The sequence below is a fragment of the Peromyscus maniculatus genome, chromosome 3 (assembly GCF_049852395.1).
Source record: "Peromyscus maniculatus bairdii isolate BWxNUB_F1_BW_parent chromosome 3, HU_Pman_BW_mat_3.1, whole genome shotgun sequence".
Lineage (NCBI taxonomy): Eukaryota > Metazoa > Chordata > Mammalia > Rodentia > Cricetidae > Peromyscus > Peromyscus maniculatus.
This window is the reverse complement of record NC_134854.1, coordinates 18487073-18559161: the sequence shown is the minus strand read 5'-3', so window position 1 is coordinate 18559161 and position 72089 is coordinate 18487073. Positions and strand designations below refer to the sequence as shown.

At 40.0% G+C, this 72089-nt stretch overlaps 1 protein-coding gene, 1 long non-coding RNA gene and 1 other non-coding gene across 4 annotated transcripts in view; all 3 read left to right on the top strand.

Annotated features, from left to right (window-relative positions):
- Window positions 1–10403, top strand: part of LOC143272140 (uncharacterized) — a 19314-nt gene extending 8911 nt beyond the window's left edge. The window contains exons 2-3 of the long non-coding RNA XR_013049576.1: window positions 9053–9162; window positions 10255–10403. This is a non-coding gene — a long non-coding RNA (uncharacterized LOC143272140). The remainder of the gene's footprint in view (window positions 1–9052; window positions 9163–10254) is intronic.
- Window positions 10404–13919: 3516 nt separating this feature from the next.
- C1galt1 (core 1 synthase, glycoprotein-N-acetylgalactosamine 3-beta-galactosyltransferase 1) lies at window positions 13920–47845 on the top strand. 2 transcript variants are annotated; one of them, XM_076566214.1, is made up of 4 exons: window positions 13920–14078; window positions 38989–39225; window positions 42840–43507; window positions 47079–47845. In XM_076566214.1, exons 1-4 carry the CDS (start codon window positions 14072–14074, stop codon window positions 47280–47282), a joined length of 1116 nt encoding a protein of 371 aa, XP_076422329.1. In that variant the 5' UTR covers window positions 13920–14071; the 3' UTR covers window positions 47283–47845. The 2 variants fall into 2 exon arrangements, with proteins under 2 accessions (XP_076422329.1, XP_006986957.1); XM_006986895.4 differs by lacking the exon at window positions 13920–14078 and adding an exon at window positions 14317–14457.
- A 10692-nt stretch (window positions 47846–58537) lies between these two features.
- On the top strand, window positions 58538–58666 carry LOC121828418 (small nucleolar RNA SNORA3/SNORA45 family). Its single transcript, XR_006070891.1, has one exon. It is a non-coding gene; the product is annotated as a small nucleolar RNA SNORA3/SNORA45 family (small nucleolar RNA).
- Window positions 58667–72089: the final 13423 nt, after the last annotated feature.

Sequence of the window (72089 nt, the reverse complement as noted above, 5' to 3'; positions counted from 1 at the left end):
AGTTCATGTTGTGTAAGTAGAAGTAACTCAAAGCTATCAACTAATGACTTTAGATACTTAGAAGTTTGGATTTCAGGAAGTTCGAGAAGCAGGTCTTCATCAGGTTTTGGCATATGAAGGTTTCACAAATTCTGAAATTGAGACTAACATGCAGAATATTTATTAGATAGTGCTTGCCAGTGTCCACAATCAGCAGGAAGTAGTATGAAAAACTGTGCCCAAATTTCCAAAATATTGTTTATAAATGTTTATTTTTATTTAAAGGGCTTTGATTATAAATACAATCTCTTTCTAAAAAAGAAAAGGGGATAGTATAGATATGATAAGATAAAAGGGTAGATTGCTGAATCTACTTTTAAAGAGCAATAACTTGTTTAAAATGTTTTACATTGCTATGGATTTTAGTTTATTGATACAAATTTAAAGTTAATTTTGTTATACTGTATATATATATTTCTACTCTTGTTTAAGGTATTATGTTTGTACAGTTCATTTGAATTTGTAATGTATAATTAAATACAAAACAATAATTAGTCATCTATGATAATCAAACTTACAGACCTGTTAATTAAATTTTCTAGGTATACATAGATATATTTCAATTAGGTAATCTTCAAACACTTCAAAGACCTACAGAATATGGCATTTAAAATGTTTTAAAAACTTAGACTTTCTGAACAATGAAACACATCTGCTCCTGGCAGCACCAATTTACTTCAAAGAAGGTGATGGGCATTGAAAAAACTCCATATAGAGTTTTCTTTCTTTATGGCAAAAGTTAGTCATTTGGGCAAGAAACTGTTCTTTCCTTGATTGCTTGACAAAATGTTGCATTGACTGGACATGCAGGACCCATGGAAAAATGACCACTAAATTTTGCCGAAACAAGGTGAGATGGTCCTTTAGGTTCCTGCTTCGCAGAGGAGACTGCCAGACATTCTGCAGGACACAGGGAGAAACAACTGAGAAACTCTAGGCCTATAGGCTGAAGATAGATGCCCCAACACTGCAGAAGAACTTTGGGTGATTGTTTAGGCAGCCAGCTGTCTCTGTCATTCTAGATTTTTGGAAGTTGCTTACAATGCACTTCCTGTTTACTTAGGTAATATTATATCCTTCTGAAGTCTTTGATGTAGTTGAAGACTAGATAGTTATAATTTTCCTTGGTTATGATAAAAGATGAATTAGATATGAAACTTTAGATTCACAAATATAGGATAGATGATAAAATATCTTCTTTAATTTTGCCAAATACAAATAGACAAAATATTGTAACTATAATTCTTGCTTGATAATTGTTATATATAATTTTACTATATTAAAGCTAAAACCTTCCTTTTTGAATAGATAGAAAAGGGGAAGTGCTGGGGGATGTCTTTCTGTATGCTGTGAATATATGTTGTTCCCATTGGTTGATAAATAAGCTGCTTTGGCCTATGGCAGGGCAGCTTAGAGGCAGACAGGAAATCCAAGGAGAGAGACAGGAAGGAGAAAGGCAGAGTGAGGAAGACACCAGCACCACCAGGAGAAGCAAGATGTGAAAACAGAAATGGGTTAAATTATAAGAGCTAGCTAGCAAGAAGCCTGCCATAGACCATACAGTTTGTAAATAATATAAGCCTCTGTGTGATTACTTGGGTCTGAGTGGCTGCAGTACTGCGGGTGAGAGATATTTGTCTAGGGGACCGGGGAGGGGGGGGGGTGGCGGCTAGGCGGGACCTGAGAAACTTACAGCTGCAGCAGTCCTCTTCCAAAAAAAAAATCACTGACAAAATCAAAGCAAGAAGTACTTTGGAGACATTGACATCATTGGTATTACTTGTCTTCACAGGTACAGGCCTCCAGAGCTTGGTTCCTGGTTGATAATGCTATTTTAAAAGGTTTCAAAAACTTTGAAATAGTGATTCTCAATCTGTGAATCACAGCCCTTTTGGGAATGAATGACCCTTTCACAGGGGTCACCTAAGACCACCAAAAAACACAGATATTTACATTACGATTCATAATCATAGTTATGAAGTAGCAACAAAGTAATTTTATGGTTGGGGGGTTACCACAACAAGAGGAACTGTTTTAAAGGGTCCCAGCATCAAGAAGGTTGAGAAACACTGTTTTAGAAGGTGAAGCCTAGGAGCTGTAGAGATGGCTCAGCAGTTAAGAACAATGAGTGCTCTTCCAGAGGACCTGGGTTCAAATTCCAGCACCCACACGGCAGATCACAACTGCCTGTAACTCTAAGACCTGACACCCTCACACAGACATACATGCAGGCAAAAAACAAATATACATAAAATAATGAAAATAAATTTTGTTTTGTTTTGTTTTTGTTTTTTGAGACAGGGTTTCTCTGTGTAGCTTTGCGCCTTTCCTGGGACTCACTTGGTAGCCCAGGCTAGCCTCGAACTCACAGAGATCCGCCTGGCTCTGCCTCCCGAGTGCTGGGATTAAAGGCGTGCGCCACCACTGCCCGGCATGAAAATAAATTTTAAAAAAAGAAGATGAGGCCTAGCTAAAGGAATGGATCACTGGGGAGTGGTTTTTTTTTTTTAATTAAAAAATTCTCACAATTTCATACATACACACACACACACACACACACACACACACACACACACACACACACCCTCTTATCTCCCTTCTATTCCCAACAACCCCCTTCTTAAGAAGCTCTTCTACTTTAATGTTTGTGCCTGATGTACATGTGCGGGGCTATTACCTCACTTAACTAGTATTGCCTATATAAGCATGGGTTGGGGAGTCATTTATTTGAATAAGGGCAATTTACCAGTGGCTACACCACTAAATATGACTCCCCCACCCCTAACAACCATTTCCTGCCTATGGCTCATCAGAGAGGGCTGGAGCCTTGTGAGCTCCTTGCCCTTCTATGGTAGAGTGACAATGTGTCCAGTCATGATCCGGTCTTGTACAAGCAGTCACAGCTGCTGAGTTTCTGGGTACCAAAGCATATCATGTCTAGAAGATAGCATGTGAAGCATGCCTTCTCAACCTCTGGCTCTTACATTCTTTCTGAACTTTCTTCTGTGGAGTTCCCTGAGCCTTGGAGGGGTGTTAGGGTTGAGCACTTGATAGTCACTTATCACTATTATTATAGTATATATTATCATTATCATCACGTGGCTGATTAGAAGTCTGCTTTCAAGATGATGGGGCCATGATATTGAGGGCTATATTTTGTTCCTGAATTCTTGGCTGTCAAGAGGTGAACAGTCCTGTTCTAGCATGCTTTCCTGTCATGATGCATTGCCTCACCTCAGGCCCAGAAAAATAGATCCAGCCTACTACGAAATGAAATCTCTTTAACCATGATCCAGAATAAATCAGTCACCCCTTGGAATTTTTGTGTCAGGTCACTATCTCACCATGGCAACAAGATGTCTAAAAAAAGCACATTTTGTTTATTTAGCTATCATTTTCTGGACACTTAGGTTATTTCCACCTTTTGGCTTTGATGAATACTGTTACTGGGGACATTCATGTACAGATATCTTATCTTGACCCTGCTTTCAGTTTTAAAAGCTTATCTACAAAAAGAATTAGTGGATTGTATGGTACTGTGTTCTGAATGTGTCCCCAGTTGGCAATGCTGTTTTAGGACAACGTGGAAGCTTTGAAAAGTAGAGCCTAGATGGAAGATGAAAATCACTAGGGAGAGACTTTGAAGGTGGTACTAGCTCCTAGTCCCCTTCTCGTCTCTGTGCCTTGTGCACCATGGTATGAGCTGCTCCACCAGGCCCTCTTGCTGTGGTGGACTGAATCCTGAAACCAGGAGCTAAAATAACTGCTTCCTTCTCTAACATGCTTTTTCAGGCAACTTGTCACAGAAAACACAAAGGTACTGACATATTTGGTAAATCCTGTGTTTAGCTTTTAAAGAATGCTTTCATTTTCCACACTGTCTGGACCACTTTATGTTCCTTCTAGTGACATACAAGTATCCCAATTTCTTTACATCCTTGTTAAAACTTGTCATTTTCTGTATTTTTCTGCCTGGTAAATGGGAAATAATACCTCCTTCTTGTCTTTGATTCATACTATATCAATGACTAAGAATAATGCACATCTTTCCTGTGCTCATCAGTCATCTTTCCTCTTTGGAGAATGGTCTACTCTAGTTCCTTGCCCACTGTTCGCTCAGGCTGTTCATATTTTAAATGTTGGGTTAAGCTTATCAATGCTTTGTTGAGTGTTTTCCCTATAGTATCCATAAAGGACACTTTTATTTATAATCTCTTGTTTAGGCTTTATTAGAAGTTCATTAGGTTATATTAGGTTGACTTTTTACTGGTCAATAATCTGTGAGTTTGGAGAAATGTATAATGACATGTACTCCCTTTATAATATCAAAATGTCCTACCCCAAATTTCCTATATTCTGCCTATTCATGTCACCATCCTTTCAAATTTCCAGCAACCTTTGGTCACTTTGCATAGTTTTTCCTTTTCTAGAAAATCATCTTGTTGGAATCACGGAACATGTAGCTTTTCAGATCTTTTTTCACTTAATATGTATGTAAGATTCCATTATATCTTTAGTATCTTGGTACCTTATTTTCGTATAGTGTTGAATAATATTTGTACTACTCACTTTTTTCATTCCTCTGAGCAAGTGTCCAACAGGAACAGCCTAAGGAAGGAAATGTTTACCTAGGCTCATAGTTCCGGAGAAATTTCAGTCCACTGTGGGAGGTGAAGCACAGTGGCAGAATTCCACCTGGGAATGAGAGTATATAGTGGGGACTTTTCACATAGCCATAGACCATAAGACACAGAAAAAACAGAATGGTTTCTCAAAATGAGAATGGCCATAAGCTTCAAAGGCCCACCCCTTGTGACTTACCTGTGTCAGTAGGTCCCACCTCCTAATGACCACACAGCTTTCAAAATGGCAATATAAGCTGGAGACTGAGCACTCAAAACAAATTCCTGTGGAGATATTTCAGATTTAAATCATAAAGCATTTCACTGTCTAAATTTACTAGAGTTTATCCAGTAGTATCTATTAATACATTAATCCATTGAGGTTATTATAACAAAATATCAGGGCCTGGGTGATCTACACAACAGAAATTTGTTTTTTTATCGAGTTATGAAAGCCAGAAGTCTAGGATCTAACAAATTCAGTTCCTGCTCAGTGCTTTCTGCCTGGCTTGTAGATAGTCACCTCCTAATATCCTCGCACAGTCTTCTCTATATGTATGCCTAGGGCTGGAAGGAGGGATGGATGGAGGGAGGGGAGGGGAAGAAGGCAGTGGAGGGAGAGGCAGGGAAGAATATTGTCTCTTCATTTCTTCCTCTCCTTGTAGCGGCACCAGCTCTGTCAGACTGCTCCCTCCCTTGGGACCTCATTCAGCCTTTGTTATTTCCCCACAGGCCCTCTCACCAGCCACACTGAAAGTTAGGACTGTAACATATGGATTTGGGATGGGGGGGGGGGGTGTTCATTCAGCTCATAGTACCCCAGGCAGGTTCAAACAGAGAGACGCAATAATTTTGAGAACCAAATCTGTTTTATTCCTTCTGGAACCTGGTAAATGCTGTCACATGGCAGCAGGGGTGCCATTGCTTGGAGACTGTTGTCGCGTGTGATTGTAGCAGCTTTATAATGCTGTGGTTTTACCACTGTTACCTTAGGACTCACTGCCACTGACCTACCCTGTGGCGGAGCAGGATGGAGGATAGGGAAGTCCGCAGGAAACACCCTTGGTGCTGTCCAGTGCCTGCTCCCTGGGCCAGTGCCTGGCTGCTTGCTATAAAGCCCGGACCGCTTTCCAGGGCTCTCACCAAACTGGCTTAAGGGCTGCCAGTTTTCTGACGTCTCTGCATTAGGACTTAGAACTCCCTCCCTCCTGGGCTAGGCGGCTGCCTTTCAGCTTCCAGGCTCTTCCCAAGCCTTGTGCTGTTCTTCGACCATTGCTTTCTACTTCTTGTCTCTCATACATTAAAAAACAAACAAACAAACAAACAAAAAACCCACTTACACCTCTCCTAAATGAAGTGATCAGATATATTTTATGAAAAAAATTTGTGTAGCTTTTTTTACTTATTTATATTTTTTGAGATAGGATCTTCATACATAATCCAGGCTGGCTTCCAACTCTCTCAGTCTTCCTGCTTTAGCCTTCCAAGTGCTGTGACTACAGGTGTGAATCACCGTGCCTGGCAAAATACATGTGGAAGAACGGAAAAATTATCTACTCAAATTCATTTAACAAGAACAAACAAAGTTTGAAATATACACCTGCTAGCGAAATGCAAGTAGGAAGAAAATCTCTACAGACATGACCATGGGACCCATTTTGTGTGTAAGACTTAGAGAAAAAGAGCTGAGGAATGGGGTGCTCCTTAATGGAGGTGAAGAAACCCTAAAAGATGCCTATTACAGGGCTGGCTAAATGGCTCTGAGGGTAAAGGTGCTTCCTGCCAAGCAGGATACCCAGTGAGAGAAGAGAGGTTGTCCTCTGACCCCCACACATGTAACATGACACACGCATGCCACTACACTAGTATCCACACAAACAGATGTCACTAAATGTGATAATAAGTTATCTACTACTGTCCCTCTTTATGTCTAAAAACACAAACTAAAAGAAAAATGCTTTCCCATATTATGCATTCAAATTTGTGAGATTGTATTTCAATAACAGAAACATAGTATGAACATTTATCAATTACTGACCCCTTCAGGGTTTCAAACCAAAGCAAGCTCCAATTATTCCATTTACAACAAATGTCCACTGCTTTTGGGGAGCTACCAAAGGAATACTGTGATCCTTACACCAGGAAGTCAGAGAATACAGAGCAATGTCAGGGAGCCTGATGAGCAGCAGACATTCCTGAGACAACACCAGTTCCTGGTACACACGTGGCAGCCTCTGCTGTCAAGCCAGTATGTGAGTCATGCTGAGTCTGCTTCCCTTGAGGTTAAAAGAATTTCCTAGACTTCTTACTTTATCTTCTGCCCTGCCCTGTTCTCCACATTTGCTCTTCCTGAGTCAGTCAATTCAGAAAGTGCACTAGCCTTCCTTTTCCAATGTCTTCATAGATTTTCTGAAGACATGGCTTTTAAAAATAAAGACCATTTAGAATTTTCCAGAGGGGAAGAGATGCTCTGTGGAAGGATTCTGTCACTGCATCTTACTTTCCCCAAGTTCATCTTTTATTACTAAATTTGATATTGCAAAGGGGTACGTGAGGTTCTGTCTGTCTCTTAAAATGCTGCTTCTTACTCAGAGATCACGTACAACCACAAACAACCAAACGTTTAGTGAAGACAGTAGTTTAAACAGATTTAGTGACCATGGCTAAAAGTCAGAGAGCAAGAAACAAGAACAAAATAGCCTTCTTTTACTGTTTCATTTGGGAGGGGCATCCTCTTTACCTCTTCTCAATTATGGCCCCAAATTCCTAGTGCAAAGTCCCAGAAATAAGTTACTAGAATATTTCACTTGTGCATAGCTCTAATTGGCATGATGAAATCTCACGCCATCCCACTCCCTTTGGATAAGAACTAATTCGCTTGTCCAGCACATCAACCCTGTGCAGACCACTCACTCATTACACACCTTACAGCCACCTCTCTGTCAGCTCACCATCATTCACACTGCTCACGTTGAAGGAACACCCTTTTTTTATTTAATGGTGGCCTCAAAGTGCAAGGATAATGGTGCTAACACTATGGCTGTAGCAAAGAGAAGCCAGAATATACTTCCTTTAAATGAAAGGTGAAAGCTCTTAATAAGAAAAAAGAATTATGTACTGAGGTTTCTAAGGTACCATAAGATTGTGGAAGGGAGACCAACTTTTAATAGTATGCTATTATAATTATTCTACTTTTATTAGCTATTATTAATTTTTTACTATGCCTACTTTGTAAATTAAATTCTATCATAGCTATTTATGTGTGGAAGAAGCCTAGTACATATAGGACTAGGTACTGTGTGCCTGCAGTTAGGCACTGAAGGTTTGAGACCTATTCCCTGTGGATAAGGGGAGGCTGGAGAGCTGCAAGCACAGTTCTTGTATGTATGTTAAGGTCTAGCTTACTCATTCTGATGCAGTTACTGCTCACTCAGGCGGATACCAGGCACTTGGGTCTGAAGCCCCACTGCCTTAACTTTCTCGTAACTCAGAAGAAAATAGGAAACAAAACGTTGAGAAGGAAAAAGGGTTGAGTTGGAGTTTGGCCAGACAAGGGAAAAGAAAAGTTCTTACACTTTCCCACCTCTTAGAGTCCCAATCTCACAGAAATGTGGAACAGAAGCCAGGACGTTGACATTGCCAGGATGCTAACATCTAGTGATTTATCTGTGAGCTATGCTGTCAGAGGTGTGTGGAATCTTTCTAGGGATTCCTGAGAAATCTAGGGATTTCTCAGGCACCAGGGGTAATGCCTTTCCCCTTTCCCAGCATAGGACTCCTGGGAAAATTTGAACTATTTGGGATCTGTTGTTCCCAGGTCCCTGGTATATTGTTAGAGCGCCACAGAACCAAGGATGGTCAATAACTGCCTCAACTTGACCTCTGTGTGCCAAATCCTCCTCTCTGAAAGAGAAGAGAATATATTCTACTCCTTAGTTTCTTGTTGTTGGGTGCAACATTGGACCATTGTTGGTTAAATGCTTGTTCACTATGAGGAATATTTAAGCACTGCTGTGCTGTGAAGAGGGGCAGACACACAACCCAGTTACAAATTAATTCTTGAAAAGAAAAAGCAGCCAGTCATAATTATGTATTCTTTTTAAAGCACAATAAATTTTCAACAGGCTAATAAAATGAGGTCTGCCACATAATAAGCTATAATCCTGCCACACAATTAAATTCAACCTGCTTGCTATGAATAATGCTGATACTTTACAGATACATATGAATCAGTAAGTAAAATGTTTCCTTCCTCTTTAGGGAAAAATCTCTGTGGTATTCATATACATAATATTTAATGATTATTTTTCTTAAAGTAAACATCATCAATCTAACTTCAAAGATTTATTTATTTTATTCTATGTGTTTTGTTTGTTTGTCTGTATGTGCAGCATATGCACTTGGTGCCTGAGGAGGCGAGAAGAACTGGAGTGACTGACAGTTGTGAACGGCCAGATGTGGGTGCTGGGAATGAAACTCCGGTTCTCTGGAAGAGCAGGATGTGAGTACCTGCTCTTAATTGCTGAGTCATCTCTACAGTCCCTCGTCAATCTAACTTAATTAAAGAATGCTATTACTTTCTAGTTACACAGTCACATAAAATTTCATTAGCTGTCTTTTGAGACAGACTGAGATAACTGTCCCTCATTAAAAGCTAGGGGAATTGAGATTTAGAAGGGTTAGATTACTCAGGTACTCGGGCATAGAATCTAATCCCAAACTGTATATTCTATTTGCCATGTTAATTCAAGACTGTAGATATCAGATCTCATTGGGATTAACAATTGATTTATATGAGTTTATTTTAGAAACATTATATAACATAGATGTCAGGGATCAAAGATAATATCAGCATTGTATGTAACCCATTACAGTATGGTAGACATACTCTACATCACTCAAAGGTTTCATCATTCAAACAACAATTGATTAAACACTTGCTTATATGCCAGGATTGTTCTAGACTCTACTATGCCCAGCTCTTATAGACCTATGGTTGTGTAACAAGTCATGCCAATTTAGTGGTGTAAGACAATTATGTAAACAAGAATTATCCCAGTTTCGGTAGGGCAGAAACTTGGGAGCAATTTAGTTGAGTGATTCCGGCTCAAAGTCCTTCTGGTGGCTCCAGCTAAGATGTTGGCCAGGAATGTGTCCAGTCATCTGAGGATTAACTAGGGCTGGCAGATCTGCTCTTACGATTATTTGCATGGTTGTTGACTGGAAGCCTTAACTACTTATTGAGGTGGCCTCTGAGTAAAGTTGCTACAAAAGTTTTGTAACTATGATGCGATAGTTTCCTTTCCCCAGCACGTGATTCAAGAAAGGGAACAAGGAGAAAGCTGGAATATACTTTATAAACCCTCTGAGTAGTCGCACCACATTATTTCATCCTTGTATTCATCAACACAAGTCATTAAGTATGCCTGTGAAAGAAGCATTATAGGATTTGCACTTTATTATTTTATTTTTCCATGTATTTTATTATTTCCTTTTGAGTGGATATAAGTAACTTAAAATGTTAACTTAAGTATTACAAAATCATTTGTTAATCTATTTATTTTTTTGTGATTTTTTTTTTTTTTTTTTTTAGAGAAGGCCTCACTGTGTAGACCAGACTATCCTCAAATTCACAGCAATCCATCTGCCTTTGCCTCCTGAGTGCTGGGATTAAGTGTGTGTGTGCCCTCATACCAGGCCATGTTACAGTATTTAATATTGGGGTTAAATAAAAGGAAATCTGTAGAGAAGAGAACGTCTTCCTGTTGCTTGTCTGCCTTGTATTTCTCCATTTTCATCTCACAACTCTGTGCTGAAGTTTCTATATAGTGATGAATGAATGGTGGCCTATTTCATTATATCAATTAGAAATTCCATTCAATGTTTATAACACAAACCCAATTTTAAAAAAACCTATAATAGAAGAGACTCATTTTTCTTTGTGTAATAGCAGTCCACAAGGATGCAAGCCGGACCTGGAAAGGTGGCTCTCCAAAGCATGAACCCAGAACCTTCTTCCATGTCCCACATTGGTCATAGTGCATGTAGCTTTTATTAGTTACAGTGGAAAGAAGGTTGATCTTTGCGTGGTCTGCAGCACTTACTTTTCTTGTCACAGTGGCATAAAACATGGCATAAAGAACATAAAGGAGGAAATACTACTTTGGTTTGTGACTTTAAAGAGTTCAGTCCATGTTTGCCTGGCCCTGTGTGTTCTACAGCAGGAGTAGATGTTAGAGAGTGTTCTTCACTTTTTGGACCATGAAATGTAAAGAGCATAGGAAGGAGTCAGGGAGAGCTATATCCTCCAAAGACACACCCCAAAGATCCTATCACCTGCTTTTCACTACCTCACATTGATTCCCTAATATTATGAATCGATCAAGGGATCAGAACCATTAGTATCTAATTGCCTAAGGAAATGACTTGAAAGAAGCACCCAGGAGTGTGCTCCAGTAATCAATCGTAGGTGCTCCTTAATCCAATCAAGTTAATCATCAAAATTACCATCACAACATCCCTGTTGTGAGAAAGGCGGTAAGTGTAGGTCAGACTGCTGAATAGACATTTCTTCCATCAAGCTTTTCTTAGGCTCTAGAGACTGAACACATGGCCAGCCATAACTTATATGAGTCTGAGGAAGTAAACAGATTTATCTGGGTACTGGCACCCTGCAAATAATCATACCTCTGCTAGAAAGGTGGAAAGGATATTGTTTAGACAACTAATAATGCCTGTCTTCTTATTCCATGGAGCTTTGACACAAGATTCTGCTCCCAAGAGCTTTGATACACTTTTCTGAGACATTAAATGCCACATAGACAACAACACTAGCTGGGATTTATCTGTTTTAAATGAGGGAGTCTAGTCAGTTTTGAGCCTTAAATATGAAGTATATTTTCCAAATAGTCATTTTTTTCTAGTTAATAATACTGAAAAAAATAGCTGCCATGAGTGTTATTTCTAGGGATACTTCTAAGAGATAACTGCATGGTTAGATTATCATCATTATCAAGGTAAGATCATCAAAGAGTTGTTTAGAACAGTAAGGACTCGAGATGTATCATTGCATGAGAAAAGAATTACGTGTCACATACATAATTTCTGAGCTAGTATGTGCTTTTGTGGGTTTTTCTTTTTTCAGTTTTAGAGAAATGTCTAAAAGAGACAGGATCTTAAAAATGATCATCTCTAGATTATGAGATTTTTCATAACCTATCTGCATTTTTATTTGAATTGGTTTACATGTTGTGAATTGGTTTGAATGTACATGAATTGTTTTCATAAAACAATAGCTCTCTTAAAAAAAAACTAAGGGAGGGAGTGGTCATTTGATCAATATTGTTCCTATTTACACTCACTTTTACCTGTAATTTTGCTAAAAATTACTGAACTTAGAACTTACCCTTGGGTGGGGGTTCTGATCTTTGCTAAAATGATGTCATTCTTTAGTCATTATAACTTCCAGTAGAATTAGGGATACGTAGAATCCTGAGGATGTTTTATATTTAAGAATACTTTGATCTCCCAGTGGTTCTCTTTTCCATTTTTGACTGGTGAATCATCTTGTGGAAAACTGTATTAAGGGAGTGTTAAGACTGAGCAAGAGTACATAAAGAGAGGGACAGAGCTAAGGATGTCTGGGAGAGGAGTTGGCAGGTCATGGAAAGGGCACTTACCTGGCTATGGAGATACCCACCCTGCCCTTCTCTTCTGGCCTGGGCCTATCAGTTTATCACTCTGCCCTCAATTTTCTCATCTGAAAAAGAGACCTTTGGATTAAAATCACTAACTTTGCTTCAAGTTTTAAACTCCCTTTCGAAGATTTGGGGGTGGGGGTGGACAGTTATTAGTGTCCTAGCAAATGGCACTAAAGCTGAATCCAAGTAAATTAAACAAGAGCCAACATACACTGTTTATTATTCCTATCAAACATACTGTCCAGTAACTTCCTAAAATTACACAGTAAATGGGCCATTACCTAGATCCCAGCCTGCTATGGTATGAACGTGGCTTGTCCTTTCCGGGACTCGTAGAAGGTGAGGCTAAGTAAACATGTGCTAATTAGGACTCTGACTTTAGGAATGGTTCAGTCCACTCCTGTGGCAATGGATTAATGAATAAATGGATTATCTGGAGACTGCTATAAAAGCCAGTTTGGCTAGGTCTCTTGTAAGCTTTCTGTTTCCTGCCATAATATCCTGCGGCTTCAGTTCAGGACTTGACAAACAAAAATGTCGCCACACGTAGCTCCTTGATCTTTGTTTACAATCAGCCAAAATATACCTGTTCTTTATAACAGTATCGTTAGTATTAGAGGCAGAAAATGGACTCAGATAAAGTTTAGTGTCTTATTTCAAAACCCCCACTTTTATTAGCTATGCTGTGGTGTGCTCAGAACTGCCTAAACTGAGCAAACTTTATCAAGCGGGGAACAGCCTTTCCATGCCGGGCCTGACCTTGGTTAAGGCCAGCCAAGTTTCTAGATCTTACTTCTACACCCTGCTGCCTCAACAGGTGGCGGCCCACTTCTTTTGGTGCAAAGATAAGCTTCCTGGTTCACAGCACCTTTGCCAATCAATAAAGGGCAGAAGAGTTTTGCAAAGCTCTGAAGTACTTGCCCACTGCAGGACAGATTTAAAACGCCACCCATGCGTTCCTTCAAGAGGCTTTCCGTTACCACTGCCTGGGGGCTCTGTTCTTCTGGGGCACACATCTGGCTACACAGTCCCCTTCTGCATACTTCATTCGGCCACATTAAAGACAGAGAGACTGTGAAGGGACAAGAGGAAAAGGAGAAGGAAGGGGCTAAGACTGGGTCAGAGGTCAGCGCGGCGGTAGGGTTTGTTCTGCAGACGCCAATTCACAAAGCCCCTCTCCTCGCAGTCCCTGCAAACGTCGCTTTCCCCGAGTGGACAGGCTAGCGCGGGACCCTTCACCAACCTCCCTAGCAGGGGGCTGAAACTCAACCCACGCCTCTAGGCAGCCAGGACTTCCCAGCCCCCTTCGCAGGGGGGCGGGGCGAACGCCGGACGGCCAATCCCCGCGTCCGCACGTCGCCGAGTCCCCGCCCACGCCGCCCGGGCCCCGCCCTTCCCTGGGGCTGGTGCGGCGGCCGCGACGTCAGCTCTCCGGGACCCCTGGGTGGTGACTGCGCCGTAGGCGGGGCCGCGGCCGGGCCGCGCGGCGGGCGAGGAGGGGCGGAGCGAGCGGCGGGGGCGAGCGGCGGGAGCGCGCGCCGGGCCCGCCTCGGCCGCCGCCGCTGCCGGGGGATGATCTGGGCGGCAGCGGGCGGCCCTGGCTAGCGGCCCGTGCCGGTGCTGCGGCCGGCCAGGGCAGCGAAGGTCCGAGGGTCGTGGGTCGTCCTCCTCCCCGCCTGCCGGGAGAGGGGCGAGAGGGAGCCGCGGCGGATGTCAGGTACGGCGGGCGGGCGGGCGGAGGCGCCCGAGGGCTGCGGGTCCCGGGGCTCGGCTGCCCGCGGCGGGGCGACCGAGGGGACGGGAGCGCGGCCAAACAGGTGTCTCGGGCGGCGGGCGAGCGGCCGCCCTTGCGCTCTCCTCTGCCCGGCGGCTCGGGCGGGAGGCGCCTGGGGCGGGCCGGCGCCTAGCGGTCCTGCCCCGCCGCCCCGCCCCGGCCTCCGCGCGCCCAGCGGCCGCCACCCCTGCACTCAGGTGCCGGCACCTTCCGGCCGCTCGGGTCCCGGGTGCCTGCCTGCCTGTCGCCGGCTGGGGCGAGCTTTGTCTGCCGCTGCTTTATTATGGTTGCAAGTTTCCCTGCGGCTGAGTCGACTAGCCAGGTGTGTAGGGGGCTTGCGGCGTGCACAAGGATTTAATTTTTTCCCCCTCCCCTCTGGTAACAAAGTGTGATGGGATTTCTAGACGGTCGCTAGTTAAACAGACTGCTTTGAATTTGGATATTCTCTTGGGTTGACTGTATTTCAGGAACGAGAATTGGGGATTTTTTTTTCTTTTTTAATTTTTATCCCTCTTCCACTCTCAGTGTTTAAAAACGAGCGGCGGGAATATTAAGGTCCCCCCCCCACACACACACATTCTGGAAAAAGTTATTTTCCAGTCTCGTTTTTTTGTATTCATTGTAGATGCCACGATATTGCCTTTTAGTACATAACGACTAAAAACGTAGTCTGAATTAAAAAGTTACAAAGTTAGAACTTTTATGCATCAGACTGAGTAATTAGGCAACGTGTAAGGGACAGAAATATGGTAATTTACTAGAAGTTGAGCATAGACTATAGATAGCTCTGCCTGGATGCCAAGAAAAAGTGCTGTGCACATTACAAGTTGTTTGATTCTGGTGTAAGTTTGGAAGGGGAAATCTGAGTTTTTAGAAGGTATTTAGATGACAGTTTTCCAGTCTCTTAGCAGATAAATGTCAGATGAGTCTTATGCACATGATATTGTGTATTCTAAGAATTGTATATCATAAATTTTATTTTCTGCCAGTCTTGCCATATATTTTTGTACAGTTTAAATGAATATAAAGTTTCAAGTTACCAAACAGTTAACTTTTTTCACCATATGTTAAGTAAAACAGCGATTTAGGAAGACAAGTATGAGTCACTTAAAATTCAGGACTAGTGGAGAACTACTCAGTGTCTCAGATTTTCTTGAAATTTATGTTTTCCTGTATCTTTTTACTTAGGACTAAGCATTTTGCAAATACTTTGTGGTTACTGCCTACTTGAAGTCTCCCCCCGCCCCCCAGTTATGCTTTTAAAAAATCATCCTAACCTATAATTGTGAATAAATTTAATGTTAAGAAAATTTAGAATTTTATAAGCAGTTTATTTAAGAGTACATACAATGAGTTAATGTTTGGCTAATCGTATGCGGAAGTGCTCCACTGTGCATATGTTGGCTGTACCCTGCTTGTATGTTGATGGTGCTGAAATGAACATTGTGTTATGCAGCGTGACTTTATAATCCATGGTAATGTAAAGTCAGGTCTTCTTGTGGTGAATTTTCTCTTTCTGACAGGGTATAAATAAAATGTAAGTAGAAATTGTTACCTTAATGCTGCTATTTACCTGCTACACTCAAAAGTTTTGGGTTTTCAGTACAATATTTTAAAAAGATTTTTTGAGATTTTAGTAAAACAGCTAGTTGAAAATCATATCAAGGTTAAAAGAAAGATATGCGTTTTTAATACCAAATCTGGTGGGATTAAGGTCTTTTTAAAAATTAAAATTTTAAATTAACATGCAAGATAATGAGGTCCATATACATATGTCATTATACTTTGCTTTTATTCTTTTAAATGGAGAAAGAAAAACAAGACTTACTCCATAAAATGTGAAGTTAACATTTTACCTGTGTATCTGGTAAGAAACAAATGTCAAAGTATGGTTAAGTTTTTGCACCTAATTCAAATACTGCCCCCCCCCCGGGGGGGGGGGTTAGGATCCTCAGCTGCCTGCCAGTATCTGTGTGTGTGAAAACAAGAAGCTGTTCTTTATGAACCAGGGAATCCCATTCGAAGGTGGGAGAAACCAAGGAGAAGCCGGAAGCAAATTACCCTGCCCCTGCAGTATGAAGTGCTTTGCAGGCCTGGGGAGGCAATATTGGGAGATTCTGGGTTTGGAAACCTGATTATTTTACAATGAAAGCTGAATGCTGAGGCACATTTTAGCCACAGACTTGAAAATATATCCAGCCCATGTAGTTATTTGCATTCTTGTTTGCTGTGTTAGTTTTCTGAGGCTACCAAACAAAGGACCACGAACTGGGCCATTTAAGGCGTCTGCAAGCCTATGCTGTAGAGGTTCTGGAGAATCTGCTGTGGTACTCTTAGCTTTTGTCTTTGGCTTTTATATCACTCCAGCCTCTGCCTCTGTTAGCACAGGGCACTGCCCCCATGCGGCTCTGCAACACTGGTTATAAAACTGGGTCCTTAGGCTCCTAGCCTCAAGCTCATAGGAACTTGTCAGAAATGCAAATTTTCGAAGTTCACTGCAGATCTCTTGATTTGGAAACTTGTAGCTAGGCTTCCAGATAGGCCGACTGATCTGATGCCTTGTTTTTAGATTGTAAGCAAGGTAAGCAAAGACACTGAGTGCTAAGGTGTGCCCAGGGAAGACCCCTGTGAAGCAAAGAGCTGGAGAATGGAACACAGGAATGTCTGAGAGAAGACGGTTGCAGCACGTACAGCAGGCATGAAGACTGCGTGTTTAAGGAATGGAGCAAGGAGTCCAAAGCCAAAACACACCCGGGAAACAGTAGTAGGCAGGGTGCTATAAAGGTCATTTTAAGGTTTTGGCTTTTTAAATGCGCTTAGGCAGGTGGCAGGGGCTTTTGAGAAAATGGATGACAGGATCTGATTTCAGTTGATAGGATCATTCTGGCATGCTAGCAGAAATAGACTGAAGAAGGGGAGGAAGAATGGTATTGGCTGGAAGGCTGTTGCAGTAATTGAAAAACCAAGTCCAGATCAGGGCAGAGGCAGTAGAGCCAGAAGCTAACTAGAAGAGGTACAAGACAGTGAGTGCAAAGAGTAAGCTTCTCTCCTCTGGTTTAGTAACCCCATTCCTTAAAGATAATCCATGTTGCAATTAGTCTTTCTATATTCTTTCTAAGGTGTTTTAGTATGTATGAGAAGCTGCTCCAACAGGTTAGTGCAGGTGTGTGTGTGTGTGTGTGTGTGTGTGCACAGTACAATGACATTGTGCTATGTTGGCTTCAGTACTTTATTTAAAAAAAGAAGTCTTCTATACAGTTAAAATAAGTGAGGTTGTATAGGGGAAATATGTGATGATGATGATGATGATGATGATGATGATGATAGAGTGGAGAATAGTAGATGTCTTCAGTGACTCCAGTGCTGCTGGGGATGAGGGGAGGGGCTGATGTCTTCAGTGACTCCAGTGCTGCTGGGGATGAGGGGAGGGGCTGATGTCTTCAATGACTCCAGTGCTGCTGGGGATGAGGTGAGGGACTGATGTCTTCAGTGACTTCCAGTGTTGCTGGGGATGAGGTGAGGGGCTGATGTCTTCAGTGACTCCAGTCCTGCTGTGGATGAGGTGAGGGGCTGATGTCTTCAGTGACTCCAGTGTTGCTGGGGATGAGGTGAGGGGCTGATGTCTTCAGTGACTTCAGTGCTGCTGTGGATGAGGGGAGGGGTTGATGTCTTCAGTCACTCCAGTGCTGCTGGGGATGAGGGGAGGGGCTGATGTCTTCAGTCACTCCAGTGCTGCTGGGGATGAGGGGAGGGGCTGATGTCTTCAGTGACTCCAGTGCTGCTGTGGATGAGGGGAGGGGCTGATGTCTTCAATGACTCCAGTGCTGCTGGGGATGAGGTGAGGGATGAGGAGTCACAGGCATTCCTTTGTGTTGGCTTTGCCTTTTCTGAGACCAGGGCTTATAGGTCTGGACAGCCTTGAACTTCTGGCCCTTCTGCGTTCCAAATGTGGGGATTACAGGTGTGAACCACCATGCTGCTTGGGGGTGGGTAGGAGGAGGGCACGGTTGGAGCTGGTAATGAGACCTAATGCTCTTTTTATATTTCCTCCCCTCTGTCCATTGAGGTCCCCTTTCACTCTTTTGTTTGATTTGTTTTGTTTTCGTACTCTATTTTTACAAAATACACCTATTGACAATTAAAAATGTTTAGCCACAGGTGCACATTTCCCTCATCAACACGTGTAGGTCAGTTTTTAACAGCTGCAGAGTATAATAATAGTCTGTGAACCAAGATCTGAGCATATGGCTATCATGAATGTCTTGAAAGGCTTTCATGAATTTACCCATAAGTTAAATTTCTGCTTGTGAAATGCTTGTTCAAGGTATATTCAGTTAAGCTTCTAAGATAATTGACAGATATTTTTTTGAAAAGACAGTAGAAGTATGTTGTAAGAGTATATAGTTCTAGTTAATAAATATTGTATATTAATAAGCTTTAGAAAGTCTGCCAGTATGCTAGCTTAGAAAGACGCTCTTCATTTTTTTAACCTTTCCTTAATCGTTGGGGAAATTGAGTAGCCTTGACTCCTGTGTTGGTTTTCCTGAGTCTTTTGTGTTCTTCATTTCTTTATGTTGTTAATCATTTGTCTGTATGTTGCACACTCATTTTAAAGCGCGTTATAAAGAAACAGTTCTTTGAGCCAGCTGCTTGGCTTCCAGGACTTGCCCACTGAATACACTGTTTCTCTATAGGCCTATCTTCTGAGTTTTAGGAAGTTCTTAGTTCAGCATACAAATATACAAAACGGTATTTTCTCCTATTCTGTTTTAAAATATTGAAATCTTAGAAACATTTGCAATTGTTAATTATTAAAAAAGGCCCCAGCCGGTTGCTTTGTCCTTTCCAGAGGATTAATTATTTTCATACTGTGCTTTGCATTAGCCACCCCTTTCTTGATGTCAGGCGCTGTGTGTGGATTATGTAGTGTATTTCCACATGGACTTGTTTTTGTTTCACAAACCATTTCAGTCTGATGAAGTCCCTCTGGTAGAAACTACCTCAGTATCTGCCTGGGGCCGACAGGAGGAGGTGATTGGTTTGCTGCAGTGCAGAAGACTATACAGCTGGGCAAAGAGCAGATGTCACTGAGGACGAAACCAGTACTAGAGGGTTAGGAGGAGGGCGGTATTGAGGCAGAATTCTAGTGTTACAGTACTTCATAGTTGTAAAAACACATCGAGACTGGCTGTCAAAAGGTTAATAAGCATCCTGCCTGGTGTTTGGAGACCATGGAGGTAAGATAATTACAGAATGTTATGTCTCTACACCCTTATCTGACGCTCCGAGTTGGAAATTGAGGTTGCTTCAGATACAGAAGATCAGGCATCCATGAAAGAAGTGAGGGTCAATCTCATGATGGCATTTCAAACAGCATGGTTTCTGGCAATCTGTGGAGCTGCTCAGCAAATCTCTTGTTAATTGACATGCTTTTTATAGATATCAGATTGTTAAATCATTTCAGTTCATCTCTGGTTTGTTTTGTTTTATGGTTTAGTTATGAGAACAAGAAAGTTTGTGGAAGTGTGTTTGAGACTAGGTAGCCCAGGCTGATCCTATGCTGGCCTTTAAGTCTTAGATCCCTTTGCCTTCACCTCCCAAATGCTGGGATTACTTGTGTATGCCACCATTCCTCCATGTAGACGTTTTAAAAGGCAATATACATTGTATGTTTCCCTGCACCCATTCATCAAGAATTACCCATTCCTTGGCCAGGCATTCTAGCACTTGTGAGACGGAGGCAGACAGATTTCTGTGAGTTCCAGGCTACTTAGACTACATTTTGGGTTCCAGGATAGCCAGGGCCAATAGTGATGCAATCTTACAGATAGATAGATAGATAGATAGATAGATAGATAGATAGATAGATAGATAAAATTTGCACTCTCATTTTCCCAAACTTTTACAATATTTCTTAGAGTTATTTAACTTTTAAAACTCTTTCTGTGTTTTGGCTGCGATCACATTACATAAACAGATTGATCCATAGAAAACTGATGTCTTTAACACTGATTTTTTTTATTGTGATAAAATATACCTAAAATGCTACTCCTGATCCTTTTTCATTGTACAATTCAGTGGTGTTTGCATTTGTATTGTGATGCACCCATTATCATTGTCCTACTGTAGAGCTCTGCATGCTGTGAAGCTGAAACTCAATACTATTTAAACAGGGAGTCCTAGTCTACCTCCCCACAACCCCTGTCAATCAAAGCTCTACCCTGGGACGAGTTTTACTTGAAGTATTAAGTGAAATTATATATTGTCTTCCTGTGATTGCTTTGTTTCACTAAACAAAATGTCCTCCTTTTATCTGTTTGTAACAGATTGGGATTCTCTTCATTTTAAAAGATTGATCAATAATTCCTTGTATATTTACTAATTCATTTTTCTATCAGTAGATAATGTGGGTCGCCCCTGCCCCCAACACACACACACCATTTTAGTTATTTTTAATACTGCTGTTACTACTAGTGGAAAAAATATCTCTTTGGGACTCTGCTTTCAAGTCCTTTAGGGTATGTACCCCAAAGTGGAATTATTGGATCATGTGATCATTATCCCCCCTTCCTTTTTGAGATAGAGTCTGATTTTATAACTCTGGCTGGCCTGGAACTTAATACGTAGACCAGACTGACCTTGAACTCACGGAGCTCTGCCTAACTATCCCTTCCATGCTGGGATTAAAGTCCAGTACCACCAGACACAGTGATGGTCAGTTTTAGTTTTGGAGGACCTGCTGTGCAGAGCGCTGTCCACAGCTGCAGCACTCTTGGGTTTCTGCCGCCATACACAAGAGAATTCCAGTTTCATCCGTCACCTGCTTGCCAACACTTGTTATCTTCTGATTGTTGATAGTAGCCATCATCATGAGTGAGAACGGGCATTTCACTAATGATAGACGTATGAGGAATTGTTTTATTTGCTTATTGACTATTGTCTGTCTTCTGGAGAACTAGTCAAATCACATGTCCATTTTGAGTTGGACTGATTTTGTTGTAGTTGATTTTTAGGAGTTCATCACATAATATAAGCCCCATAAATCCCAAATTATATATATGAGCTGTGTTTTGTTCATTATGTGGCTTGATTTTTTTAAACTGTTAATAAAGTCTTTTGATGTAAAATGTTTTATGTTTCTTTGTTTTTGCTGCTAAATTCAGTATTGTTTGACTAGGGCTTCATGAAAGTCCATCTAGATAGTAATTTTTATAAATTACAATTTTTCTATTGTAGAAAACGTTGGGATTTTACTCAAGATTTCATTGAATCTGTAGATCATTTTGTTAATTATACTGACTGTACATCAACAGCGTATCTTAACAGTAATAAACAGTCCATGATCATGAAATATATTTGTACTTATTTTTTGCTCCATATGTTTTAGTGGTCTGTTTATTAGACACATAATTGTTTTATCTTGCTTTCCTCTTGGTTACTGACTGCATGCAGTGTCTCTTTTCTGTCCTTCTACTTTCAACCTCTTTGTTTTTGGATTGGAAGTTAGTCTCATCGATAAGACATAGTTGGATCATGTTTATCCATTCTGCCTGTCTCTGCCTCTTGGTTAGAGTTTAATCCATTTTCTGTTAAAGTAGTTACAAGCAGGAGGGACTCCTCCAAGTTGTTTCCTAGCCCCTTTACTGCATTACTATCTCGTTTCCTTTTGAGTGGGTTAGTTAGCTCTTTTCTTTGGTTATCAAGGGAATTCTACTTTATCCTTAAGCTGCGGTAGTCTAGCATGAGTCCATAGCCCTTGAATGTCAATAGCATACAAAATGCCTTTCCTTTAGAACTCCTCCAGTTCACTGCTGATTCCGCATAATGACATTTTTATGCGTTGTGTGTCAAAAAATTACCAAGTATAGAGCTAAAAAACCAAAGTTGTAATAGTATGCGGTTTTCTGTCTACCTGTGTGTTTAGTTTTTATTTACTTTTATTGTCTACTTTACTCTTGTAGGATTCTGCATTTCCTGCAGAGCAGGTGTGTTGTAATGAACTGCTTTTGGTTTTGTTTACACAAGAATGTCTTAAGTTCCCTTTCACTTCTAAAGAAAAATTTTGTCAGATGTAGGATTCGTGGTTGACATTTTTTTTCTTTTTAGCACTTTAAATATATCAGCCTACTACCTTCTGTCCTCCGAAGTTTCTGATGAGAAATATGATAATCTCCTGACAGTCACTTGTAGGCCATGAATCACTTCTTCATGCTTTCAAAATTGTCTCTTTGGCCCACAGTTTGATTAAAATGCAAGTTGGTATAAATCTTTGTGTTCATCCTCTTGGGGGCTGAATTGAAATCTTGTGTTGAACGTGGGGATTGCTAGTGGTGGTTCTTTGCATCTCTTTCCTTCCTGCGTAGGATTCCACAGGATGTCCATTGGGCACCTCCCTTCATGGTGTCCTGTAGACCTTGTGTGCTCACGTTCATCTTTTCTGTTCAGCTCCCCAGACTCCGTCATTTTGATTGCTCTGTCCTCGGCTTGCTGTTTCTTTCTTTTTCCTACTTGCCCAAATTTGTTTTTTTCTTCTTCTTTCTAGTAGAATTTTACATTTAGTTAACAATGCCTTTAAGCTTTCGATTTTCCATTTGATTTCTTTTGTAGGTTTTCTGTCTCTTTAAACTTGTTGTGTAATAGACGCTGTCAGGACTCTCTTAGAGACCGTTTGTTAGGTTTCACTTCCTCATTGCTTTGAGTGAGTCATATTTTCTCACTTGTGTGCCTTGTGTTATTTGAAGAAAAAAAAAAAACATGTCCCCAATTAATAATGTGGTCTTGAAATCAGATTGTCACATTCCCTGGTGTTTGGTGTTTTGCTTTTGATGGCTGTAGCCTGTCTTGTGTCACGGATAAGTCTAACCAAGGTATTTTTGAGGTTTTACAAGTGGCTTTGTAATTGCCCTGTGCATGCAGTTGCTCTTTTGGATTTCTTAGTTCTTAATGTCTAGCTCCCAAAAGATGTGAAGGAGAAAAAAATAAGAAGGGATGGGGAAAGTATCAGCTTTTCAAATCCCCTAGAAGTCACTTAGCTAGAGAGGGAGGGGCTTCCAAGAGAGGTGAGGTGTGTCAGCAGTGGCTGCCCATCTGTCTGGATTTGTGATCAGACGCAGCAATGAGCAGCAGTTCATAGGATTCACAAGACAGGTTTTTATTGCCCACCGTTGTACCCATAACCTTTAAACAATTGCCCTACAAATATGTGCTCCACAAACAGCTACCTACCAAGCAGAGCTAGTAGAGAGAAAGATGGGTAGTTGCTTTTAAGAGGTGAAATTAGCTGAAATCGCTTCCAAGTCTTTCACAGGAAATTTGCAGCCTTTGATAGTTTTTAGAGTTCTAAACTAGTTAGCATTAGATTCTATCTGTAGAATGTCTGGGTGAGAAAACTGATTCCTAATGCTACTCTTCCTTTCCCCAGACTCTGTTGACTGTTGACATGTCAAAAACAGTATCTTGCCTTTCCATTCACTCCATGTTTATTCTTGACCCTTGAGTGGAATTATATTTCTCTTTATGTGGACCTTGTACTTTTAAAGTGATAGTTATTCTTTGTTACCTACAGCTTTTTTTTTTTTTGCTTTCTATTGCAATTATTTTCTATATAATTACTTATTATCTATATATAAAAATGTGATTCACTTCACAAATAGCTGTCTTTAAGTGGTTCCTTTTTAAGTGTTTCCAACTCTTCACAGTTGGTGAAATTATCAATTACCTGTTTTTTTTGTGTGTGTAGTTTTATATATATAAATTTATATAAATATATTTATATTTAATATATATTAATATAATATAAATATATTATAAATAAATATTATATAAAAATATAAATATAAGTAGTTATATATATAAATTTATATAAATATAAATATTCACGCTCCACACCTTCTATCTAGCCTTAACTTCATACCTCTCTACTTTAACTTGTCATCAGGACAATTTTCCCACTCCCTTTTTCAACTGAAGTTGAAAACTTTAACCTTTTCTTACTTTTAATGAGCATCCCACCCAGACATTCTACGGATAGAACCTAATATATAAAATATATATTTATAATATATATATTTATAAATATATATTTATATATATAAATCTGAATTTTTTTTGGTACAGTTGCACTGGTGTGTGCTTCTGGTGCAGTAGTATGCCATTGATAATGGTGACAGTACTTTACACCTTTTTCTTACTTACACCAATATTTAATTTAGTAGGAGAACATCTAAGGACACTGATATATCCACCATAACTGGTAAAGTTAACCTAGGCTCTACAAGCTTAGTGTCTCAGTTAGTAGATACTGTGGGTGCAGAAAGGGAAGAAGTGTCTGTAGATATGGCAGTTTGTTAGACTCATAGGTAGACATCTTGGTAAATAGTGCCAATGAGAGTACTTTGTTCTCATGATAGAAATAGGGAAGAAGAGAAACCGTTCCGAAAGACTCTATCGAGTCTTCATGGCTGTGCCCTGAATTGGGTTTCAGCCTACTGGTGGCTGCAGAGCTGATGGGTGTAGAGGAGTATTAGCTGTTCCTGGGAAGCTTCCAGTGTGTTAAATCACGGGGAGTGCTTCCTGTTGGCTGAAATGGAAGAACAGACTGTGCCACTTGTTCTCACTGATGTGATGTTTTGCCCAAGTGCAGCGGACCAAGCAACTATGGACTAAGTCTGTTGAAACTGGGAATCAAAATCAAATTTCTCTCCTTTGTGTTGTTTATGTCACGGTGACCACAACACTAAAAGACAGGACATCCATAGTTCAATGGTAGAGCGAGGTGCACAGCCTTCTGATACTGGGTCGCGAGTGCCATAGAGCACTATAGAGTGGAGGAACGGGGAACCGCTCCATGGGAGAGTAGTTAACTTGGTGATGGGTGAGCCATGGGTGTCAGGATACCAAAGGATGACCTCACATCTGTCCATAAGATAAAATGGGACAGGTTGTTTAGGGTAAAGAATTTGAAAGAGTCAGAGCCATCCACATAACAGTTCATGGCAAACTTTAAGAATGGGCTTAAATGTGTTTGGGTTAATATTACTGGAGACCTGTTCTTTTCTGAAGGGAAATGGAGGAATAGGGGAATTGGGGGGGGGGGGATAGAGGGAGGGGAAACCGCAGTTGGGATGTAATATGAGGAAAAAATGAGCTTTAAAAGCAGTGCAGATAAGCTGGAAGGCAGAGGCACTAGAGCTCGATCTTGCCTGCAAGTTCAGTTGTAGTTCCTCCTGTGGCGCTGGCAAGGCGTGGCAGTCTGAACCATCTCAGGGCGTTCATGCTGCACACACTGCTGGAGTCTCTTCGTGGCTGGCTTGGTTATCAGCTCTGCTGTCAAGAGTTTCAGTACTTGTGTTCAAGCAAGCTTTGTGTTTATTAACTAATGGCTCCAAACTGTTAGAATGGTGCTGGGGCAGTGTGGGCATGCCAACGAGAAGCCACGGATGCTCCTTAAAAGTAAGAAAAGGTTAAAGTTTTCAACTTCAGTTGAGAAAGGGGGTGGGAAAATTGTCCCGATGACAAGGTAAAGTAGAAAGGTATGAAGTTAAGGCTAGATAGAAGATGTGGAGCATGAATAGGTGTGCCGCTTGCAGTCAGCCAAGGCAGGTAGGGTTTCGGTATGCTGAAGCACTGTAGTTTGCTGCTTTTGGCTGAAGTTGAAGAACAGACTGCACTACTGTCCTGAGAAAAGGAGCGTCATCAATAACTGTGGCAGACAAGATGCTGTATTCTGCTTTCTGGAGGTCTTTAGACAGGAGACAATTCACCAGTGATTGTGTCCCTGTGGTAGGAACACATAGCCTCTAACTGTCTTTATGATGGGCTTATCAGAACATAACCCCATGGGAAGTAAATGCGCATCAGGATTTTGTTTAATGACAAGACAAAACTTTAAGAAAATTACTACTCTGTGTGATGTGTGAGTATGGGTATGGACTTTGTGCAGTACATGTGTGGAGGTCCAGAGGACATATTTCAGAAGTCTGGCTTATCTAGCAAGCACTTACCCACTGAGCCATCCCAGCATCAGGATTTTAAACGATTCAATGTGTTTTTTTCAACTTTTTATGATGTATTATTTATCAGGTATTAAAAAAATTTTCTCCTTACTCATAGTTTCAACTTACAGTGGGTTTATTAGATTATAACTCCATCATAAGTTGAGCATCTGTCTTAGTTAGGGTTTCTACTGCTGTGATAAAACATGACCATAAGCAATTTGGGGAGGAAAGGATTTATTTCGCTTACTTTCATACCACAGTTCATTGTTGAAGGCAGTCAGGGCAGGGGCTTGAACAGGGCAGGAACCTGGAGGCAAGAGCTGATGGAGGGGTGGTGCTTACTGGTTTGCTCCTACTGTGAACTGTCTGGATTCGGCATGATTCTTAGCTTCATTAGTTACGTAGAGCTTTCCCTAAAATGTCTGCTAATTCTTAGTGACTTCATAACTTACAATGGTACTAAAAATTGTGATCTCTGGACATGTTTGTTCTTGGGCCTAGTCACCAGTGAGCCTCAGTTGTAAAATAATCTAATGTAGTTTGTCATTGGCCAACTCTATGAGAATTCCACAGTACTAATCGGAAATAGTTAGTTTTTAACTTTCCCTACCTCAAAATCATGGCAGCAGATGAAGCCAAAGGCCAGCTAAGGTTTTACTTTGTCCTGCTCCTGGTGCTCATTCCCAACATCTAGTTCCTCCTCGTTTTCATGGAATGTGGCTGCCCTAACTGCCTGATGCTGCATTGCCTGTGTATCTGCTGTAGAAGTTGCTAGAACATTTTCTTCCCAAGGCCGTTTTCAAGCAGTGATCAACCAGTTCTGCCTCGAAGGATTGGGTTAAATGGCCCTCCAGGTGGCCTCACTTGGAATCTTTTGTTTAGTTTCCTTCCTTGACTTACTTCCTTCAGAGTTTTTCCAGACAATATTTGGTTGACTCTTAGGAGAAACTGGAGTACAAAATGGTAAAGAGAAAGTCTACTTGAGTTGCTCCAAGTAGCAAATAAGGTGACACAGATTGAAATGTGTTCCTAAGGCATAGAAATTTCCAACAAGTTTTAAAGACAAAATCCCAGATAGGTGGAGGAATTACATCAGCTGTTTGCCAGAAGTTTTGTGCTGGCAGAGAAGCAGTGTGTTGTAAGAAAAGGGACTGGATAATTTAAAGAAACAGCAAGTTCTCATTAAAAGAGGGAAAAAAAAAAGAAAGTCTTGGGGAAGGGCTGGTGCCTGCCTGTAATCTCAGTCAGCACTTAGGAAGGGGGATAGGATTCCTCCTTAGCTGTACTACATAGCAAGATGGAGGCTGGCCTGCCCTGTGTGAGACACCCTGTTCCAAACAAACAGGAATTCTTAAGAAAGGAAGAGGTAGATGTGACATGACCCAGGTGGGCCTCTGTGATAGTGGCATGCTTCACTCGAATGAAACTTTAGATCTCACCAGTTAAACCACAGAATGGAACACACTGGATAACACCCAAGTTTATTTGACTCTTGGACAATGTATTTTATTACTTTATGATATTTAGGTTTTATATCCAGAGTCAGTTGTGGTAATTGCCTTTTTAGATGTACTTCACTTTGGTTTCATATTTAATATTGTCTTATTTAGGGATTTCTATCTCTGTGAAGAGACACCATGACCATGGCAACTCTTACAAGGGAAATATTTAACTGGGGTGGCTCACTTACAGTTTCAAAGGTTCAGTCCATTATCATCATGACATGATGGAGAGCTTAGTGGCATGAAGGCAGATGTGGGGCTGGAGTAGCTGAGAGTCCTACATCTTCCAGGTAGCAGGAAGTCAACTGAAAGTCACATTAAGGGAAGCTTGAGCAGAAGAGACTTCAAAGCCCACCCCCCAAAGTGACACACTTCCTCTAACAAGGCCACACCTCCTAATAGTGCCCTGCCCATTAAGGGCCATTTTCTTTCAAACCACCACATTCTACTCCTTGGCCCCCAAAGGCTTATAGCCATATCAAAGTATTCAGTCCAACTTCAAAAGTCCCCATAATCTATACCAGTCTCAAACTTGTTTCAAAGACTCTTCTGAGACATATGGCAATCTCTTAACTGTAATCTCCTAGTAAAAATCAAAATCAAAAAGCAGATCATGTGCTTCCAACATATAATGGCACAGGATATACATTACCATTCCAAAACGCAAGGAAGGGAGCATAGCGAGGAAATACTGGACAAAAGCAAGACCAAAAACCAGTTGAGCAAACTCTACAGTCTGCAGCTCTATGTCTAATGTCAAAAAGCTCTTCAGATCTCCAACTCTGTTCAGCTTTGTTGACAACAACACACTTCTTTCTCTTGGGCTGGTTCCACTCGCTGATAGCAGCTCTCCTCAGCCAGTATCCCATGACTCTGGCATCTCTAACATATTGGGTTATCCAAGGTAATTCAGGCTTCAACTTCACAGCTTCATGCAATACTCTGCCTCCATTCAGGGACACCCCTGGCACATGCCTGGCCTCAGCAGCTTTCTTTAGGGGTGGAGGCAAATTCCATAACCCATTTCTACTATCCTTAACTCTAAAGCCAGAACCATGTGGTCGAAGTTGCCAAGTTCTGCTGCTTAATGGGGCTGGAACATGGCCCCCTTGTTAATTCACATCTTTACCAGCTTTCTGTCGTCGCTGCCTGAGCTTGGCTGTCCTGAAACTTGCTCTGTAGACCAAGCTGGCCTCTGCTTCCCAGTGCTAGGATTAAAGGTGTGCCCCACTATACCTGACTCTAAGCTTTTCTTCAGTTCCTTTTCACAAGTTGGAAACTTAGCTGGGTAGGAAGCTTGCCCTGAGGCCACCACTCCCTTATTCCATTTCTTAATCTGTTCATCTCCTTGAACACAGGATTTAGTCCATTCCACTTCCTGGTGCCCTCTTTCTCCTCAAAACTTACATTTTGTAGTTTATCCTGCTCAGCTTGCTCCTTTTCATTATAATTCTTCATTAGAGTTACCACTAATAATCCATGTAACAGAGTCTATACTAGACTATTTTGAGATTTCTTCTGCCAATGCAATAAATTCAAAACTCTTCATTTTAGCCTCAGGTAGACTCTTCAGACAAGGGCAAAAGGCAGCCACTTTCTTCACCAAAATATCACAAGAACAATCTCTAGGCAACATACTAAAATTCTCCTCGGAAACCTCCTAAGTGAGTCCCCAACAGTTCACATAACTCTTAGCACCTCTGTCTTCCATGCTCCTACTAGTATGGCCCATTAAGCAGTGCTGAAAGCATTCTACTGCTTTCAGAACCCAGAGTACCAAAATCCAAATTCTTCCAAACAAAACATGGTCAAGGCTTATTACAGCAATACCCTAGTCGCTGGCACCAACTTCTCTATTAGTTAAGTTTTTTTTTAATTAAGAGATTTTCTAATCATTTTACATATCAACCTCAGATTCCCCTGTCCTCCCTCCTACCATTCCCCAGCCTCCCCCCCCCAACCCACCCCCCAGTTCCACCTCCTCCAAGGCAAGGTCTCCCCTGGGGATTTAGCTCAGCCTGGTAGATTCAGTTGAGGCAGGTCCAAGCCCCTCCTCCCTGCACCAAGGCCGAGCAAAGTGTCTCAGCATAGGAACTAGGTTCCAAAAAGCCAGCTCATGCACTAGGAACAGGTGCCAGTCCCACTGCCTGAGGCCCCCTAAACAGTTCAAGCTAAACAACTGTCTTGCTTATCCAGAGGGCCTGGCCCAGTAATATGCGGGCTCCTCAGCCATTGTTTTTTAATTGCAGTGAAGAGACACCATGACACAGCAACTTGTAGCAGGAATCTTAAAGACTCTTATTAATAAAACAAACCCGGAGCCAAGTATTGGGGTGAACACTGGAAGATCAGAGAGACAGAACAGGCCACAGCTAACCTCACCTGGCCAACTTCTCAGCTGATCTTGTTTCCTCAGACTGGAAGCCTCTGTGTCCTCATATCCGAATGGCTCTCAGCTGAACTGCTCAAAACCTAAAAGCTTAACCAGCCAAATGCTTCCAGTTTTTGGTCCTCACGCCTTATATACCTTTCTGTTTTCTACCACCACTCCCTGGGATTAAAGGCTCGCTTTCTGGGATTAAAGGCATGTGTCACCATGCCTAGCTGTTTCCAATGTGGCCTTGAACTCATAGAGATCCAAAGGGATTTCTACCTCTGGAGTGCTAGGATTAAAGGTGTGAGTGCCAGATAAGTTTATTAGAGTGCACAATATTTTGGGGAACACAATACCATCACAACAACTCTTTTCTTTTTTTTTTTTTTTTTTTTTTTTTTTTTTTTTTTTTTTTTTTTGGTTTTTTCGAGACAGGGTTTCTCTGTGTAGCTTTGCGCCTTTCCTGGAGCTCACTTGGTAGCCCAGGCTGGCCTCGAACTCACAAAGATCCGCCTGGCTCTGCCTCCCGAGTGCTGGGATTAAAGGCGTGCGCCACCACGCCCGGCTCACAACAACTCTTATAAGGAAAACATTTAATTGGGGGGGTCTTGCTTACAGTTTCAGAGGTTCAGTCCCTTAAAATCATGAAGGAGAGCATAGGGGCTTGCAGGCAGGCGTGGTGCTGGACCTGAGAGTACTACATCTTGGAGCTAACAGGAAGTCAACTGACTCACTAGGTGGTATCCTGAGCATAGGAAACTTCAAAGCCTGCCTCCACAGTGACACACTTCCTCCAACAAGGCCATACCCACTCTAACAAAGCCCATCTCCTAATAGTGCCACTCCCTATGAGATTATGGGGGGCAATTACATTCAAACCTCCACAAATATTGTTACATAAAATATCCTATTTTTAAAAATTTTGTCCATGAATACCAATGCAGTGCTGATTTGAACGAGCCTGTTGTAAAAAGACATTTATGAAGCATTATGGAGATGTCTCCATTGATAAAGTGCTTCCACAACACAGCAGTTTGGCTCCCTAGCGTCCAGGTAAAAAGCCAGGCATGATGATGTAAACCTGTAGCACTGGGGAGGCAGAATTGGTCACTGGAGCCCAATGACCAGCTAATCCTGTTGAATCAGTCAGCTCTAGGTTCATTGAGAAATCCTGACTTAAAAAGTAAGATAGAGACAGCAGCCAGCAATCTCTGAAGTCCACACACATGTAAGCATGTACATACATTCAGATATGCCTATTTGAACACACACACACACACACACACACACACACACAAAACCTATAACATTAGAGCTAGTTCAGATACCATGATCCTAGAAGACAGCAAAGGAAATTTGATTGCTAACAGAGGTTAGATGTGTCAGAGTATTATTGTTAGCCTTGGTGGACATTTGATAATGGCGTTGTATCTTATAAGAAAATGTCTGTATTTCCAGAGAGAAGTATAGAATTTGATATGCAGGATTTATATTAACACCGAAATTCAATAAATGAAGTAGATACCAGTTTTCTTTTAATTATAATACAATCTGGTAGGAGAAAGGATTTAGTTGAGCTCACAGTTTCAGGGCGGGGAAGGTTTGGCAGCTTGGCACCCATGGCGTAGGGAGCTTGTTATGTCTCCCCCGTTTAGGAAGCAGAGAGACCTGGCCTGTTCTTAGCTGTAACTCTAACTGTGCCCCTTGATTCCTACATCTGCCAGGTAGGCCACCAATCCAAAGGTTGCCCAACTCCCAGACAGTACCACCAGCCGGGGACCAAATACTCAAACACAGGAGCCAAGAAGGGCACACTTGGCATTCAAATCTTTTTTTCCAGACAGGGTTTCTCTCTGTAGCCTTGGTGCCTGTCCTGGATCTCGCTCTGTAGACCAGGCTGGCCTCGAACTCACAGAGATCCTCCTGCCTCTGCCTCCCAAGTGCAGGATTAAAGGCGTGTGCCACCATCGCCCGGCTTCAAATCTTAACATGACCTGACATATTAATGCAGAGGTACTACTATCAAGTTTTATGTTGCTATGAAGATCATAGAAAATAAGGTTTAACACAGTGGCCTTTGTAGTATCACCATGTAAGAGTCATCTCAATTTTAAAAGGGAAAGTACGAGAGAAAAATAAAGATGTATAATCACTTTAATGTGGCGTGAAGAGAGAAGTATATTGTGAATATGTAATTGTGCACATGAATATGGTAATCTAGAGCAAAATTTCAAATACTAAGGTAAAAGCTTGGCAAGGTGTAACATGTAAAGTACTTGAAGGATCAGAAGACAGTAGGGTCTTATGGACTTAGTTATGAACTCCAGAGGGATTCTGAAAGCCTGAGAATTGGATGAGGACTTTGTCTCACAGTAAAATTAGGCATTGGAGTCCTGGTGAGGGAGTACTAGTGATCTGATGTGACTGAAAACTCAGCATAGCAGAAGAGATACATTGGTAAGTGTAACTCAGACATTGTGAGTTCCCCTCCAGACCTATGCAGTAAAACAAATATCACAACATAAAATGAATCAAAAAAATTGTGGTTTCTCAGGATATGTTAGATTTATATAGTGCTGTAATTGAGCAATAACACTGTCTTTTAAAAGTATATGCAGTGATTAAAAATAAAAGTTTATTGCTAGAAAACCTCAGCAGTCTGGTAAGCCCTCAGTGAGTCATATTCTTAGTGAAAGGAGGGCTCCTGTTGACTCTCACTGATGGGGGGTGGGTTGCTGAAGGTTGGGGAGGGGTCACATGACCACTTCTGACCGCAAACTGACATGAAGACTGCCACATCAGTTGACACTGTCCCAGGGAAGCTGTGGGATAACAATTGGTGCTGTTGGATTTCCCTCAGCATTGTACTGAGCCCTCTCAGCACTAACTCTGCCATGCTTTCTCGGCTGTGTTTATGGATGCTCTGAATCCCGTGTTGTCATTTGAGCAGTGTTTACTGTCTTCATCAGGATTAATTTCCATCTCTAGAAACCACTCTGTGCCCTTCTGTAAAAATTAACTCCTCGGTTATTGAAGTTTTGTGGTGAAAGTCTAGTCACTCAGCTGCATATTTGGACTTCATTTCCAGTTCTAACATGAAATCTCAGCAACCTCTGTCCACACTTCTAGTTCTCTGGCTACCCCTACCATATCTTTAGTTGCTGCCTCCACTGGCCTTGAATTCCTTGGAATTGACAAATCACAGATGTCCATATTTGTATGGAGAATGTCGAATCCCTAATCCTTTACAGGTGGTTTTCAGTTTCCTTTGGCCAGAGCCATCAGGTGAATCGCTGTCTAAAGCAGGTGCACTCTTAAAAATCTGTTTCTTACATAAGATTTGAAGCTCCTCGTTGACCCACAGGCTTCAGGATGGATGCTGTGTTAGGTGTGACAGCAGCATTGAGCGTGATCTGCTGCAGTGGTAATGAATGGGTAGTATTTTGAAGAGAAGCCTTCCTCCGGAGAAGCGGGTCTCGGTAAGCCATGCCAAAGGAAGTACTGTCACCAAGGCTTGTTACTTCAGTTACACAGCACAGGGAGAGTGCATTGGTTATACTTCTAAAGGGAATTAGGGGAATATAATTTGGGGCATGATAAATACCACTTGCTTCAACTTAGGGTCATCAGCTGCATCTGCCCCTAACAAGGAAGTCGGGCCTACTCTGTGAAGCTCTGGAGCCAGGATGTCAGCTCCTCTGTCTGTGAAGGTCTTAGATGACATGTTTTTCTAATACGAGGCTGTTTTGTCTACCCTGAAAATGGTGTGTAATGGCACAGTGTCTGTCGCTGCATCACCTGGAGGACTTGCTGCAGTGTCTGTATCAGTATTTTCTGCTCCCTCTGCACTTCTGTCTCCAGACCTCATAAACCAACCTCTGCCGGCTTTATAGTTTTCTTCTGTACCTTCTGCACCTCTGGTCTTGATAGGATTAAGGTAAGGCCTTGCTCTCATTAGGCTTTGGCTTTCGGAATGCCATAGTTAATCTTCCATCCAGTTGATCAAAATATTCCCTGTCATCAGTGGGGCTGTTTAATCCTCTTGTCATTCAAGTGTACACAGCAATAGCAATGTCAGTTTGCTTCTAGAACTTTCCTTTGCTTTTACTACTTAGCTAGTTGGCATAAGAAACATGATTGAACATACCATTCCTAAGCATTTCCAGCTTTTGATTTAAGCTGATAAGTGTCTAGAGTGTGTATTTCACTTGAACACTTAGGATATGTTGTAAGATTATTATTTGACCTAATTTCAGTGGAGAACAGGAAGTTAGTGATTCAATCAGAACACATAGAAGCTTTATTAGGTTCATGGTCTCATAGAAGTGTGTTTCATGGTGTCCCAAAACAGTAGTGATTCTGATAGCAAAGGTCACTGATTACAGATTACCATAATACGTAATAACAATGAGTCAGACCTGGAACCCTAGCCATTTGAGATTTTGAGACCACTGAACCACACATTCAGGATACAGATGGAGTTACAGGCCAGCCTGGGCTACTTAGTGAGACTGTCTCAACATAAGAAGTGAAAGGGCTTACCTAGTGTGTGTGAGGCCCTCAGCTCAGCTCCTAGCAGCAGTCCCTCTGTCCCGGTCTCAGAATCGAGGGCGTGACTGAACTGTGACAGTGATACAAAGGGAGCCGGTGCTTCCGGAAAAATAGACTCAGTCAGTGCAGGATGGTCACAGCCTTCAACTTATCAAGACTACGATGCCTGCAAAGGCAGTACTACAGGATACACTTGGGTCTACAGGGAGTGAAAAAAAAAATAAACTTCTACAAGGCATTAAAGATGTGTAGTACCCATGGGAGAAGACTACAGTGTGATTTCCACAGAATTTGGAGGAAAAGGTGTGCTGAATCAAGCTGCACTCTCTCTATGAAAGCAGTAGGCATTCTGGAGCCTGCAGGAATTGCAGCTGTAGCATCAGTTAGCGCAGCCACCGCCGCCGCACTAGTTACTGAGTTCCAGCTGGCAGACTGCGGCAGGAGGGAGGAATTTCGAGTAGGAGAGCTGATAAAATGACTGCTGATGAACTTGGAGTCCAGGGTCAGAGAGACCCAAGATGAAGCAATGAAGCAGTGAGCTCAGAACAAACACTTACAAATACAACCAATAAAGTTGAGTTTGAGCAGATGTGAGCATACACATTTCCACATTTATCATAGGAAAAAAAATGCTGTCTATAGTTCAAATAGATGTTACAAAACTATGTTTTGATACTTTTCTGTGTCTTATAAAAGGATCATTTATTTGAAGAAAGATCATTCTAAATGTTTAACTTCTTCAGATTAATTTCATTTCTTTTTTTAATAAATTCAAATAAATAGAATTTACATGTTAAATCTTTGAAATTGCATGACCAGTGTAATCTCAATTCTTAAAAACTGTAACAAAGTGGTTAAGAGTCAGAACCCTTGATTCAGTTTGCTAATGTGGTAGATAAGAGTCAGAATCCTTGATTCAGTTTGCTAGTGTGGTAGATAATGCTACTGATCTGTCTGCATTCATCTGTAAAATGCAAACACTCTCAGTTTATCCATAAAAGCTCTTACCACGATTCGCACTTCTTTATGTGTGTGTATGTTCACACATACATGTGTGCCATGGCACATACATGGAGTCAGGACAACTCGCCCAAGCCAGTTCTCTCTTCCATCATGCAGGTCTCAGGAATTGAGCATAGGTTGCTAGGCTTGGCAGCAAGCGCCTTTACTCAGCCTCTTTGCCTTCTCCGTATGAAGTTGTTATTATGTAATATTTCTGACATGTTTGCCATGGTACCTCTTCTAGCTCCTGATATTTATAGGTATAGATCTGTAACCATTCTTACCAAATGTTAGTGGAGTTATTTCTGAGTAGTAGTGAAGTTTAGGTTGCGTTTTTTCCTTCTTTATACAAATCTATATTGGTTGAATTTTTTCTTCAGACAAATAATGCAAAGCTCTCTCTTTAAAATCAAGAGGAATTTTAATTTTCTCTCTCTCTCTCTTTTTTTTTTTTTTGCATCTGAGGTTACAATTGATAGGCCTAGAGATCTGTGTTTTTAAAATGTTCCTCACATGATTCTGATGATGTGTAAGGCTTAGAAGGCACTTGGCATCGACAACTTCCTCCCACCCAAGCAAACCCCCATAGTGTGCAAGATGATTGAGCGATGTCTGCTTCCGGTCTAGTCTCCTGCAGTACAACTGTGAAGAATCTGAGACGGTGGACATGATTTTATCAGAAATTGAACTGAGCTTTGGGAATGCATTCCACCTTCACAAGGTGGCTGCTTTGTTTCGGGACAGGAAAGAAAATAGTTGACAAATAGTCATAAAGGCAGGAGTCCTTGAAATTGGAAGGAGGACAACAACAAGGAGGAGCCAGCATATGCTGACTGATGATGCTCTGAAAACAGTTAAGTGTGGATGGCAGGCATCAGAGCATCCCAAAATATTTTTAAATTGGAAACAAATTATAAAACACCAACCACAACTGTTTCTCTGCACCTCTTCTAGAAAGACGTTAACTGAGTTTTGCTTAGCTTTATTGCCGCCTCAACTCTTTTCTTTCTGAATTGGTATAGTCAGCCTTCTATATCCATGCATTCCACAGCCATAAATTGAGCCAACCATAGATTAAAACTATTGGATAAATGCAGATGTAGTAAACATATACAGATGTTTTTCTTGTTCTTATTTCCTAAGCAATACAGTATAAAAACTATAAAAGCATATCATTTATATTGTATTCAACATTGTGGGTTCTTTAAATATGCTGAGAGTACAGTAGGAGGATTTGTTATATGCAAGTCCCTTTCCATTTTCTGTAAAGGACTTAGCCATTTGTGGATTGGGAGATTCCTGAAGAGTCCTGGAACCAGTTTTCCCACTGAGAAGGAAGAACAGCCCTAAATGTTCAGAGGAGAGCCGTGCCAAATCCCTAGCTCACCTATCTTGACTACTTTTTTTTGCTTGCTTTCCTAGTTATCACTGACTCACTGTTTTACCAGTATCTCCAGACAATCTGCTGTACTTTTTCAGTTGTTCTCATGTGCATTGATTAATGTAGATGAGCCTAGTCAAGCGTTCTGTAAATACAGTGGTGAAGCTCTTTTAGTTTTGTGGTTGTGATACGGTGATTATTGGCTTTTGCATTTTGATTTAATAGAACACTGACTTGTAGGTTCATCTCCTTGTATGCTTGTTGTCCTTTCTGTGAGTGGTGATTGTTTGAAAAATGAGGAATGTGATAGATAAAACCCTGACTTTTCTTAACCAGGTAGATCTGGGTGCAAATCTGTGCTTTGTATTGTGCTAACCATTTACATAAAATGGAAAGGTATTTGCATGACACCTAACGACTTCTCGTGTTATCATTGGATTACTTATACTGCCTGATATAGTTATACTGTATTGTGTTGGAACTAGTGTCAGGAATAAGCCTGTATTACCTGTTGACTTTCAAAGATTGTGTGTGTGTGTGTGTGTGTGTGTGTGTGTACGTGTGCATGAAAGCCAGGAAAGGCCTTCCATAGAGTCAAATTGTAAGTACTTGCAGGCTACCCAGTTATTACATGGGTGCTGAACTCTGGTTTTCACGATTATGCAGCAAGGTCTCTTAACTGTTGAACTATTTCCCAAGCTTGACTTTTTAAATTTTCTATTTTCTTGTCTATAAAATGGACATTTTGAGAATGGAAACTGAAATTATATGTGGATAGTACCTAGCATATGATAGATGCTTAGCATTTAAAATTTTTTCTTGGCGAATGGGAAATTATATACTTAAGGCCACCCTCACTGGTTGTTAGCAAACTTAAAAAGTAACTTGGTTGGGAAGTAGTTCAGTAGGTATTCTTTGAGCCCCTGATATTCTAGGGACCATACTAAATCTGATGATATTCGGATGCCATGCAGGACGTGGTAAGCCAGTGGGTTAACAGAGAGAGGCTTGAGCAGCCAGAGTCTACATCCAGCAATGTTGTGAAACAAGTCTTTGGAGTAGGAGCCAACAGACTTTTGTTAAGGGCTAGGTAAAGCTTTATTGGGCATGTTTCTTCTATTGCAGCGGTTCAGCACTGATTTGGAACCAGCCACAGTCAGCATACACAGGAATGGAGGGATGGGCATGGATGCATTTAGATAAAACTTCATTGCAAAAACAAGGACCTATGGCCATTCCCTACCCACCCAGGCTGGATGGCTTTTATGCTTTTTTTTTTTTTTTAACTGTTGATAATTTATTATTTGTGGTAGCGTAGCACACAGACTGAGTATTAATTACTCAGAATTATGTTTCTGTGGAAGTGGTTAAGGATACAGGCCATTCTGTGAGGGACTACATGCATTTAATTGTCCTACTGTTTTAGATTGTTCATCTCAGGCTGCTTGCTTTGTTTCTGGAAATGCTCAGTCTCCTTTTCATGGAACTCATCTTCATGGTGTTTCTTCAAGACAGCCAGTTGGTCTCTAGTCTTCCCTCCCCAGAGCCCCCACTGGCTTCTCAGATGGAACCAGTGATCCTGTCCAGGCTCTCCTACTCAGAGAGACGTGGCTTTACATGTTTAAAGAACAGGATGAAACAGAGACAGTCTGTAGCTCACAAAGCCCGAAGCATTTTTGATTTCTGGTTCTTCACAGAATTTGCTAACTCCTCATTGGAGAATAGAGTAAGTGATGATTGCTACAAAAGTTGACGGCCAAAAATGAAAATGATCCTGGCAGACAAGCTCGGGTCATGGAGGATCTCTGGCTCTGCCAGCAGTAGCGAGTCCACCTGCTACTTGCTTGGGATTGTTCACAGAGGGCTGTGAACAAAGCATAGGCAAGGAGGCGGTAAATACTACTACAAATGTTTCCCTACACAAGGTGTCAGCTTCCCATGAAGACTAAAGCTCAGAATTTTTTTCTTGATAATGTCGATTGCTTGATAATTTTATAACAGGATGCTAATTTTTAAATTATTATTTATTACTTTTCTTTTTTTACAGAAATACACTCTCGGGAAATGGCCTCTAAATCTTGGGTGAATTTTTTAACCTTCCTCTGTGGATCAGCTATAGGATTTTTTTTATGCTCTCAACTATTCAGTAATTTGTTGGGAAAAGAGGTTGACACCCAGCCTAATCTGCTTCATAATGATCCTCATGCTAGACATTTGGATGATAATGGACACAGTCACCCCAAGGGACAAGTGAACTTCAATGCTGACTCTAGCCAACATAAAGGTAAGGTGTGTGTTGTAAGAAGTGTGTGACTGTTGAGTGTGCTGGAAAGTTACATACATCTCAGTATATTGCCATCTACACCTGTTGATTGAAATGAGCCTTGTGTGTCAGATATTAAGGTGATTTTTGGTCTGCTTGCCTTGGGAGAAAAACCCAAGATTTATTTAAGGGTTAATAATTTTAAATTAGTTTTAAATGGAAGTGGTTCATAAACCATGATATAGAGAAAGACATGAGTTTGGAGAAATTTTTCTTTAGGGTCAGTTTTGTTAGGATTTATATGAACTGTCTGGTTTCTGTTACCCTAGAGAAACACATAAGATGTGTATATCTTAATTTACATTTTTGTCAGTGGTTAACCAATCATTTTTCTTTTTGAGGGTCAGAGAGGTGTAGAAGTAACGAAAGTAAGTGTACATTACAGGGCTTTTCTCCTGGTGCTTAGCACTGAAACTAGACTTTTTCAGTGCAGTCTTCTGTGTATCCCTTGAATGTTGGTTTCTCTGTGTTTCTGTTCTTTAGCTCTGTCTGTATGATGTCACCAATTCTTGAAACTTTCATTCCTGCCTTTTCCTAACTGAGTTTATATCTTCAGCCTATTTCCAGACAACGAGAGAAGACATTATTAACACAATACAAACATCTCTGCAACTGATTGATTTGGTAGAACAGAATACAAGTAGGTTAGGAGTGATTGGAATTGCAAAATGGAAAAGCTCCCTCTGCTTGAGAGTTGGTTCTTTTATCATCTTAGCAGTAAATTGTGTCTTTCTACCTCTCATACATAGATTAGGGGTTAGGGTATCAAAACCTGGTTGTGTGTTATCAACTAATGCTGCACATGCGTAGTGTAGCAGATTGTCATGTTGCATGACTTTCTGCACAGTGATCTATGGTGTTCTGTGTTGTTACAGACCAGTTCACTTGCTGTGTACTTACTCTGTTGCACAGCTCCCTGTCTTCAGATGATTAAGGGAGGCCGCTGAACTTCACTGTATGCACATGTATTTGAAAAATCTGACCTTCCTAGGCCACAGACTGTGGATAATGCTAAACATTCCCTGACCCCACTCTCAGTGTGTAAATTAAACTCCTTTCCTCCCCACTCCCAGAATGCTGTTTTCCTGTTTTCTCCTTATTTTATATGAACAACCAGTAGTGTGACCTGGAAACTATGAAACTGGGGGACATACTTATTTTCTCATCTCAGTTGGTTCCAGTTCTTACTGAATTCTAACAATTCTGCATTGCCCTTTTCCAAGATCTCTTCTCTTAGTCCAAGTGTGTTTTCCCTAAGTCAGGCTTGCAGCTACCTGCACATCCTTCTACTTGATATGCCCATGCCTTTTCTTCTAGAGAGCTTTTACTGAGGACCCTGTCCTGCATCATTTTTAGTGCCGCACCATTTCTTCCCTTCTCTGTTTTGCCCACGTTCTTAGATCACTGCTCTCATTTAGTAATCCCCACAGTTTCTTTTCCCTTAGCACACAGAACTCTTTGAACATACATCTGTCCGACTGGATGGAGAGATGGCTCAGATGGTTAAGAGTACTAGCTGTTTTTTTTCCAGAGGACCTGGGTTTGATTTCCAGCACCCAAATTGAGGCCTACAACAGGTTGTACCTCCATTTCCAGAGGGATCTGATACCCTCTTCTGGCCTCCATGGGCACTTTATGCCATGTGCATTACAGATATACAGACAGGCAAAACACCCAAACATTTAAAATAAATATATCTTTTTCAAAAATAATCCTATGTCACTGCATTTCTTACTGTGCAGCAATTACTGGTTTACTTGTGAAGTTCCCTGCTAAACTGAATTCTGCTCTAGTAAGAAATGTTCTTGTTCATATTTCTACTTCTGTGCTAGCACATTTATTAGAACAAAAGAACTAATAAAAAGACTGAGAGGACCTACCAGATCCCAGCTGTGGGAGTTAAGCTGTCTTGTCCTACATATACCGTTTTTGCTGTCCACTTTGGTGTGTCTGTGTGACTAAGAGATTGATTTCTTAGTTCCATGAGCAGTGGATGCTTTCTAACAACAGATTGTAGAGTTGCCTGCTCTGGATTGAGTTTTTGATACTCCATGGCATGAGAATTCTTTCATGCCACCTCACCTTTTCTTCTGTTCTTTTTTAGTCAGTTAACTATTTAATCCTACCTCATTGTTAATCTTTTACAGGACCAAGGCTTCAACAATTAATTGACCTTTCCCCTAAAAGTGTTGCACCTTCTTAGGATTAACTAGAGCTTTCTTATCAAGTGTAGCTTATAGATTCATACTGGTCTGTAACTAAGTAAGTGTTGAAATCAGGAGAAAAGTAGTGATTTGCCAAATAATTTTGTCTAGATCTAAAAATAGAGATTCAGTGCTTGTATTTTAAATATTCCAAAGCTGAGAGTTTTCTATTGATTAATTGTTATCATATCTATAAAAGTATAGGCCTCTAGCAATTGGAAATAAAGATTGCTCCTTTACCACATATCATTTAAAAAGCCCTGGTCTATGGCCACATACTTATGTACATACGTAAATATGTACTAATTAAGTGCAAGTTATTAATAACAATAAAGCCACAAAGAGGACATGGAGTTGGGGGAAGAGGGGGTGGGACACTAGGGAGCTGGATGGACATAGTGGTAGATGACCATATACACTGTATAAATGTATACAACTCGTGAAGAAGAAAAGTGGTTTTAAAAAGCACTAGTCTAGATGTTCTAATTGAACTCTTCCTCTAGACCAGTGATGCTCACATTTTGGTGGACAGCCTGAGAATTGTTTATACCCAGGTTATGGGTCAGTTTCAGTTCTTAAGCTCAGTACTGTGTGTAGTAGGCATTTTCATCAAACCTTGTTTGTGGTATTCTGCTGTATGTTCTGACAGGAGCCTCCTATGTCTTTGCAAACTGGAAGCTTACAGAGACACTGCTCTAGATAATTCCAGAAATCCTACCTCTACCCATTGCTCTGTTCTGTTTCTAACTGCTGGTTTGCATTTGGGAATGAGTACATAGTACTATCTGAGCAATTTCAACCCTACATTAACTCCTATGCTTTGAAGTGATGGCATCATCAAACTCTTCAAGAACACCTCAGGGTACTTGTCAAAATTTATAACAATTGACTCATGACATTCAAAACTGAACTGACTTGAGCAGCATGTTTTGCTTGTTGTTTTTATTCTTCTGTCTTTTAGAAACTCATTCACAGCAGTGAGAAATTCCCAGGAATGCTCCTCTACTTTCTTTGTAGTATTAAGTAGCAAGGAGAGACTGTGTGAGATGGTCTTTGAGTATGGATTGCTGGCTCTGGGTGGGGCCTGCTACACTACTGCACTTCAACCAACTTCCCAGAGGATGTTGGTATTTTTGGTCAATTCGATCAGGTAGTAAGCACTTAGGAGCTGGTAATGCTTCAGAGATGTTGTGGATGAAACTGGCAATAAATTAGAATGTCAAGTGATGTTAGGTTGTGTTTTTCTCAAAGTCATTAATAACAGATGGGTAAATAGAGCCTTGGAAATAATTTATGAAAAGTTGTTTTGGTATGATTTATTAGGATTTTACATCCATGTAAATGTAACTTTTAAAAATGTTTATTTGATAGATGAGAACACGGACATTGCTGAGAACCTCTATCAGAAAGTTAAAATTCTTTGTTGGGTTATGACAAGCCCTCAAAACCTAGAGAAAAAGGCCAAACATGTCAAAGCTACATGGGCCCAGCGTTGTAATAAAGTGTTATTTATGAGTTCAGAAGAAAATCAAGACTTCCCTGCTGTGGGATTGAAAACCAAAGAAGGCAGAGAACAACTCTACTGGAAAACAATTAAAGCTTTTCAGTATGTGCATGACCATTATTTAGAAGATGCTGATTGGTTCATGAAAGCCGATGATGACACTTACGTCATACTGGACAATCTAAGATGGCTGCTGTCAAGGTATAACCCTGAACAACCCATTTACTTCGGGAGGAGGTTTAAGCCGTATGTGAAGCAGGGCTACATGAGTGGAGGAGCAGGGTATGTACTAAGCAAAGAAGCCTTGAGAAGGTTTGTTGATGCTTTTAAAACAGAAAAATGTACGCATAGTTCCTCCATCGAAGACTTAGCACTGGGAAGGTGCATGGAAATTATAAATGTAGAAGCTGGAGATTCCAGAGATACCACTGGGAAAGAAACTTTCCACCCATTTGTACCAGAACATCACTTAATCAAAGGTTATCTACCAAAAACATTTTGGTACTGGAATTACAACTATTATCCTCCCGTAGAGGTAAGTCTAGATGTTGTTATTACTTTACAAATACTTGGGTTGCACTTCTGTTTACTTGAAAATAAAACAACAGACTAGTTAATATGCATATGTTTCATTAGTATCAATAACTGAAATCTTTTTTAATATATAGAACGACAGTATAACAAAGCAGATGAGAATAGAGGCCCCAGCCAGTCATTCGGTAGACATCTATTGATACCGCTGTATGCCAGTCACTAGCATATGGAAGTCAGTACATCAAGTTCTACACAAAGAGCTACCAAATAAATAAGCACACTCATAAAGATGTGACTTTAGATAATGACAGAGCCATAACCCAGAGCCTGTGTGTTATGACTCGTTTGACAAACTTCTATCTCCAGAAGTATTTACATAACAATTCATAACTAGCAAAATTATAGTTATGAAGTAGCAACAAAAATAATTTGATGGTTGGGGGGTTGCCACAACATGAAGAGCTGTATTAAAGGGTCGCAGCGTTAGGAAGGTTGAGAACCACTACACAAAAGAAAATCAAGGAGACTGTGACCTGAAGTGGGGTAGACTACCATACAGAGATGACCCTGAGCCAAACTTTGGGTAAGGCTAGCAAGTTGTGTGAAAATTTAAATAATGAGCCTTATAGTTATCAGGGGAGAAAATTAAGGTTCAGAAAGACTAGGTTCAAATCCTATTCTTCCACTTCATGGTTGGGTGATCTTGATGTACAAGATTTGGCTAGTCTTTGAGCCTCAGTTTCTTCATTTGTAAAACAGTTGTGATCTGTCTGTCATTTACTTGTAATTACAGTGTATTATAGCCTATGACAGTTTTTAATGATAAACATGGCTCTAGTTTGTATCTTAATGTACATTTCTCAGCTTTGTACCTGACTTCCATTGTCTTTACTAACTATCTCAGATGTGCACATCTGACTTGACCAAGTATAACTCTATTGACAGATGTCTTGTAGACAGTTGAGGCTTCTGTGTCCTTCCAGTCTAGTTCTCTTATCTCTTTCCCCTAAACACTGCCAGAAATTAAATGTTACTCATCACCATGTGAGCTTTTATATTTTCCTACATGTTGATACAAGCATAAATAAGTCAGCATTTGTTGTGGATTTTAAAATCAGATTATAGCACTTACATCTTCTTACAAAGTTCCATTTTTGCATGTTGAGATATATTGACATTGATATAGCTCTCTGCTTCATTCATCTGAATATGCTATAATTAATTTGTTTTACTGCTGATAGGAGAAAACCTACATACCTAGTATAAGCACCACTACAGTGAATTACTCAATGAGGCTAGGATTATCAAACCTGGCATTTCAGATTCTGTTATTGATTAGCAATGCCTTTAGGAAGTCACTAGCTCTTAATGCTGTCTTTTCTGGCCCTAACATATAAATAGTACACTTCCGGGTACCACTCCAAGCCAGTATTTCCAAATGGTATACAACGTTTTCTGTCTACTGTTGGAAGACTTGATGTTCTGCTTTACGTTCTGAACCCCTTCTTATATAAAAACACGTTCCCATTCACCATTACAATCATGTAACAGATATACCAGGATATTTCATAAAGAGTGTCAGAAATTCCATACAGGCACAGCAGTAGCAAAGGGACACATTGCTTGCCATTCTGTAAGCAGTAGAATATCCTTCCTTCTTTTTAAGGGTACTTTTAAAAGGGGCATGTTTAACAGTATGCTTTATAAGAGCAAAATAAAGTATCTTCTACTTGAATCATAATGGCTTTTAAATTGTAAGGGTTTTTTTTCCCTTATAAAAATATATTCCAATAGGCTGAAGATTCTAAAACAAAATGCGAGTATTGAAATTGTATAAATCTTCTAAAATTTATCAGAAAGTTCTAAAACACCCAGCATGGAACCAAAATACTATTATTCAATTATCTTACAATAATTTTTCTCTTTGCAGTGTGAATTCTTTTTTTCAAGTTTCTAAATGTACATAAAAATGTAAAAATGTACATTTTTCTCTGTAATAATCACTAAGAATATGGATTTTATTGTTGCTTTGGAGTTTGGGTTTAATTGTTTTGTTTTGGTCTCTATTCTTTTGTGTGAGAAAGGAGGCTGGCCTTGAACTTGCAGTGACGTTCCAGTGTCTGAGTGCTGTGATTTCAGAGTTGTGCCACTACACTTGCTTACAAAATTGTTTAGGTAGCCAGTTAAGACATAGATAGGTTGATCAGAACTGTGGAGTTCAGAAACGACAGAATCTAATTTACTCTTTATTTCAGGGTCTTTTTTTTTGTACATTAACTTTAGTCTGTCTGAAACATAGTCTGAGATGGAGAGCTCCTGATTTTTTTCATGTTGTTATAGTTTCATTTCTTAGACTTACGTAGTACAACCTCATCATATACCATAGCATCACCTGTAGGAGGGGCAGAGCCTGGGGTTCTAGTCCTGTGTGGTTCTTTGGGGATTTGGCCCATATTGTTTTGAACCTTTTACCTTTAAGATTTTTTGAACCATTAAGTCTGTATTGCTCTCCCTCTTTTTCTTTCTGAAAGTGTTTTGACAACAGTCATGTAGCTTTCTTTGCATATAACTCATTAATTTAATGAAAATGGTATCTTTGCCCAGGAAGTTTTTGAATCGATGGTGAAATGTATAGTTTCCCTCGAGTTGTTGTATCTTTTGTTTGTTTATTTTAGATTTGGGGGGGTGACTTTTGCTTGTGTATATGTCTGCTGCTACAGGAGATCAGAGGAGAAGAGGGTGTGGGATCCTCACACTGCAGTTTTGGGTGATAGTGAACCACTATGTGTGTAGGTGCTAGGAACTGAACCTGGGTCCTCCGCAGGAGCAGCAGCACTCTGAACCCTGGGCCCTCCCTCCATCTCCAGGGGGCTGCTCCTTAAAGATCCCCCTTCGTATTTAGTAGAGTTGGAACCATCTTACTTGGGCTTTTTACTTAACTGACATATATGAAACTGTAGACGATTTCTTTTCAGTACTGAACCTAAAGCATCACACATGCTAGGCACGCGCTTTACCACTGGGCTGTATCCTCAGCCCTCTGAGAACTTTTAAAACTAGCTTAGAATCTGCCTGTTGTAACATTGTTTATATCTGATGATTTTTTTTTCACTTGAAACTCTTGCCACACCCTCCAGTAGCTTGGAGTCACCTACAAGGGACCACTTTGTTTTCTTTCTAATAACTATAGTACTTTTTTACTTACTGTATTTTATTTATAATGCTTAAGAACAATATTTTAGCCATCCACTTAAAAATGTCAGGCAAATAAAGCCTTATTCTTTGTATAGCGACCCCTTTACTTTGAAGAAATCAAGAATTTTAAATGGTTAAGCACTAAATAATGTTGGAAAACACAGTTTTAGTTCAAGTGCTTCGGCAGTTCCAGGTTTGGTTTTAAATTCTTGAGAACTGAGAGAACTGTGGGCGTCTTACACCATCTGATGGGTTAGGCCCCTCTGCTTTCTCCCTCAATCTTGGATGCTTCAGTGTTATATATAACTAGTGGGAATGTGTTCAATGTGTGCTGCTGTGCCGCTTACTAACAATGTCCAATTCTGTTATTTTTTTAGGGTCCTGGTTGCTGTTCTGATATTGCAATTTCTTTTCACTATGTTGATTCTACAACTATGTATGAATTAGAATACCTCGTTTATCATCTTCGCCCATATGGTTATTTATATAGATATCAACCTGCCTTACCTGAGGATATACTAAAAGAAATTAATCAAGCAAACAAGAAAGAAGATACAAAAGTAAAGTTGGGCAACCCTTGAAAGCAGAACGCGAGTGGACTGAGGTTAAATGGTCTACATTGCACTGAAGGACTCCTGCCTTTCTGACAAAACCCTGAAATCCCATTGAGGAACCCATCTGAAGTGAACATTCCATATAGAAATTTTTCCAGTGGATGACTGTAATCTAAGCATTTAAAGAGCTGTGAAGTCTGTTAAAATGTGTTTTGATACAGTAATATATAGATATAAATATATATATATGAAGAATTTGTGTTCTTCAAATGGTGACAGAAGAGCTAGAAAGACTGTCCTGTTCCTGACAGTGTGTGTTGTCACTAAAGCTGGAGTGGTTCCGTTTGTAATCACCTGCTGCACCGCACCGGTAGAACACAGTGCTGAACAGATCTGCCTTAAAGCCAGAAAGAAATACTGTTGCTCAATAGACACTCTGCTCATGTGTATACGATACAAACCAGCCTCCCGGTTGCCGAATGAAAACTTTTCTGTGATTATATTACTTATAATTGGCAGTGTTTCCTCAAGAAGTAGGATGAGATTGACACTGAGCCCGAAGTTCACTAATAAACCACATTTTCTGATTACTATGGGCCTTGACTGCAGTATATGCTTAGTTCTATATATAATTAACCTTGTACCAAGTCCTCATTCTCTCCTCTCTAATGTCTGACTCTTGAATAACATTCTCACTGTTAATGCTTATTTACTCAAAGCATTGGCAGCATTCTATAAAACATGCATTTAAAAATACTCTGTTCCCAAATTCACCCTTTGTTAATTGTGGGTAACTTAATTAAATTGAACGCTATTTGGACAAGCTTTTCTTGTATTGGTACTACTCTCGGGTATTATTAATGACATTGTAAATCGATTATTTCGAAGTCTTTCCAACTACATAATTATTGTTCCTTTTATTTTCATCCTGTGGAGATGAAATTTGTTGTGCCTTTCATAACTTACTTAAAGCACTTTTAAAATTAATTTTTATGTCTGATGTGCCTGTTAACACTGGCAAAAATTTTTGAATGTGGCTTTTGGCCAGCATTAAGTAATAACACTAGCAAATAAAGAACACATCAACAAACTAAAACATCATATACTTTATTTATAAATAACAACTTACTTCATGCTGAATTCTTATTTGGAGGTAATTATCTTGCCAGTGTAATTCCAATAGCAGAGTCCCATTCAAAACTGCCATCAGAAGGAATCTGTGTATCATTCCAACCCCAGTGGCTGCTCAGAGTTCCTGAGAGGATAGAAAAACTTCTCTCTCTCTTTTTTTGTCATCAGCAATACTGAGTATAGAGCAGAATATTTTACAGATTTTCCATAAAATTATTTTTAATTGTGAATGATTTACTTTTCTCACTATGTTAATTTTACATGATTATTACACCATTGACTCTGTAGTTTGGCTGAATAATAAGTATAAATAATTTATATTTATTGTGCCAAACCATAACCTCTATAGATGATATATTTGAAGGGGTGTTTATTTCATTGGCTAGTTATGGATCACTGTCCACATGATGAAAATCAAACCAACTTTACAAATGACTTTGGTTTGAGTTGGTCTCATGGTAGTGCCATCTACTGGTACCCTAGGCATTCTAATCTGTTCTTTGAACAGCTCTCTACCATGGTTTGGACATGTGTGTTACTCTTCTTTACTAGCAGAGTAAATGATTTCTCTGAAAACCTTAACATTCATTCATAAGAAATCGTTGCAGTGAGTCCTGGGCTACAAAGTCAAGCAGTCTGGCTTTTAAGTTCCCATCACTATTTATGTGACCTTAAACAATTCACTTAATCTTTCTGTGCCTGAATCTCCTCATCTAAAAATTAGGGATAATGATACTACCTACCTCACAGGATATTAAATGAGGATTATATAAATGAATAGATGTGAGATTATTAGAATGCTGTCTGGCCCAGAATGGGACATGGTTTTAAGTATAAGGTTTTATTCTGTTACCTTGGAGTGTAAATAATTTGATTTAGATAAATGAAATGATCAAATCAGATCTGAAGGAAATATTTTGCATATTTCTAACAGTAAGTAATATATAGTATTCATCTAGTGCCTGCTGTATTTCAGGTACTGATCTTATTTACATTTGTGTTAATCTTCACAAATTGGGTTATTCCCATATTGTAGATGAGGAGACTGAGGCTCAAAGAATTTTAAAATGTTTCCACTGTCATAATACTAGTGAGGAAGAAGGCTGGGATTTATAGTCCAAACCTGTGTGTTGTTTGTATTATGTCAGCTCTAGGGTTAATTTCGTGTGTGTGTGTGTGTGTGTGTGTGTGTGTGTGTGTGTGTGTGTGTGTGTGTGTGTGTGTGTGTATGTGTGGAATAATGAGCTATGTATACACACACACAGACATGTATGAACACTATATACCATCTGGTACTTTTAGCCAGTAATAGTCCAAGTGGTCAGAGAGCTAAATTGGTGTGGTGATTCTTGAGTTGTGATTCTCTCACCCTTACCTGGAGTTTGAGATGGAGATCTCGTGTTGGTTTTTAGCATGAGGCCCTGGAGTATGCATTCATAAACCAGATGCCTTCTAGTGAGAGGTATTCAATTAACACTGCTGGCAGCTTGTTGGAACTTGCAGTCCCTCTCCAGCCCTCCCAGGTCACCTAAGTCAGAAACTCCAAGATAGGGGCTAGCAGTTTGGTTTAAAGAAGACCTGAAGGTTAGTCTCAACATAATCCTGTGTTGAGATCCATTGCCTGTTTACCTACTTGATTTTGGTGCAAATAGTCTTTGGAACACACTCAGGATTTCTGCCCAGGAGAGAGGCATTTTTCAAAGACTAAAACATGTTTTAAATCAGTGTAGTCCAGGATCATACTGCATTAAAAGTAAAATGCTATAGCGTTTAAAGGGTCGGTGCATCATTGGTTTTGGCAAAATTCTTTGCTTCCCTATCAAAATCTATAATCCTCCAAGTTGAGTCATTTTACACTGAGCAAAACAGGTTCAGTAAGCGCTAATATGTACATATGGATTCATTAAAACATATGTAAATTAATATCATGAAAAATGTCCACTAGTTGATAAAAAATTCCAGTAGAAGTAGTAAATGCTACTGTATAATACACCAACTATTTTCTGCTAATTTATACCATCAGCTTAGGTTTTGTCACTTTCAAAATCATTTGCCTATCCTATGATCTAATGAAGCAAAATTTGTCTCCCAAGTATATGTGGAGCACATTAAACAAGGTTTGGTGGTGATAATGGTTTATTTGCCATCTTTTAGGTTAAGATCTCTGTCATGTGAATAATTGATTGTAGTGTGGTTTCAAGGCATAAGATTTAATAAAATCTTATGTTCTCTATTAATAATATGCTTATGTTTTGCTAGTGGGAAATTCATAAGATACGAAGCAGGTTTTTGTCCCAGAGTTTTGACTATTTGAACATATCTAAATTTCAGAGATCAATTTGTTACTATAAAGGATGACAAAATAAATCACTGACCAGTTCATATACTGTGTTTTGAATGTGGTAATTGGGTTTGAGCATTAAGTTTGCTAACTGGTTTTCATGGTTGTTTCTTGAGTTTGAGTTTTTTTACCCTCTTAGCCTGTCAAACTATTGCTAGATCGAGGCCCTGTTATACTTGAAAGACATCCTCACTTGGTTTGTCAGCTCCTGCCTAGCTGTGTTCTTGGACTTTGAGTTCAAGAGGTCATTGTTCTGTCTTTGATGCTTCCTTCCTGCTTCACCTCCACTTTCTAACTCCTCATAGTGCTGTCTCCTTGCGGTTGATTTGGTGATCAGAATGTCTATCATTTGTGATGATTTTATGCCTACTACATTTAAGTTTCCCATGAGGCTAAAAATACAACAGTAGTATCTGCCGGCTCTCAGGCCACTTACCCTAATTGAACGTGTACAACCTATAACAGTCCCACATTGTTAATTAAAGGAAGTAAAGTTATTTACCCTCCTCTTAAAAGAAAAGAAAAAAACACATTGACTTCACTTTTCTTGGTTTGTAGTAGGCCTGATAGAAACATTTGTGGGAAACCTGGTAGATAAGCTGTGGTATATTTTACACTAATGTAACCTCTATTGATTAAAGATAACTTATGGTTGGTTATATATCAGAGCTGTATTGAAATCTTAACAATGATTAAAATGAGAACTTCATACAGATTCAACTTAAAAGCAGCATTACAGTTGAATGTACTTCGTTTCAACTCCCTTACCTCCTAAGTTTTCAGTTACATTAGTTAAATTTGAGTAACTTTGCAGGGCGCTATAAATGAATGATCTACATGAAGTGTTTTATTAGAGGGAAACTAACCTCACTGCTAAGCAGTGTGTTGTATTATACAGTGAATGTTCGTGTTTTGGAATTTAAAAATTATTTAAAGTAATAGTGTCAATGAAGGGTTTAAAAATGTCTGGTGACTTGCTTATTTTAAGTGATCACCATTAAGTCAGAAAAAAATGTATTTTTAAATGTTTTTTAAAGTGCCTTTTGAGAATTTTTAAACAATGGATTCAAACAACTGCATAAAATAAATGACCATGTTCAAAATTGCTTCATCTGTGTATTTTTAACTGATGTAAGGGGTAGATATCTTTTATGGATAGTTTTCGGGATTTTTCTATCAAAGCTTTTCTGTTTGTACAAGCTTTCATAATTGTTCTAGAATATTATGTAAGGCAACAGAATATTCCACATGTGACTTAGAATAATGCGCCTTTAAAATGAGATTATCTACTCACAGTCCTGGAGAGAAGGAAAGTGGGGGAAAAGGAGGGGAGAGAGTGAGAGACAGTAGGGAAGGAGAGGAGAAAGATTGCTTTCCCGTTTGTCAAGTATTTTAATCTTTCATGTAAACCGAGGAATCTGTTTATTCAATAAGTAATTATGCTGAGCATCAGCTAGAAATACAGTGATGAGTAGGACACAGGCTCTCTGTTCTCCAGCTGTTGTTCTTGAGCCAGGAAATAAGTCAGTAGAGAGAAGTGATGCTAGAACAAAGACCATTAAAAAAGCACTCGGGAGGCAGAGGCCAGCCTGGGCTACAGAGTGAGTTCCAGGACAGGCACCAAAGCTACCCAGAGAAACACTGTCTCGAAAAACCAAAAAAAAAAAAAAAAAAAAAAAAAAAAAGCAATTTGAAAAAGAACTTTGAGAAAGTAACTCCAACATGAATGACAGACATTTTGTGAGTTTCTGAAGTCATCTATCTATACCTTTGAAATTCTTTGTTCTTGGTACATAAAAATAGGCCACCATCTTTGTTTGAGCATGCCTTGGACACATGTGCGAGCTCATTAAGACATGATGATGGGCCAGAATACTTGATGTTTGTAGTCTGAATTCATTGGGTGCTCAGGTCTACTAATATTCAATTGCTCTGTGATATTTAGGATATAAATAAAAATTAACTTAGTATTCTTCTTAGGCAAATGATACAAATGTTTATGGGCTCTTGAAACTAACCAGTATAACTCAGTTATAACCTGCTCCCTATATGTTCACCATTAGCATACATACCTGCCTATGTGTGGCAGCAACTTTGGAAAGGTAAAGAGATACATGCCACCTCATACTGATTTAGTAACAGTATGGTGATTTGGTTGTAATGGTTTACTCACATGCCAAAATATGTTGGAGAGGATGTGGAACAAGGGAACACTCCTCCACTGACTGGTGGGAGTGCAAACTTGTACAACTACTTTGGAAATCAATATGGCGGTTTCTCAGAAAACTGGGCATCAATCTATCTCAAGACCCAGCTACACCAGTCTTGAGCATATACCCAGAGGATGCTCAATCATAACCACACAGCATTATTTGTAATAGCCAAAACCTGGAAACAACCTAGATGCCCCTCAACTGAAGAATGCATAAGGAAAATGTGGAACATTTATACAATGGAGTATTACTCAGCTGCAAAAAAAAAAAAAAAAAAAAAAATGACCTCATGAAATTTGCAGTCAAATGGATGGAACTAGAAAAAAAATTCTGAGTGACGTAACCCAGACCCAAAAAGACAAACATATTATGTACTCACTCATAAGTGGATATTAGGTGTAAAGTATAGGATAACCAATCTAATCCACAGCCCCAGAGAGGCTAGATAACAAAGAAGGCCCAAAGAGGAATGTATGGATTTCCCCGTGAAGGGGAAAAAGAAGAAATCTCCTGGGTGAACTGTGGGCGTGGGTGGGGGAAATAGAGGGACGGGAACTTGGAGCAGTTTGGGTGGGCTGGGTATGGGAGGTGGATTGGGGGCGGGACAGAGGGGGAGAGTAATGAAAGAGACATTTTGATGGAGGGGAGACATTTCGGGGTTAGGGAGAAACCTGCAGGAATCTGCAGGATGACTCCAGCTAAGACTCCTAGCAATAGTGAAGGTAGTGCCTGAACTGGCCCTCTACTGTAATCAGATTGGTGACTACCCTAATTGTCATCAGAGATACTCTATCCAGTAACTGATGGAAACAGATGCAGAGATCCACAGCCAAGCACTGGGCTGAGCTCCAGGAGTCTTTATGAAGAAAAGGAGGAAGGATTGTATGAGCCAGGGAGATCATGATGGGGGAGCCCACAGAGACAGCTGACCTGAGCTCGTGGGAGCTCTTGGACTATGGACCAACAGTTATGGAGCCTCCATGGGACTGACCTAGGCCCTTTGCATGTATGTGACAGTTATGTAGCTTGGTCTCTTTGTAAGTCTACTAGCAGTGAGATCAGGACCAGTCCCTGGCACTTAGCTGGCTTTGGGAACCTGTTCTCCATGCTGGTTTACCTTGCCCAGCCTTGCCGCAAGGGAGGAGCTCAGTCCTGTCTCAGCTTGATGTGCCATGCTTTGTTCAAGCCCATGCGAGGCAAAATGGAGAAGGAAGAGGAGTGGAAGGGAAGGCCACCGGGAGAAGAGGAGGGAGGGGAAACTGCAGTCTGTAAAATAAATGAAAATAAAATAAATTTGTGATGCTAATATTGTCGTTTTAAGTATTCATGTAAATACAGATTCGCTCTTTTAAATTTTCCAGAAGTAGAACCTTTCAGTATTAAAAATAATACAAAACTCCTGAGTATATCTCTTTTCTAAAAGGAAGAGCCTTACCTTAAATATATATACTAATATATATTCTATGTAATACATAATTAAGAGACAGTGTAGACTATCCAATAGAAATTCTGTTAAGACCAAATGGATATTTAACAACTGAAGTTAAGTTCAGCAACTTTAGCATTCTCCAGATAAATCTGTACTAGTATCATGGAAGTATGTTTGCCAGCAGTTTGAGTTATTTGTACTAATTAGTGAATTTTGTGCAAATACTTAGAACTTTGTTCTTAAAACTATTTCTCTTGCATTCTGTTACTGGTGGGGCTTGGGGTTTTTATTTTCACGTATTCTGCTTTTTTTCATGACTGAAAATTTGTCTTTGTTTGGTACAACTGAACACATCTTCCACTGTAGTAAGAAAATTTCCCCCACCGTTTTAAATGAAATTCAGCACTAGATGTTTAGTTGTGTTGAGTTTTCTAATGAATCCCTAGTTAAAGATTCACAGTACTTTGTCATTCATAAATGAAGTACCAGCAGTTTGAGCAAAATGCCCCAGTTTGGATTTTTGAAGACTTCATTTTTTTTTCTTTTTTTTTTTTTTTAAAGATTTATTTATTTATTATGTATACAGAAGAGGGAGCCAGATCTCATTACAGATGGTTGTGAGCCACCATGTGGTTGCTGGGAATTGAACTCAGGACCCCTGGAAGAGCAGTCAGTGCTGTTAACCTCTGAGCCATCTCTCCAGCCCGAAGACTTCAACTGACTGTCACAGATACTATATTGCCTTTCCCCCTTGTAGTAACAGAATTAGACTTTGGATTGGGGTTCACTTTCCACCAATGTTGTTGTCCTTGTTACAATGTAAGAAGGTAGTGATAAAATCCAGAAGTAGGGATTTCAGCATTTCTACATTTCCTTTAGTTCTGTACAAAGTTGTGTTGTTTTTGTGTTGTTTAGTAAGATGTGTGTATGAGACAGTATTGTCTCAGTTACTTTTCTATTGCTGTGAAAAAAAAAAAAAAAAAAAAAACACGACCAAGGCAAAGTATAAAGAAAGCATGTCATTGGGCTTGTAGTTTCAGAGGGTTAGAGTCCGTGATGGTGGAACAAAGGCATGGTGGCAGGAACAGCTGAGCCCTCACATCTTAATCCAGAAGCAGGAAGCAGAGAGCACACTGAAAATGGTATACATCTTGTGAAACCTCAAAGCCCACCCCCAGTAGTACATCTCTTCCAACAAGACCACACCTCCTAGTCCTTCCCAAACAGTTTCACTAACTAGGGACCAAATATTGAGACATGAACCATTGGGGGCCATTCTCATCAAATGACTACAGCTTGTTAGAGTCCATGATGGCAAAGCAAAAGCATGGTGACAGGGACAGCTGGGAGCTCACATTTTAATCTGCAGCGACAAGGCAGAGAGAGGAGAGCTCTAGGAATCTTGCAGGAGTCTTGAAATCTCAGAATCACCCAATGACTCACCTCCTCCAACAAGGCCACACCTTCCTAATCCTTCCATAACAGTTCTACCAACTGGAGACCAAGTATTCAAACATGAGCTATCGGGACCATTATCTTTCAAACCACTACAAGTATGGTTCTGGTTGTTTTAATAATTCCATTTCTCTTTAAAATATTAAAACTCTTGCCCCCTTTTCCCCTAAATTTAAACAGCTTTCTCAATGAGCTGAAATTATGCAGTTAGAATAATTGGCCAGAGATGACTTCTGGTTTATAAAGTAACTTTTAGAAACCCGCTTGAATTTCCCTGCCCTTTGCCTTTTGATTTCTGCTTCTTCAAACCTCACCCCCTATTCCCACCTCCACCAGCAAACCCCCATTGCCTTCTCATTGCTAACATTATAATTTGTTCCCATTTCTTATCAGCAGTAATATTTTGAAAAGTAGTTTGGAAATTATATCTTATTAGGTAGTTAAATGAGAAATACAATTAAGCAACTTTCCTATATGTCACTGAAAGATGACCGAGAATACATGCTAACATGAGCTACAGTTTTTTTCTTCCCTATGGAAATGTTTCTAAAACCTGCCTAGTGAACATATGTATACTTACATTCATACTACCCAGTGAGGTAAACTTAATTTAAAACTACAGTTGATACCATCTTCTTTGGCAAAATGGGCACTCGAGATTTTGACTGGCACTATTTAAAGGGAGCTCTCAGTAATGCAACCAGACATGCTTTCCCAAACAATGAGGCTGAATATTCTCTGGTTTGCCTGAGGTGACCTTCACACCACAGTGGAAAATAATGATTGGCATTCTGTAACAGCTGTGTCAGGAAGGTGACACTCCCTGTCACTGCCAGCAGTCTTTGGCATTCAAAACTTCTAGTCCTGTTAGTTTGAGAAGCAATTCTTTCCCAGAAGAAAGGAAGCATGGCTAGCTCCTTCAGACAGAGGGTGGGAAGGTAGCAAGAAGCCCAAGGTTGTCTCTTGGCTTTTACAAAGGGCTTTGTACCTGATTTAATCCCAGGTGGGCTGAGGAATATAAAGGCGAGGCATTGGGAAGGGATGTGTACAATGACTGGAGAGAAACAGATTTGAAATCTAATTCATCTTACAGTCTGTGGTCTCGAGGAGCTATGTATTAGTGTCACTGGTTCAGATGCACATTGTCATCTTTCTGAAATGTCTGGACCTCTAACATCATGGAGCAAGTTAATCTTAAAGGTTTGAGGAAGTTGGCAAATAATAACCAGAAGAGGAGAGTATGTATTGCCCAGAGTGAACTATAAAGGACAAAAATATGCATGCACTGTAATCTACCTTAGTTGGTAGAGCAACACCTTTGTAGACAAATGAGATTTCTGTCTTCAATATTAAAATAGTCCTCTCTCTTAAAACTTCATTGCTGTATGACCTCTTTTTTTTTTTTTTTTTTTTTTTTTTGCCTAGACCACCTATAGCTCTGCCATTGAACTAGATCTCCAAACCATCTCTTCTTAAAATTTGAGGTGGGGGCTCTCTAAGTTGGCCAGGATATATATATATATATTACTTGTGTCACCAGGCCCAGCTTCATCACCACCTCTTGAATCACAGTGTACTTTAAGATGCTGTGATTTCCCCCACGGCCTGATCCTATCATGTCATTTCCTTATTGTTTACTGATACTCGTTACTCAAATATTCAACTCTGCACACAAGTTCAGCTCCTAATCAAACATTTTAACTAATATTTGAGTGCCTACATCAAGTAAAGCACCAAACCATATAATAGGCAAATGATTTGTTGTTGGTCTCAGAGAACTCACTTTCTATGAGGTATTAAAAAAAAAAAATTAAAGCTAGTTAGATGCCCTAGGATTATACATCCAGCCAGTGAGTATGCTAGCCACTTAAGCTGTTTGTAGATGAAGTGATTTATCCAAGATTGTGTGGATGACAAGTAGCAGGACCAGCATTTCAACAAGTCAATGAAATAGTTAATCACTACAGTACACTGTAAGGTTTAATAAAGGAACAAGAAAAAGATAACTCTTGGCCAGTTGAGTGTTTTGTTCTATTTTTTTTTCCTGGTAAGTTCTATTCAATAACTCTGTCTACCTTTATTGTCTGGAATTTACTTAATGAACCTCATCTCTTCCATAAAGTCATCGTAGATCAACAGTCAGAAGTAATGTCTTCCTTCTGAGCCATATTTTATAGTACTGCTCTTCAGACAATCCAGTGGGGGACGAGAATATTTTTGTCCATTTTTTATCTCATTGTACTGTATATATGTACACATTTATGCTTACATATGTTTTGATATAATATTAGTACATTGGAAACTTAAGATATGCTGTGGATATCGCTCTATATAAATAAAACACTGATGGCCAGTGACCAGGCAGGAAGTATAGGTGGAACAAGGAGAGAGGAGAATTGGGGAAACAGGAAGGAGGGGGAGACACTGCCAGCCACCGCCAGGACAAGCAGCATGTAAAGATGCCGGTAAGCCATGAGCCATGTGGCAAGGTATAGATTTATAGAAATGGGTTAATTTAAGATATAAGAACAGTTAGCAAGAAGCCTGCCACGGCCATACAGTTTATAAGCGATATAAGCATCTGAGTGATTATTTTATACGTGGATTGTGGGACTGCAGGGCTTGGTGGAACCTGGAGAGAAGCTCTCCAGCAACCAAGATACATGATCAAAAACACTTTACTAATAAAATATCACATCAAAATTTCACTCTTGCCAAAACTAAAGTCATACCCTGGTACAGCATATGTCTGGTGAGTTATAGTTCTCAGAGAGGATCTGCTGGTCTTGATGCACTGACGGGGCAACCAATGCCTGTGTTAGTGTTCAGGGCAGACATGTGCCCTACTTTACACATTAGAGAATCAGTGCCTACTTAATTATATCCCAAATCCTTTAAAGATAAAAGAAATCCCATCTCAGTTCTGTGAAGTTTACTTGTGTTCTCAGTTTTGTCCCTCACAGATGATCTTGCAGAGTAGTTTGTGACTCCTCCTGGGGTGATCTCTTTAACCTGGATTTCATATCCTGACTTGCCCAAAATAAGGTCCTTTCTAGATGACCACCAAATGCAGAACAGAAAGTTTGTACAAATAAATATTACAAACAACTGAGCAGAAGCCCACAAGCTTAAGTAACCCAAGAATGAGCAGGAAGGTGATTAGTCACAGAATATTTGGGTTCTTCATCCATTGAGAGTAGAACAGCTTGGGAATTCATTGAGAGACCAGAGCTTTTCAATAGCAGGAGTTTTCTCTGTTGGATGCCTCAGTTGGAAATGATGCTTAGTGAAGCATCTCAGGGACCAGAACTGAGTGTTTTCTTTACTAACCAGAAAGCACTTAAGAAGGGGGAACTGAAAGAATCAGATGCTACACAGGAAAGACAAAACCAGTATAAGTAAGACTCCTTGAGCAGCATCCCCAAGTGCCCCTTTCCCACATCCAGACATAAAGTGAAGACTCTGTGTGGAGGAGGACTCCAGGGGCTAGCCACCCAGCTACACAACAAGCCACAGAGTAAGAGTAAGATTGATGGAAGTAAGAGAACGGGAAAAGCCCAGAGGCAAAAGATAGATGGGATAAGTTAGGATAAGGAAAGCTGGCAAGAAACTAAATCAAGCTAAGGCCAGGCATTCATAAGTAAGAATAAGCCCCCATGAGTCATTTATTAGGGAGCTGGGTCACAGGCTCCCCTAAAAAGGCAAAAAACCCAACCACACTTCTCTACATAAACCCATCAGCCCATCCAAGCTGTCAAGACCAAGAAGTGATGTCTGTCTAAGAAATACTTCCTTTCAAAATATTTAAAATGCTTCCCTCCATTTTGTGTTAGTTTCCTCAAAACACAGACAAGTACAAATCAAGGAATTAGTCACCATCCAAAAGTGAATTGTGTTACCCTTTGCATATACCCTAGCAACTTTTTTTTTCAGGGGGCCAGTAAATCCATTTAATAAGAGATGAGGTCAACTACTTAAAAAAAACAAAACTTAAGGTTCAAGGATTAAAATTCAAGCAACAGAACTCTAAATTCTACCATCTAAATCAGAATCTACGATGAATATATAATAATAGACCAGCAGCATATTGTATAGTTAACACTACTTTAATATTATACATATATTTAAAATGGATTTCTTGAGAATCTGCATATTGACCTAGATGAGGATGACCCGGGATCCAAGCAGCAACAAAGTCGTCACTTCTGTGGAAGGAAGGGGTGGAAGGAGAAATAGCAGCCTGGCTTTAGCATTCTCCTTAACAACACCCAGTGCTAAGGCAAAACCTACCACATTTTCATGGGGCCTGGGGAAAGCCAAACTACATCCTAAACTTACAGACAAGTGTGAAAAGTCAGGGACCATGGCTAGGAAAAGTGGTTGGTGACATCCATTAAAACAAGAGGAGTAGACAGACTAGCAGGGTATGTGCTGATTACCCATTATTTCAATACAAAATTAGGATAGGAGAACATGGTTATAAACCTTGATTTCAAAAAATGACGAATGAGAAAACGGAAGGTGGAAAGAAAGGCCTTAATTCCTTTGAGCTTTCAAAAGTTAGAAATTTTCTGAAATGCATCCCTCAAGAAATAGGTACAGAATATGCCAAATGTGGTCATAAAATTGCCAAAATAACTAAAAATACAAGCCTGTTAACTATTAAAATGTAAAAATGTGAAGATAACACAGGCCATGAGCAAAAGAGAAAGAATTTAAAATGGAAAGTGGAACAGGATGAAAGAACCGAGGCGTGCAAATGTGCGTGTGTCCCCTCCCACATCCATAGGACGGTATTAGAATTGGAAGGGCATTCATTGTCATGTTAAGTTTTGAAATCTTTTCAAAAACTTTGTTTATGTCTTTGATAGCAGAGATGTCTAAGCGGGGAAAGGAGCCTGGATCCCTCAGTCCTGAGTGCTGTAGCTGCCCGAGGTGAAGAACAGCCACAGACACCCGTAAGCAGCATCTCAGGTACTCACTTGAAGAGCTGGCATAAATCCCTTGTTTGTTTTGCCATGGGGAGTCTTCCCATAGAGGATGTAAGAATGACTGCTCGGTTAATGACAGTGGGTAGAGCAGAGAAGTGGCGCCATGGAGACAGCAATGGTCAAACCATTCAATAACCAGGAGCCGTCCTTCTCTTAGCGTTCTTGCTTCCATCCACTTTGAGGGCAAAGATACTTGGTAGCTACTGTTGATTCTCTATTGGAGTCATGAATTATTCTCCTATCTTAAATCACATCTGTTCTGGCTTAGGTCTCCTTTGTCTTTCACTGAAATAGACAATGAGTGAGCCCTTCTCCATGTTTCAAACAAACAAACAAACAAACAAACAAACACCCTGCCATTATCTAGAGATTAAAGATATACAAGCTAGCCGGGCGTTGGTGGCGCACGCCTTTAATCCCAGCACTCGGGAGGCAGAGCCAGGCAGATCTCTGTGAGTTCGAGGCCAGCCTGGGCTACCAAGTGAGCTCCAGGAAAGGCGCAAAGCTACACAGAGAAACCCTGTCTCGAAAAACCAAGAAAAAAAAAAAAAAAAAAGATATACAAGCTACTTCTTTTGAAAATGAAGAAACAGGCCCAGAGACACTAAACTTACCAAAGATGGCATTAATTCCACATATGGCAACAGCTTATTCTGATGTCAGGTCTTTACACTGAATGGCATTTTCATTTTTCCTAAACAACTTGAGCTGTACATATAACTAACAGATAAAACCCAAATATATTTAGTCTGTATTTTCCTCCCATTGCAAACATATTGCAGGTACCATAATAGTTTCCAAGCACTGTCATGGCTGAGTATTTTTTTTTCCTCTGTAATCATCAAAGTGTGTAGTGAAGTTGATTGTGGCCTTATTTGGGAATACTTTCACTGAGGTAATTAGGTAAGGATCTTGAGCTAATTCTGGTGTCCTTCAAGAGACAGGAGAAGGAAAGTTGTCACACAGAGAGAAACAGAGAAGGTCATATGTGCAGAGAGTCAAGACTAAAGATAAGATCCCACAGGGTAAGGAATGCTAGGAGCCACCAGATGCCAGAAGAGACGGAGGTTCTCTCTAGAGCTTTTGGAGAGAATGTGGCCATGCCAACACATTAATTTCATGTCTTCAAATTCCAGAACTGTGAGCAAATAAGTTTCTGTTGTCTCAAGTCTCTAGAGTGTGCAGTAATTTTTTACAGCAGTCCAAAATAAACAGTGCTTATTGCAAAAGGTCTGGAAAGCAGCCCTTGAGGGTTCAGTTTGAGGTATCTGACTCCCAAGCCCTGGGGAATTACAAAGAACGTGCTGTGCACTGGCTGCCCTTCCTGCCTGACTCTGTTCCCCTAGAAACCCCACTTGCTGACTGTCAGACATGTGTCCTTCCAGAGCCAGTTCTCATCTAGAAGTTCTGTTCAACCGCCATGCGGCACACTGCACTGTGTCTACTGTGGACTTCCCTTGCCAGCACTTGGGGAAAAAAATGAAGTGACTGGTTTTTAAATTATATAGGGAGTTTGTTGTGCCCAGTGTGAGCAGGAATTGGGTGTCTTATTTCCCATTTTGTATGATAGATAGTATGAATTATATATTTTTGAGCATAGAAATAAATGGTGAGAGACCCTGTCACTCTAAGGAAGTTTTGAGGCTGGTATATAGATAGCCTTACTTTATTCTCTCCCATATTTATGGAATTGTCTAGTCCAAACACTTTTCTTATGGATGCAATGGCCCCTCAAACAGCTTTTCTGCTCCAGAAAATGTAGATTTGAACTTCCACATACCATACCACTAGGCAAAAAAGCCTTGCATTTATATTAAGAGAATGTAGTCCAGAGAAGGGAAAAAGGTAAGACCCTGTATCTGAGGGCACCACACACTCTAGACACAAAGCTTGGAGGAATCAAGTTGGTACTGACCTGGAATTCTCCTTCCTGAGAACTAATTCCCACAGCACCAGAAGGTGCTATTCAAGCTGCCAAAGATAAAAAAAAAAAAAAAAAATCAATAGTCTTACCCAGCTTTTAAGCCTGTGATCCATAACAATGACCAGCCATATCCACAATGGTGCTTATTTCTTGAGGGTAACCGACATCTGTCTAATGGGACTTAGAGCCATTCAATAAAAGGGAATTCATGCCTGATACTGTAAACTGAGCAAACTACCCATGGCTGGAGAACTCATGAACCCTAGAAGAGAAACTACCACCATTTTTCTAAATCAATATAACCTCTGACTGTATTATAAACACACCCATAGGTAAGTGTAGCCCACACCCCCTCATCAAAGAAGCTTCTTTTTGCAGCAAATGAAGGCTGCTACAGAGATCCACAGCTAATCAGAAAGCAAAGAATAAGTGGGCATAAGCTACTCATCCCCAGTTAGTAACCTGCTAAGCTACCCATCCGCAATTAGTACATCTATAATACATCCCCTACACCCAAGGCTCAGGGAAGATGGTGAAGGGGGTGGGGTGGGCAGAGAGATTGTAAGAACCAGAAGACCAGGAAGCCTACTGCAAGATAGTGTCTTCTAGACTCAACAGAGAAGTTGCACCCATGAATCTCAACAAGATGGCTGCCTAAATAAGACCTGAGCACTGATGATATCCATCAATGTACCAACAGGGATGGCAGAAGTTTCACAAGGCCCTACCCCCAGATGAAGAACTATGGGCAGTTGGAGGATGCTAAGAAAGGAAGAATCAGTCTTCTCTAGGGATGAATCCCTGATAGCTTTGCCAGTTTCAAGTGGTCAGCCCTAAACACGTACACATAGAAGCCACACAAAAAGGACTCAGTGGGTTGTATACATATGTAACAATAATCGTTAGAGGAAAAAGGGTCTCGAATCCTAGGGCAGTGGAAAAGGAAGGAGAGTAGGTGGAAATCATGTAACTTCAGTGTATTTATGCATGGAATTCCCCCCAAAATAATTCTCATCTTTTCCTCCATTACTCATAGGTATTTGATTTTGTGTGTTTATGCTTCTCCCTCTCCTCTAAATTTATTTACTGACATGGAGTAAAATAGGAAAAGGTTTTAGAAAATGGCTACTCAGATCTCTCAAAAGACTTCACGACTCAGTTTTTCAATATTTATTTTAAAACACTAATATCGTATATGACATTTATCTCTTAAGCATATATAAGAACTGCATTCTGTGGTTTCCCTACCTATACCATCGGTAATACCAGTGTTTTCAGACTCACAACCATTGTCAGAATAATTTTGTAAGACAATATGCATGACTGTGCCACCCACCATGGCATTCCCCTGAACTCTCTCTAGTATTAAAAGAAGCCATTCTTAAAGTGTTGATCTGAGAGAGTTCCAATGTCATTTGTACGCAGACAGAGGTTGCCATCTCGCCTAGCTCCCAGGCTGTCCTTCCAGTACCAGCTCCACCGATGGCATGCCATCTTCTGCTGGTGACTCCGTCCTACAGCTTGCTTGGCTGTGGGAGAAGAAACCATCTTTGTCCCCTTCTACCTCAGCATGGTTACATTTCCCCAACAATGCCAGAGTGGAAGAAAGAGTCCCGAGACTCCCTTACGAGAGTCACCAAGCATCCTGCCCCAGGCTGGCTCCCAGCTTTCCTTAGCAGCTGTTTCTAGGGCACCAGAAGCAGCTTCACTGTCTCACTATGGAAATGGTCCAGGTACTACATCTTCAGATCTTGGGCTAGTTGACCACCGAGAGCACTGAAGATGTCCTCTCATTCCAGCCTCAAGATAGCTACACCCTCATTCTTGCTGAAGATCTAACCCCACCTCGGGATGCCCACAGTGGAAACGTTTGCTATTTCAGAAAATTGGGGTCTGTAGTTTGGATTTCTGTTCCCCATGAGAAAAATCTCCAAATGAACCATCACTATTAAAATGCCATACAGCCCGTGTTTCACTTAGGCAGCGGCGACAACCAAACCCAGGTGAGGCCATGCCAAGCTCTGCCCTGTTTCTGCTCTGCTTTTGCTGTGCTGAGAGTTAAACATCTTGGGATCAAAATTCTACTGTGTCACCCTCTTAGACCAGTTAGCCTTGATCTCACTTACATTCTGGTTTGGTTTGGTTTGGTTTGGTTTGGTTTTCAATAAGCTGCTTCTAAGTTAATCTCTGTCTTCTTTAAAATATCAGACTTTTAGAGGCTAGCTTTTAGGAGATAACTGAGCCAGTAAAGATTTGTGTTGATGTAACCAACCGTCTTATTAAATAAGAAACACAGAAACAATGTAAAAGAGAAAGCCGAGAGGTCAGAGCTCAGAGCTAAAATCTCACCCTTCCTCCTGCTGTCCCAGCTTCGCGAAAAGAGAGCTACTTCCTGTCCGTTCGTATTTTTAAAGTATGTTGTTCTGCCTTCTCATTGGTTGTAAACCCAAACACATGACTGCCTCGTCACTGTCTGAATGTACAGCCCCCTTGGTCTTAAAGGCATATGTCTCCAATGCTGGCTGTATCCCTGAACACACAGAGATCTTATGGGATTAAAGGCGTGTGCCGCCACCGCCACACTCTTGCTATGGCTCTAATAGCTCTGACCCTGAACACACAGATATCTATGGGATTAAAGGCGTGTGCCACCACCGCCACACTCTTGCTATGGCTCTAATAGCTCTGACCCCCAGACAACTTTATTTATTAATATACAATCAAATTAATATTTCAGTACAAATCAGAATAATATTTCAATACAATTAGATTACCACCACATTTCCCCTTTTCTATTTTAATAAAAAGAAAAAGAAAGCAAAAGGTTATAACTAACAAAAGAAAAACTATATACAAAAGTACAATAACTATATACAATATATACAAGTAATAAATACCTAAACAGGTATTTGACAAATCAGAAAAAACAATTCCATTATCTATCCTATTTTGGTAAATCCAAGATGTATCTAATGCACTTTCTATCCTAATTAATTTTCAACTATAACTAACTAATCTTCAACCATAACTAACTAATCTTCAACTCCCTCAGAGACCCAAGAAGGGAATAATAGTAGCTAACAAAAATAAAAACAGGAAGTGCATGCAAGCAACTTCCAAAAAAATTTTGTGAGTTGACAGAAACAGCCAGCTGCCTGGGCAGTCACCTGAGGTTTCTCCGCAGTGTTGGGGCATCATCTTCAGCCTATAGGCTTAGTGTATCTGACAGACTCATTTGTGAAGTAGGATGTACACAAGGTCAACAGTTCAACCTCACATTGGGTGAGAGCAGTCCACGTACCAGAAACACCTGAATTCCACTAGTGTTCTGTCATGATTCAGGATTTTAAATTCTGGAAATTGTTGACAGTTTTTTAATTCAGCTGTCCATTCTTCTTGGCTGTGTATATATGGCTTCATCTCAGCATCCCCTTCTTCTCCACATCCCTCTATTAAATGCCAGTCTACTTTTGAGAGGCATGAGCTTTCAGCTGCTGTTCCATTGTACAACAGAATCCATCGGCCCTCTGCCTGTTAAGCTGCCTTCGAAGAAAAGGGCACCGTACCTTTTCCGGATGCGAAGGCCACTTCAGGGATGGGGCTATATTGTCCTGGCCTCAGAAGATGCCTTTTGATAAAGCCATAACCACACTTGTTTTGGCAAGAATCAGTAGTCCCTTGTTTCGTGATCTGTCTGTCCATTTTGTCCTGTTGATTCGAGGATACTTTGTTGTCCAGTGGCTAACTTTTGCCAGAATGAAAGTTGACTCCATATGCAGTTTCTTCAATGCCCATATTTTCTCTAAAGTAGATTGGTACTGCCAGGAGCCGACATGTCTCAAAAAAGAAAAATTTTCTAAGTTATTAAAACATTTTAAATGCCATATTCTGTAGATCTCTGAAGGGTTTGAAGATGACCTGTCTAAAACATCTCTGCTCAATTTTTAAAACATATCCAATATGACTACAAGTTCTATGATAATGTCTAACTACTAGCTTTCATTTCTTTATATCCTAATAGTTGATAATAATAACATTCAAGGATCAGAAATTTGCATTACATTGTTAAATGGATGGAATAAATACAATTAGAAATATACATATAGCATTTTCTAACAATATCAGTTTCAAATTTGTGTACAATATAAAACAATTCAATCCAATGTAAAGTATTTAAAACTAGTAATTGTCTTTCTCTTTTCTTTCTTTTTTTTTTCTTTCTTTCTTTCTTTCCTTCTTTCTTTCTTTCTTTCTTTCTTTTTTTTTTTTAAACAAGAACCTTAAATCTAATCTCCTTTGCTTAGCCTTTTTCCTAACCCTTGACAATAACTTGTAACCAACCCCCCTAAATACTGAAAATTATCCCAGACCCAGAACCCATTAAAAAGACCAAAAAACCACCTGCCCCACACCACCTCTTTGGGAATGTGGGCGTCGTATTCTTAAAATTGCTTCCTGCTGGGTATGGGCGAAGTTTTCTTTATCCTGAAAGAAAAATTTTAGGTTAATTGTCAAATTCTAAGAGAGGTAACTATATCCTTCACTATCCAGTCTGTGTATAATGCCAAAGTTCAGGGTTTATCTCAAGTCCTTATTCAAGTAGTCTTTGAGACTGGATCATCTCAGCTAGTCATCTCAAAATTGCTCTGAGCACCTTGTAGTTCAAAGCTGATCTGTGGATGATGTTTGTCAGCTTAATGATATTATTATTGTCCACGTGGAATTGTTGTTGTTGTGGGGCCCCATCTTCTTTCTGGAGACTTCAGTTGATATTAGGCCTGGCCGTGATTTCCTGCAGAAAACTGATAAGAGACTCGAACACAAAAAACATATATATGCAGCTAGCCTTTTTTCTAGAATTAGTTAGTACTCTATGTGACCATTCATATCTTAACAAAGTTTAAAATGTATATATATATATATATTAATCTTGTAAATTTTGATATAAAATTTATACTTTGAGAAAAGTTTAAAGAATCAGAATAGAATCAAAGAGTTGAGATTAGTAATAGAATAGTCCCTTAATTAATTTTGCTTTTGTCCTGTACCATAGCAGAAGATGGCTCTTATTCTGGCATGATACAGGGAGTTTGCATTTACCTTTTAACAACATGCTTGATTTTAAAGAAGGAGAGAGCCATTCTCCAACTCCAAAGTCAGCTTTAAATTTTAATTGAACTGGGACTGTTAGACTGTTAGAAGACCAATAGTGTTAAATCTTTAGAGAAAAGCAGAAACAAACATTTAGGAAGACATAAAATTTTTTAGATAATATATATACCCATACACCGTTTCACTCTGTTTCTTGGGATAGATGATTTGTCCCTTTTCTTCAGTTGTCTCATTTGTCCAGTGTTCTTCAGATTCCTTAACCTTCATTCTCCTAAAAGACAAAAACAAAAACCTTTCCCCAAGACTAATTTTGGGGATGTTTCCTTTTGACAAGTTATTATCTGATTAAATGAAAAGGCATGTGTTATTGATACAAGTTAGTTTAAATTGGATGTTCATGCTGGTTAATGAACTATCACCTCCTCAATTAAGAGGTCTCTCTTGTTCAAATCGAACCTTTATCAATTTTGATGGTACCCACAGCTTATCTTCTCCTGTAGAAACAAAAGCAAAACCACGTCCCCAATGTAATACATACCCTGGTTTCCATTCTGAGGTCAGCACATCCTTAAAGTATATAGGCTGATTTAATTCTGTAGTTTTTTCTATTATCCAATGTCTCTCTGCAGCTGTTGTTCCTTTCTCATTGGCATTCAGAAAATTCAAAGTTAAAAGAGCATTATGCAGTCTATTTCTGGGGGTTTTTGTTACCCATTTCTGTTTATTTAGCATATCCTTTAGAGTTCTGTTTGATCTTTCTATAACTGCTTGACCTGTAGGATTATGTGGTATGCCTGTAATATGCTTTATATTGTAATAAGCAAAAAACTGTTTCATTTTAACAGAGACATATGATGGAGCATTGTCAGTTTTGATTTGCGCAGGTATACCCATGATGGCCATAACTTCTAGCAAATGAGTGATTACAGAATCAGCTTTTTCAGAACTCAAAGCAGTTGCCCATTGAAATCCTGAATAAGTATCGATAGTGTGGTGTACATATTTCAATTTTCCAAATTCTGCAAAGTGAAACACGTCCATCTGCCAGATTTCATTTCTCTGAGTACCCTTTGGGTTACATCCTGCTGGTAATGGCGTCTGATTGTAGAAGGAACAAGTAGGACATTTCTTTACTATTTCTTTGGCTTGTTGCCAGGTTATAGAAAAATCCTTTTTTAAACCTTTACTATTAACGTGATGTTTTTTATGAAATTCTGAGGCTTCCAGCACATTTCCTATCAATAATTTATCAATCTCATCATTGCCTTGTGCTAGAGGGCCTGGCAGACCAGTATGGGATCGAATGTGAGTTATATATAAAGGATGATTCCTTTTCCTGATTGTATCTTGTAATTGAATAAATAGTGAAGTTAATTCTGAAGCATCAGGGATAAATTCTGCAGTCTCAATATGTAACACCACTCTTTCAGCATACTGAGAGTCAGTTACTATGTTGAGAGGTTCTGAAAAATCCATTAATACCAACAGAATAGCATACAATTCTGATTTTTGAACTGAATTATACGGACTTTGAACCACTTTACTTAAATTTTCTGATTTGTAACCTGCCTTTCCTTCTTTGTTGGCATCTGTATAAAATGTACGAACTCCAGATATGGGTTTTTGCCGTACAATTCGAGGCAAGATCCAATCAGCTCTCTTTATAAGATCAATTCTATTGCTTTTGGGATATTTGCTGTTAATTTCTCCCAAAAAATTACTGCAAGCTCTTTGCCAAGGTTCACTTTCTGTCCATAATTTTTCAATGTCCTCCTTAGTTAATGGTACGACAATTTCTGCTGGGTCTATGCCTGCTAATTGACGAAGTCTCAATTTTCCTTTGTAAATCAAGTCAGAGATTTTTTCCACATAAGTTTTTAATTTTTTATTTGGTTTATTTGGTAAAAATATCCATTCCAATATAATATCTTCCCTCTGCATTAATATTCCAGTAGGAGAACGCCTAGAAGGTAAGATAACCAAAATGCAATCCAGCTTTGGATCAATACGATTCACGTGTCCTTCATGCACTTTCTTTTCTACCAATGCTAATTCTTTCTCAGCTTCAGGTGATAATTCTCTTGGACTATTTAAGTCCTTGTCACCTTCTAAGGTTTTGAACAAATTAGTCAGTTCATCATTTTTTACCCCAACAATAGTTCGTAGATGAGAAATATCTCCAAATAATCTTTGAAAGTCATTAAGAGTCTGTAGTCTATCTCTCCGAATTTGCACCTTTTGGGGTCTAATTTTTTGTAGCTCTATTTTATATCCTAAATAATTAATAGAATCTCCTCTTTGTATCTTTTCAGGAGCAATTTGTAATCCCCAGCGAGGCAAAATTTTCTTTACTTCTTCAAACATTATTTCTAAAGTATCTGCATTTGAGTCAGCTAGTAAAATATCGTCCATATAATGATAAATTATAGATTTAGGAAATTTTTTACGTATCACTTCCAATGGCTGTTGTACAAAATATTGGCACAGAGTTGGGCTATTCAACATTCCCTGTGGGAGGACCCTCCATTGAAATCTTTTAACCGGTTGAGAATTATTATAAGTAGGCACTGTAAAAGCAAATCTTTCTCTGTCTTTTTCTTGTAAGGGTATTGAAAAGAAACAGTCTTTTAAATCAATAACTATGAGAGGCCATCCTTTTGGTAACAGAGTAGGCAAAGGCATCCCAGATTGTAGAGAACCCATTGGCTGAATTACTTTGTTAATTGCCCTAAGGTCTGTTACCATTCTCCATTTACCAGATTTCTTTTTAATAACAAATACAGGAGAATTCCAAGGGCTGGTTGATTCTTCAATATGCTGAGCATTTAACTGTTCTTCTACCAGCTCTTCTAAAGCCTGGAGTTTCTCTGTTGTTAAAGGCCATTGCTGGACCCATACAGGCTTGTCTGTTAACCATTTTAAAGGTAGAGCTGTTGGTGTCTTTGGAAGATCATCAGTTATTGTGCCCTGTTCTTGTATAATATGGATGGCTGGTGACCACTCATTAGAACAATATCTTCTAATATTTCTCTCAGTAACATGTGCTAGTTTATGATTTGTTTCTGAGATTGGAGGGATGTTAATCTGAGTATTCCATTGTTGCAACAAGTCTCGACCCCACAGGTTCATAGTTATGTTAGCCACATATGGTTTTAATTTTCCTCTCTGTCCTTCTGGACCTATACATTCGAGCCATCTTGCACTCTGTTTCACCTGAGATAATGTCCCAATTCCTAACAGTTGAACGTTTACCTCCTGAAGAGGCCAAGTTGGATGCCAAAATTCTGGTGCTATTATGGTAACGTCCGCACCTGTGTCTACCAGACCAGACAACAAAACACCATTTATTTTTATCGTTAATTTTGGTCTTTGTTCATTAATAGAAGTTTGCCAAAAAATTTTCTTTATGTTTTCTCCTGAATTTTCTATTCTCTCTGTCTCATCATTCTGACCAGCATGATTTATTCCAATAGGCATTTGGTTATTTAATCGCTCTCCAGAGCAGGCATTTCCTCTATGGCTGCCGGAAAGGTTTGAACTGGATTTGCACTGGGGGCCTGCCTGAGGCCCCTCTGGGAGTTTCCCGAAGACTGAGGCAAAGGATTACCCTGTCTGTCCTTTGTTGATCTACATTCGTTGGTCCAGTGTTTTCCCTTACCACACCTTCTGCATACTCCAGAAGGAAGGGGCATTCTGTTGCCATTGTTCCTTGAAGAAACATTGTTTCTGGAAATGACCTGTCTACAGTCCCTTTTCAAATGTCCTTGCTTTCCACATCCAAAACATCTAACACTCCTCAAACCTTTTGAAATTACTTCTCCTACCCATGTATCATCATGCTCATCAGCTTCAACATTAATTGTTTCTCTAATCCAATCTTCCATAGGTGCAGATCTTGCCCTTAATGGCCTGATTATTCTTTTGCATGCTGCATTCGCATTCTCAAAGGCCAAAGATTCAATTATTGCCTTACCAGCTTCTGAATCCGAGACCGTTCTCTTTACTGCTGAAGCCAGTCTTTGTAAAAAATCTGTAAAAGACTCTTTTGGGCCTTGCTTCACCTTTGTAAATGACTCAGATTTTTTTCCTGGTTCCTCAACTTTGTCCCATGCATTCAAGGCTGCCGTTCGACATAAAATTAGGGTTTGGACATCATATAAACATTGTGCTTGTGCTGAAGCATATTGGCCTTCGCCCATAAGCTGATCCTGGCAAACTTGTACTCCTTTATCCCTCCA

Bases quoted from the DNA above. Each gene is read 5' to 3' on its own strand.
- C1galt1 (XM_076566214.1), top strand. The intron at 39,226-42,839 runs GTAAGGTGTGTG...TTTATTTGATAG, and splicing joins TGACTCTAGCCAACATAAAG to ATGAGAACACGGACATTGCT. The intron at 43,508-47,078 runs GTAAGTCTAGAT...TTATTTTTTTAG, and splicing joins ACTATTATCCTCCCGTAGAG to GGTCCTGGTTGCTGTTCTGA.